At 38.4% G+C, this 58,589-nt stretch overlaps 2 protein-coding genes across 4 annotated transcripts; one reads left to right on the forward strand and one right to left on the reverse strand.

Annotated features, from left to right (window-relative positions):
• Positions 1–487: 487 nt before the first annotated feature.
• On the forward strand, positions 488–32,448 carry VWDE (von Willebrand factor D and EGF domains). 3 transcript variants are annotated; one of them, XM_019285848.3, is made up of 30 exons: positions 488–673; positions 1,987–2,218; positions 4,129–4,194; positions 4,931–5,190; positions 6,588–6,677; positions 7,765–7,909; positions 8,583–8,797; positions 9,623–9,696; positions 11,703–11,976; positions 12,055–12,263; positions 12,743–13,728; positions 14,893–15,029; positions 16,955–17,110; positions 17,717–17,821; positions 18,167–18,281; positions 19,637–19,887; positions 20,006–20,225; positions 20,756–20,893; positions 21,475–21,537; positions 22,978–23,634; positions 23,966–24,061; positions 24,146–24,241; positions 24,763–24,858; positions 26,107–26,202; positions 26,541–26,636; positions 27,123–27,218; positions 27,316–27,411; positions 28,688–28,783; positions 29,330–29,433; positions 30,553–32,448. In XM_019285848.3, exons 1-30 carry the CDS (start codon positions 629–631, stop codon positions 30,571–30,573), a joined length of 5,331 nt encoding a protein of 1,776 aa, XP_019141393.3. In that variant the 5' UTR covers positions 488–628; the 3' UTR covers positions 30,574–32,448. The 3 variants fall into 3 exon arrangements, with proteins under 3 accessions (XP_019141393.3, XP_010397407.3, XP_019141392.3); XM_010399105.4 differs by having other exon boundaries at positions 495–673; positions 23,966–24,241; XM_019285847.3 differs by having other exon boundaries at positions 495–673; positions 29,330–32,448.
• A 23-nt stretch (positions 32,449–32,471) lies between these two features.
• LOC104689325 (von Willebrand factor D and EGF domain-containing protein-like) lies at positions 32,472–44,110 on the reverse strand. Its single transcript, XM_039549518.1, has 5 exons — positions 43,829–44,110; positions 40,998–41,093; positions 39,054–39,158; positions 38,554–38,649; positions 32,472–36,987 (listed from the first exon to the last, which is right to left on the reverse strand). The coding sequence occupies exons 1-5, from the start codon at positions 44,019–44,021 to the stop codon at positions 36,878–36,880; spliced, it is 600 nt and encodes a 199-aa protein (XP_039405452.1). The 5' UTR covers positions 44,022–44,110; the 3' UTR covers positions 32,472–36,877.
• Between the last annotated feature and the right edge of the window lie 14,479 nt (positions 44,111–58,589).

Consider the following 58,589-nt stretch of genomic DNA (forward strand, 5'->3'; position numbering starts at 1 on the left):
CTCTCTCATCCATATGAGGGAATTAATTTCATCCAGAGGAGTTCTGTAAAGTGATAGTCTATTCTATCCAAAGACCTTTGGATAATCCTTACTCCTCTTAAGGTAAGGTTTTTATATTCTCATATATCTGACACCCCATTTGTGTTCAGGTTTCGCAAACACCAGTGGGATGAGAAAACCCAAATCCAGGTATATGTATAAACATATTCCTTCCCACTGGTTTTGCATCCAGGGTAAGTGCCTATGTGGTTAGTATTGCATTTACTGTCCACTAAAAGAAGGAAAGTTATGACATAATGAATTCTATTTAATTTCAGAGTGCTAACATCCACAGTAGTTGTTACTAAGACTTCAATATATTCTTTCATAAAATTAGTTTCACATGATATTGCAACATATCCTTTTTTTCACTTAAAAATGCTTAACATCTTTTCTAAAATACTTGTTAGGCATTCCATCTTGATACTTGAAATGCTCTTGCTCCACAGTTCTTGAGTGCTCTCCTGGTGGACATCAGATCCTGCAGAGCCCTTACCGAAGTGTGGATTTTGATTCATCCCACCTCCAGCAATCATCTATTCAGGATTTAATCTGTGACCATTCCCTAACACCAGGATGGTATCGCTTCATGGTTTTTGATAAGCCTGCTGAGATGCCAACCAAGTGCGTGGAGGTATTGTTACAAATCATTTGATTCTGAGAAATAGATATTTTGGTGAAGAATTTTTCAGTAGGGTAGGTATAAAAAAAGAGTATGGTTAAGGGAACTGATGTGGAACAATACAAAGTACCTATCTTCCCTAAAAACTTGATTATATTAAAATGTGTTAGCTGGAAAATTAAGTCTTAAGCATTGAAAATTTTACACTGAATTGGCAGTAGCAGAGGATGATAAATTAAATCCCTTTCAGAGGACTCAAAAACTGTAATTTCTACTCAGTGCTAAAGAAATTTTCTCAGTGGCAGCATAGCAGGGCTATCAAGCTGTAAAGCTGGAACTCTGTGATGGCCAGTGTGTTAGGAAGGCCATGTGAGAGCAGTGTAAAGAGTTGCAGCCACATGAATCCAGTAACTGTGGAGCTTTTAAAGTCATCATGTCACAGAAGAGATTACTCCTAAAATAGCTTGAACTAACAGAGCTGACTGAAGGTTAGTTTCCTTGCCATCTGAAAGCCTCCAAAGACTCAATAATTGCTTGAAATATTTAATGCTTCAGATGTGTAATTCTTTATTTTGGAGCTTATTTAGAGCTTTATTTTGGAGCTCTGTTATATTCTAAGGAGATACATCTTTTTAGTTTCCCCTTTTTAAGACACTTCCTTCCTTAAAATGCCTGAAAATGTCGTTAGAATATTTTACCCTTGATTTTTCTAATGAATTGAAATTTCACAGTCACAGTCTCTTAAAAAATAAACTAAAATCCCATCAATTAACTGCTTTTAAATTAATACAAACCAGTTTAAACATACGAATGCATCAGCTGCCCACATCTCTAAGAAGAAATCCAGGTTAGCTGAGCCTTCAGGTGATGGCAAAGGGCAGATAAAAGGTGTCAGCTTTAACACCTTTAGTTGATACTCAGTGTACGTATGCTCTACACTGTGTTTGCTGTGCTCTGATAGCATCCACACAGTCACTTACTGTAGGTTAATGGTGCAAAGTAGCTCACTAAGCCATAACACAACTGTGAGCTTTTTTGAGCAAAACACTCAGGTGTGGCTTCCAGTTAAGTTCTTCAGGCACTAAATTGTAGCCTGTCTTTAGAAACAAACACAAATTCAATAGGCTCAAAAAAGGTCTTAGGTCTCTTTTGTGTGCATTTGTATTCAACCTTGAGGAGGAAAGTCAGCAATCCCTCTGTTATACTGTCTGAACTTTGCTAAAAGCTCATGCGAGAAATTAATTACATATGTACCTCTCATTGAAGCACAGCAACAGTTTGATGTAGCATTAACCATTTCCTGATGTTTTTCTCTGGTGCTGAAGATGAATCACTGTGGGACTCAAGCCCCTGTCTGGTTGTCTCTGAGGGACTCAGAATCCATGCCTCAACCTGGTGAGATGAAACAGTTAACAGCTTGTGCTACATGGCAGTTTTTCTCCAGCACTTCAAAAGACTGCTGTCTTTTCCGAATCCCTGTCAGGGTGAGGAACTGCGGAGATTTCTTTGTTTACTTACTGCAGCCCACCCAAGGATGCATGGGGTATTGTGCAGAAGGTAAGAAAATGCATGCTCTAACTCAGCTAAGGGGGTGTGTTTCTGATCTAAATCTGTCTGATATTTGGTGGAGTGGAAATGTCAGGAAATAGTTTTGCTAAAATTTCTTGCAATCCTGAATTTCAATATGGATACTAGAGAAGAAATGATCTGAAATGATGAGGTGGGTTCACTTCACCCCTCTTTAACTTACATGTAACATCTCACTAATTTTCAAAGCCCAGAAACTCAAGAATTGAAATTTTCCATATAATGAGGTGGGGTTATAAGACACATCTAGAAGTCAAAATTCAGTGTAGTTGACTGCACTCAAACTCTCCAAATATTCATTACTTAAAATGCATAGAATTATGTATCAGAGTAAATTTTGTCTCAAGAACTTGAACAAACTGTATTTATATCAATTATTATTTAGCATTGTTAGGAATATTTTTGTTGTAACTCTTATCATCTTTCTGGAGAGTATACATGTTGTTGCTAGAAGAAAATTCAACACACAAATGCTCTACTGATACACATTTTATTAGTACTATGAGAAAGAACAGGAGACCTTTTGCAATGTCTCCCACTGTCTTGGGTGCTTGTGCTGCAGAAGTATCTTGGTGTTCACAGCTCAAGACTTCAGTATTTCATTATTCATGACAGATTTTTCAGATAAGGAACCCATGGTTAAATCCTTACAGTGATAAATACAGTGAAACTGTGACAAATTAGTGTAGTAGGAAATTCTTGTTAGTTTGTATAACACACCATTGTGAAAATACCAGCAATATTTTCATGCATCATATGCTGTATTGCTTGGAGTCATATTTTCTATTACTGACTTCTTTCAAAAGCTTAATAGCAAATCTATCAGTGGATTTTCTGGTGCCATGTTGGCACCCTTAGATCCTATTGTTAAGACATTCTCCAAGGGTTCAGGAAGCATGTGCCTGAAACAATGAAGAGCTCCTGCACAGTAGGACTTGCAATTTACTTTGCATCCTGGTACATGATGAGGAAAGAAGATATAAAATCACAGCTAGACAGCGAACTAGCAAATTTTTACTGCCTCAAAGCAAAGCAGGCAAAAAGCATAACTCGTGTTTGCCTCTGCTGAATGCTGTAAATCTGAAACACATTTTGAGGTTAAATCCCTGCATTTAAGATGTTGTTGTCATTTAAAGTACATTGTACTATTGTACTGCTTTTTGTATCTAGGTTACCATGTGTACTGTGTTTTCTCTTTAACACTTGATAGCTGTAAACAACTGAGGCAAATTTTCAATCTGTCCTCTACATGCTATGGAATTCAAACGTTATACCACTGAAGTGTGGAACAGCAAAATCTGTTCTTAAGTCTTTTTGGTGAATGGGATTTCCAGTGTTGCTGCTGCCCTTTTGATGTTGTTTGAGTAAAGTGGCTAACTAGCATTTTCATGTTAAATCCAAGTTCCACTTATTTTTCTACAGTGTTCAAAATACAAAACAATAGCAGTGCGCAAGCACTTTTCCTTAGGCCTCTGTAGGAAAGGTGATTTTTTTTCAAAGCAGGTCTGCACTGAACTTCACTGTCCAGGGTTACAGTTGAAGTGTTCAGATGTGAGTTTGGGGAGGCAAAATATATATTTAAGAGAATAGTATAATTCCTTTTTATTTGCTAACAACATGTATAAGTATTGGCTGAGCACATCAGCAGTAAAAGTTGTAGAGGTGTTAGAATGTTCTGTGCCCTTCGTCCTAGATGATTTCCAACACAAGGCTTTGTGCTCACTGCTGTCATAGCTGTACGTGGTTCAGATTAAAAGACTGCTTCTATTCTGCAAGTTTGCACTTCAATTAGTGTTTTGTGACATTTGGTCTATAATCTAAGAGCACTGGTGTATGTATTCGGTATGTGCGTGAATATACAATGTCAAAACAATCTGTAGTTGTTTCAGATGCAAGGCCACAGACCTGTGATCCTGAGGGAATGGGAATTGAAGGCATCTGTAGCAGTGAGTATTTTGTTTTGATTTTCAAGGTTTTCTGTGCATCTGTGACCCAATAATGTCACCATTTAGTCATATTCTGTCTTGAATAAAAACATGTTCATGTTATCAAGGGTATTGCTTGGTTTGCTGCAAAGTGAGCAGTTGGGAGGTAATTTCAGACAATTTTGGATTACAAAAGTTCTTTCTCAGAATATTTTGAATATCAAAATGTCAGGAAGTACTTGTAATTATGCTGAATGACAGATTACTTTGATTCTTCAGGAGTAAAATATAAGAGGAATCTACAAATCATATTGCTGCTTGTTCTGTTCGTTTCTAAATAGCCTTTTTCTTTTTCATTTTTCTTTTTCTTTTCCCCACTGTGTTCATAAATAGTGAAATTATTCTTCTGTAAGACACATTGCTTTGCTTGTTGTTCTCTCCTGCCTGGTAAAATAATGAATTGTATTTTATTATCTTGTTTGGGGTTTTTTGGACTACCTTTTTTTCCCCTCTTTATCACCTCCCTATTGGCTAGAATTAATCAAAAGCTCATAAAGAGTTTTTTCTCCATGTAATAATTAATAAAAGAAAGATACACATTTTTCTTTGATTCTCTTAAGAAATTATGTAGTATTTCCACAAATGAAAAAGGTAATATTATTAGTGTATTAATTGGCAAAAGATATGTCAATGTCATTGTATCCAATACTGATTTTGTGCAGAATAAAAAGCACAGACCACACTTCTGTTTGACTAGGTAACCTGGCTCCTACATCATCTCCGTCTGTGTCACCACCACTTCCATCTGTTCCTGAAGTTGTAGCAGAGATGATCAAAGGCAGCATCTACCTAAGGTGTACCTTTGACATTCCTATTGCAAACAGCTCTATTGGATTCATTGTAACTTGGTCAAGACTTTCTCCTGAAGGTATCAAGGAAGAACTTACACATGAAACAGCAGTTCATACCTTCTCACTTCTAGAACTAGATGGGATAAACGTCAGACTTGGAGACAGAGTAGGTTAAACCATTAATGTGATTTCTTTGTGTATTTGCAAATATGGCTCAGTAGACACTGACAGTTTTTAGCGAGAGGTCCAGCACCTTGCTGCATAAGTTTTCTTGGCAGCAGCCTACTGCCTCTACTTTACACCAACTGCCCATATGAATGTGTAAATACCACAGAACTATAACTACCACTGCCTTTAAGGTTTTGATACTGTTTGTCTCAATACAGTGCAGTGTGCCTCCAGGAGGTAAATTTTTATTAGAATACTGTAAGTTAAGAGGATTTTTGGATGCAACTGCATCTCAGTGAGAGGCTGTAAGAGCCAGAGGTTATGAAAAGCTGTGTTGTTGATTCATTAGATAGATATTTTTTCTCTGGATGAGCTGCTGCTTACTGGTTTTGTGTCTTGGATTTATATGTTTTAATCTCTGCCATCAAAAGCAGTGTGATGCCCTACCTTCCACTGTACCAGAATGAGGACTTAGGCTCTCATGGTAACTTTGAGAAGCCTAAGCACTGGAAAATCAATAAACCTTTTACATATCTATACTGAAATACAGGTTAATTTTTCCTGGAGAAAATAAAACCCAAAAAAACGTGATTGGTGTGCATATGTATGTTCAGGCCAAAGCCAGGCTGCTTGGATGGTTTATGGACAGCAATAGCAATTGTTAATCCTCAAAAATCCTTTGGGGACTTTGCGAAGACTTGCCTGACAGTGTTGGCTTGGTGACAGTCAAAAGGAAAGACACAATCATAAGCTACCTCCTGCTGCTATGAATCTCTTCTTTTTTTCAGGATCAGAAATACTGCATGTGTGGTCAACACATCTCAAAATGGATACAGCAAAATAAAAACAAACCCCAAAACGAACACAAAACAAAAGCAAAACCATAGTGTCTAGTAGCATGGAACTGGTTCAATGGAGGGAAACCGCACTGAATTCCTCATCTTGAAAAAAATTATCCAGGTCCATAACAGCAGGAAAAACATAATCTAAGATCTAATGGTCACTAAACAAAATTAAAGGGCAAAAACAGAAATGGAAAAGAACGTAGTAAATAACATATAAGCAAGTGTAAAATACATTTTCACAGGTATCATTGGTTGCAGAAATGCTCCAGAAAAGATTTTTTAGGTATCCATTAAATATGATTTCTATGCAGCCATTAGTTGAACGAGTCTCTGCACCACTGTTAGAATATGCCAGGAGAAGGTCCTAGCATGCTCAGTCTGTTTCTGTTTTTTCCTTTAGCTGTACTTACCACTGGCAACTGGTACCTTCTGGCACAACCAGAAGATAGGCCAATGAATCCATTGAACCAACCCATGGCGGTAGGGTTTTGTCTTCATGTGACCACTTCATACCAAAAATGTATTCTGTTATTCTGGTTTTACCCTACAGGTCTACTGTAGCAGTTCTGCTTTTTTCATGGAGAAGCCAGATATACAAAGCTCTTCAGTTGAGAGCAAGGAATTTTTTGCTGGGATTAAGGTAACTTTGTAAAAACATAACGTAGTAGTAATCTTTGAGTGTTGCTACAGCAATCAGTCGTCTGACTAGAAGGCACTTAAAATGTATTAACTGTGAATTAATAGAGCATGTTGTCAGCTGAGGTGCACTTAAATTTGTCCAAAAGCAAGAGAGTCGCAGTGGTTTGTGTGCTCCCTATGTACTCAAGGTGCAGGAAGGCTGAATTGGCACCTTGCACACCCAGTGTGGGCCTTGGTTTCCAGCAGCTGGAGCCGACTGGCGCTGTGCTCATAAAGTTTGAGGTGACAGCCCTGAGCCAGCCTGGTTTGGGCTTAAAGAAGGGTAGCTGGGAGGTGGGCTGTGCTGTGCTGCTTGGTCAGAGGCTGAGTGCCAAACCAGTGATAGTTCCTACTGTGGATAGAGCTATAGAGAGCCATTTGCTGGCCAAGAATGGGATCCCAGTCCCGGAAAGATGTACTGCATGTCATTACATATTGGGTATAGTCCTGCTGACTTAGCCTGAGCTTGTTTCTGTGGGATCAGGGCCCAGATTTCTCTCATGGAAGTGCAGTTCTACAGTGTACCCTGCAAAGAGGCAATGGGTTATCTTTGTTTTCCTGTGAGGCTGCATTCAGGATTCCACCCAGCCTACCAAGCTCAGCTGTAGGCCCCTATTACTGATCTCTAACTGAGTTTTTGGTTATATGTTTTTGGTGATCTGTATTGTAAGCTTGCAGAGAGGAATCCCAGGAGAAATATTCCAAATTCTTTCGGAATTGTTGCCTGCAGGTAGCTTCCCACTTCCTTCCTTCCCCCCCTCCCCCAGACAGTACACAAAACTGTTTGTATCTTGGCTTCCAGGAGTTACTAACTTTTGTGGTGTTAATGTGGTTTGCTAACTCCTTACCTTTCTAGCTAACCTTTACCCTTGCCTTTTCCTTATCCTTGCCCCTTTACCCATCTCTTCAAGACTCTGGTTGCTGTGTCTGCCTCTTCTCAATGTGCTGCTGCTCCTCAGCCTGTGTAAATAAGCACTCCTAACTGATTAGGAAGCAGTGCTGCAGTTTACTCACAGATTGCATTTTAAGTACATTTTCTTCTGTGATAGATACATGCAGAAACATATGATATATCAGAAGATGGGAAGGAATACAGACTGACAATAGAAAGTAGCATTCCTATTCCTTGTCCTGAATTTAGCCAGCTAGAAAGTGACTGCAAAATCTCACTGACATTAAATAGTGTTGATGAAGGTAAGTATTACCCTGATTTTTTTATATTTTGCATATTTAATGGAGTTTTATAAATACTATGCTGGTTTCCTTCTTCAAAGAAGTTGTGACACTGTAAAATACTTTCTAAAATATTACAAAAAGGATTCACAGTCTGTATAATGCTGCTGAAAATATGAAAGAATTACTTGTTGAAGTTTGTAAGTGTTGTTTTGGTAGACATTGATATCAGAGTCACATTCTTTAACTTGAATAGATAGAATACTGTAATACTTGTAAAGTTTATAATTCAGTTGATTTTGTTTACCTGTTGCACTGCAAGTATGATCTATGCAGTCACAAAGTCTTCATTTTTTACTGTTATAGACATTTTCTGTAATATTTTTTCAAGCACAAATCCTGTGAACCAGGAGGAGCCTTGCCTATGTAGACAACCATTTTTTTTCACATTAGCAAGCCTATCATGATTCCTATTTGTCTATCAAACTGGGAAATGCAAAAACATTTTGTTGGGTGTGTATATGAAGAGGTAGAGAGGAGGTTTTTTACATGACCGAACCAAACCCAAGAAAAATGAGTAATTATTTTAATTTATGAAAGTGTGTGTAAATAAGTTAGTATCTATATTAACAGTAATATGCAGAACGTGACTTATTTAGAAGAACTCACTAATAATGTATTTTCTTTAAAACAGGTAAAGAGCAGTTAGGTCTAAACTTGGCTCTTTCTTCTTGTCATGTGGATCTTCTCCAGAAATCTTGCAATAATGGAATCTGTAGTCAAGCTGTAATTTATTTCACTGCTGTGACAGACTTCATGCAGGATGGAGACAGGATTACCAGAATTGCAGTCGAACCTATATCCAGTGAGAATTTTCTGTGGAATGGCTATGTTCCAGAAAGCATGCAGGTTAAAAATCTTCATGTTAAGCTCTGTAAACTGACCAGAAGTGTGGCTGGTGTTAATGAAGCTTTTATTTCAGTTGTGACTTGCTGATTCGCACCAAGATTTCTAAATGGTTGATTTTAGTTGCTTTATTTTTTCTTGAAATTCTGTCTTTTAATTTGAATTTTTTTCTTTTACCTTTTAATATTGACGTAATTACTCAGATTGATTAAAAGTATAATATAATGTATTTAGTATAAAGTAAACCACTATTGATGCCTTTTCCTGGTCTTAAAATCAAGAGTCATACACAGTTAGAAGGGGAAAAGGGATTTTACTTTGGTATTTATTTTTAAGGATCCTTAGGTGTACACGTCCAGGTCATATGCATCAAGATGCACCCCACCGAGTCTTTCCCTGTGTCTCTGTGTCTCTCTTCCTGTTACTTCCCCCCCAACATTGGGTATAACATTATAGGTTTTACTAATTAGCATATCTATCAAAGATTCCCCAATGAGAGGCTCAAGTGAGCCCCCCCTGCCCAAGGAACCTTCCCCTGGATGGTTCTATCTTGGTTTACAGAATGTGTTCTGGAGAGGACCTTGGGGTCTGGGGCACACTGATCCTTAGCACAAAGCTTCTAAAATGTTTAGTCTCTTAGCTTGACAAACAAGTCCAAGAATGTAGGCAAAAAGCACCAGGAATACAGAAGTTGTAAAAAGGTATAACAGGGGTATAAAAGAAAAGGCAAAAATCTTCATGGCATCACTATAATAAAATAAATAATGTGCCTGAGTCCATTTATTTCCTAATCTGACATGTTTTACAATTTGTTTCTTTGTTTTGAAGATTACAGTTAGGGACCTACCCACTGCCTACTGCTACTCATTTACTGACCCTCATGTAATTACATTTGATGGAAGGTAATTATTGGCTTGCTGCTCTTAATTTTAAGTGTGTTGGGATTTTTTGTGGGTGGGTTTTGGGGTGTGTGTTTTATTTCTTTAATTATTTCTATATTTATTCTACATCTGTGCTGGTGATACAAGTCAGCTGTAGTTTTCTGCAATTATACTGTTTTACTTTTTTTTTTGTGACAATAAGGATAAATGTGCTTTAGTTGGTAAAAGCTTGCCAGACATGATGAGGTTTGTAATATTTGCATTTCTAAAGGCAAGTTTTGGGGTTGTGGCAAGAGAATGAAGCAAATGGACAAGAGGAGTGGTAGCTGTGCAGCCTGTTGACTATGAAAGATAAAAATGTTTGTATATTAAATATGAACCATGATAAAATGATTGATTAGACAAAACTTTTCATGCAGAGGTGTTTCCAAACAAAAGCATACTTTCCCTCTTTCTGTGTGTCAGTATCTGAATCCTTGTAAGGATGAATTACTGGAAGCTGTCTGCTGTCTGTGTAGTATTTTGCTGTGTTTGTTAGTGGCATTGAAAGTCATTTACATACTGCTGTCACTTGCATGTCACTGGCCAAAAAGGATTTTGAAGTGAAAACAGCTTTCTTGGCCACAGCTGTTTTTGGTGTGCTTCTTTCTTTCAAGATGTTTCCAATTCACAAAAGATGTCTGAACAAACACAAGCTCTACACCTGAGAGTTTTACATTCTTTGTTCAGTAGGAACACATTTCTTCAAGTGGCTGGGTGAGAAGAGGAGGATATGTTGCCTCCAAATAAGGATGTTCAGCCCACACATGATAACAGAAGGAGAAATAAAAGTTGTGATGGGTTCTGTGATAGAAGTTTGACTACTGCTACTAATAAAGTCAGTGGGGTTATCCTGATCTTGCAGTTTCTCCTTCAGTGGAAATTTTAGATGTCTTGACTGGGCATAGTAACCATGAATGCATTGTGATCAAGCTTTCTCATGAAACAGTGTTTCACTGCAATGTGATCTATCTGGAAGCATGATGCTGCACGGAAAGACCTTTCTTTTTAAGGATAAATTATTTTATTCTACAAACGGAGGAAACAAATTATGTACTGAATTATGGACAGTCCGATGCAGTCCCAGTAGTGCAGCCATCTGCAATTTGCCTGCTGGCCCATTATACACAAAGCAAATTGCCAGTCTACAATCAACTATCAAATGCCATTTGTAGCCAAGAGGCTATTAAACTTACAGCAAAAGTTTGGGGGTTTTCTTTCTCTTTTTTCTTTTTTTTTTTTCCTTGCTGCTGAATCATTAAATTGGCTATTTTAACCTTGCTTCAGGGGACAGATGGCTAACCCTAAGGAAAAAAAGCAAGTTGCTATTTATGGTTTTCATCTTAAATGATCATTGGGAATAAGCACTCCCCATCTCCATCTTAATAAAGCAGACCTTTTTAAAAGGATGTGACTTTCTAAATCGTTTTGTCAAGGGTACTTGTGCAGTTTTCAGCAGCTGCCCCCACATGCACACTGCTATGCATCTTATTGCTCTTGCTGCAGAGGTGTACTGTTGTAAAAACACAAAGGTTGAGAAGTACCCTCCATATGCACTGTTAAAAAAAATCAAGGAATGGCAGTATCTTCATGCTTTTGTTTCTATTCACTGCCATTGTCTACATATATTCTACTCATGATCCTTCTTTTCTGCTGTAAAAATAAGGTGGGTTTTTTTTTTGGTGTTTTTGTTTTGTTTTGTTTTGTTTTTTGATTTAACGCTGCTCTTCCTTTTTAGTGGTTTTGTTTTGTTTTGTTTTGTTTTTTGATTTAAGGCTGCTCAGAGGAAGATATGATGGTGTTTGCTCAGGATAAAGCTGTGTTTTGCTCTGTGGGCTGTACTGTTTTTTCTGACTTGGCAGAATGAGTTTCCCTATCAATATTTTCACCAAATGTTAGAAATCTGTTTGAAAATAAAGTTGTTGAGCTGTAGTGGTACAGTTATTTCATAACCAAAGTGATATCATGTGCTATTCTTTTGATTCCAGAGTCTATGACAATTTTAAAACAGGAACATTTGTTCTCTACAAGAGTACATCTCGAGATTTTGAAGTTCATGTTCGCCAGTGGGACTGTGGAAGTCTTCACTACCCAGCATCCTGCAACTGTGGCTTTGTTGCTAAGGAAGGAAGTGATATAATTGCATTTGACATGTGCAGTGGTCAGCTCCATGAATCACAGCCACACTTATCTGTAATAAATAGAGACACAACAGGAAGCAATGTCAGAATCACTGAGTCCTATCAAGGAAGAAAAGTAACAGTAAGTGGTAAATAATTGCTTACAGAACAGGTGAAATAAAAAACGTTTCTCATGAGTCTATCTTCAATCTCTTTTTAGGTTTTGTTTTCTTCTGGAGCTTTCGTTCGTGCTGATGTGAGTGAATGGGGAATGAGCATAACACTTAGGGCACCCAGTTCAGATTACAGACATACAGTGGGACTATGTGGCACCTTTGATGGAAATGCAGAGAATGACTATCACACTGCCAGTGGCATGGAAATCCCAAACCATGCTAATGTTCCTTTTTCTTTTATTAAGGAATGGAGGTAACAAAATGCTTCTGTTGATAAATCAAATGTCATCATTTTTGCTTCTACCTTTCCTTCACAGTCTTAAAAACTTGTCAAAATAATAAAAAAAATCTCCTTAAGTTTTAAAGTTGATGTTATAATGTCATCATTGCATTCCATAATTAGTTTAAGAGAAAATTGAAACTGAATTGCCAAATAAGTGTTCAAGTACTATGATGTAAGATTGTTTTGATTAGGTTTAGAACAAAGTATCAGGGTGTACAGAAAACATCCACTCATCTCAATTCTTTCATTAGTTACTCTTGAGGTTTTGTGTTATAGCTGTGTGCTGCAGACATGCTGTCTTTACAGCATACATATTATATATAACGTTATATATATAACATTATGTTATGTATGTATGAAACAACAAAGAACAAAAAAAAGTTAATACTTTAGTAACATAAAGAAAATAGTTCAGATGATACAGTTTCACCTTTTTCTTTCCTCGCTAGAATTTTACCAGGAGAGAGCTTGTTTGACAAGACACCTGCTTCTTTAACATCTTCTAGGAAAATTGTCTTCTGTGACTGTGCACTTGAAGATGCCAGATTATATCAACCAGTGAACAAACTGGAGGTGGTTACTCGGTCAGAACTTCCTCTGCCTTGTAAAGAAAGTGAAAATGGTAGATTTCTTTCTTTGATACCAGGACTGGATGTCACTGATGAATATCTTGGTCCTGCTGATCTTGTCAGAGGCTTAAAGAAACGTTCATCTACACATGAAATGGATTCATCTACACTTCTGCAGAGGCAGAATAATCAAACCAAACTTCACAAAACATCACTAATAAACTCGCGTCTCTCTGCCACCTCAGTGGGAAATACTGGTACAGAAAGAGAAGGAAGTTCAAGCTTAGACATTAGGAGAAATTCACACCATTACAGCAGTCATATTCACAAAAGTCAATCTGCTACAAGTAGAGGGAAGCGCCAAAATTATTATGAATACCATCCGGTATTCCTCTTCCAAAGTCTCAGCCAAACAGATTTAGAGGGATACAGTTATTTTTTCCCAGAGGACCATGCTACTGACACAGACCAAAAGTTCCTTCCTTCTTGGCCCACACCTTCAGGCCTCACTGAATCTAGTGCTTTGTTCCTGTGCCAGCAGGCAGTAGCTAATTCTAGCATAGGAAGATCTTGTGGTGCCCTCCTTGGCCGGCGAACAGGCGATGCCATCGATATGTGTGTTAAAGATTTGCTGCTGAAAGATGACCTCGGTTGGGCAGAAGCTTCCTTAGCTCTGTTGGAGAATGAATGTGAGAAAAGAATTTTAGAAGAAATAAATTACAACCCACAGGAACTTGAAGAGTCGGTTGAGAGCCTACTTACTGCTTTAAAGTGTCCCAGTCTCTGCAGTGGTAATGGGGAATGTACAGAATGGGGCTGTGCATGTTTTCAAGGCTACAGCTCATATGACTGCAGAATACTGTCTGGTAAGTGGGGGGAAAATGAGATTTGCTTCAATAATGCTCTGTGTTTGTGTTTGTGAAAAGTGTATTTGTTTTGCTGCCTTTCTCTCCTGCTTTTATACACGGACAAGGGTTCTCAGTTATTTAGTTCCAGTTTACTACAGCTATAATTATTTTCCATTCAACCTTCTTGTTTTCAAGGACAAAACATGATCTTGGTTTCTAATATGCCAGATTTTAAAAGTCAGTTTGCAATGCAGAGTGTAGCCCCAAGAGACTGGCAATGTTTCCACTTGCTGTGTTCTCCAGGGAAAATACTCCACATCCATCCCTCCCCTGGATTTTTACAGTTTATGTGATCCTGTTTGTTAACTCTAAGTGGGATGTTTTTGTCTTTGGTGATGTTACGTCTCTCTAAGCTGTTAGATGGGATGGGAGCAGAAATGATGGTGAAGAAAAAAGAGGTATAGGAAATAGTGCTGGGCAGGTTTTTTTTCATTTTCAGTAGGTAAGATATTCACTAAAAATTCAGTTAAACAATAATGCTGGAAAAATATGAACAGTACTACAAAAGTCAAAACTCTTCCAAAATAAAACCTGTTCTATTTTGGTTTGCAATGGTGTTCTTGTTTTAGTGACTTATTTAAAAGCAGATAGAGAAAGAGGGAATAGAATAATAAGAAATATTTGACATCAAGAGGAATAAAATAAGCTGGTTTTACTTCATAAAAACTGGGTTTGAGTCAATTTATTTCCTGAAATAACTTCCATCTGAGATTTTTGTTTAGTTTGTAATAAAAAAAAATCCCTGCATAAATTATTGCATAACTGTTTCCTTTCCAGTTCTATTTATAAGGCCTTAGTTTCATTTCAATTTTAATCTGGAAGTGTGATGTAAAGAACCATAGGTGAGAAAGCAAAACATGCATTCACAAGTGTTTGCTATCAGCTGAATTTCCTCTGCTTCATAATACTGAGGTTGTAAGAGAAGACAGAAGCCTAGCTTTAAATTTAAGATTCAGTTTAACAATGTAAAATCTTTCTGTTTATGCTTCCCTTCAGCTGGGTCCAGATTTTGTTGTTTACATAGTTTTCATGGTTGGATAGAAAAATAAACATATTGCATAATGTGAATGCATATGAATGAGTTCTCATAGTAGCATTTATTGTCTAATCTCTGCTTCCAAGACCAGGCTCCAGAAATTACAGAGCTGGAGAATGCTGGGCTGTGCGATATTCGGCAGTATGACTGCACATCAGTGAGAGCTTTTGGACGTGGCTTCAGGGACTCATTGAACCTGAAATGTGAAATCATCAAATTGCAAGTAGGTCTCCCTGAATAGTGACAATTACATTTTAAACTTCTTAGAGAACAAGGGACAAAGTGTCAAACATATTATTCATTGATGTGCCTACAACCCAATGCTTTAGTGGAAGCTAAAAGCAAAGGCACTCAGCACTTTGCAGCAAACACTCAAAACTTTGCAAGATTGCCATTTCCTCCATGATAAGAAAAATACAAAACATAATGGGAATGTTCAGCAGCTGGGAGGGAGATAACAGAATACAGCAGTTATCCCTCAGAAAAGGGCAAGGGCAGCCTTATTAGTAACAACCAGTACATCACCGTATTTTTAAGTGCTTATGGAGAGGAATTGAAGTACCACTTCTTTGAAAAAGGACAGCAAGGTTAAAGCCATTACTAGATTTCTGTCTCAAATCTAATGGTTGAAATAGTCTTTTATAAACATAATAAATCTATTAGAAAAGATAAAGGTGTTTTTGATATGTTGTCCATTTCCCTGAGGTAGAATGCCATGGATATTTAATGATATGGGTCAGGTTTGAACAGGAAATTAAAAAATGTCTCACTGTAAACTTAAGGGGAATTTGTGTAGAGAGACTGTTGTTGCTCACTCTTAAAAAAATTTTTCAAGGCAAATATATAAGCAATTTACAAGACATTTGGATGGGAAATGGCCAGGAACCTATGATTATAGGGATACAGAATTTAAATGTAAAGGATGAGAGTATGTTTAATCTCTGCAAAACAAAACTACAGTTTTACTTCCTTCTGTTTTACATTGAACTTCAATTTCTGTGAACCTTATGAGCTGGAATGCTTACAGATCTGAAGGCCTTTTAATTGATTTTTGCAAGGTTAAACTGTTTCTGTAAAAATTATCTTCATTTGCCTCCAGCTAGTAACAAAACCTCTCTGAAGAATTAGACTGTATCACATTTCAACGGTTACAGTACTAAATGCACTCAAAATTACATATTTAGAAATACTTACCTTTTATACTTACCCTTCCTGTGAATTCCTTAACTGAGTATAGGGTGAAAGAAAAAAATGTTTGGTAGGAACAGAAGTAGCACATACATCTATTTAGAAAAGTGTTTATTTTTTTGTCTGAAAAAAAAACCAGGCAAGGCCTATACAGCAGATGACTCTCCATGCGAGGATTGGGATTGAATAAATGTCTTGATTGACTCCAGTAACTAAAAAAATATGCCAGCTCAGTAAAAACTAGTCAAGCTCAAAATTCTTTTTACTTGCTGTTCTCTTGGTTCTTAGTCTGCCTGAATTCTTACTTCCATCTCATTTTATTTATTTTCCATATGCTTATCCCTACTTCCACATCAATGCTTCAGTCGAATGGTATTATCACCCTTATTCTGTTACCTTGAACTCTCAAGATGGACCCTTGGATGCCTTGTCCTCACTGCAGTTTAGAAGAAAAGTCTGCAGGTCGATGGCATCTTGTACTATTGAACAAGCTGTTGGCTTGTACAAGGGCTAAATGGCTAACTGCCAGCATTGTCCCAGCACCCAGAATGATTCCTGAGCCCTGCCGAAACCCTCATCTGTTCCTTTGACTAAAGCCTGTCCTTGCGTGGGAGCAGAGATGGAGGGGAACAGAGGCACTTTCACATCAGACCAGTGGTGTTTGAGGACCACCCACTGCTTCACCCTCCTGTTACTTTCCAGCTGGAAGGACTGTTTGTCCTTGGCAATGCAGTGCCAAAGGGCCGTGCACGAAAGACTTCTCTGCCTGTTCTTCCACAGTAGCTGGCTTAGGTAAAAATCTGCATGTGCAAGTACTGTCATTTAATATTTGCCACTGAATTCTAATCCAGACACATTAGACTTGTTCAAATGCTGTGCAATACACATGGAGTTCTTCTCTGATAAAAACGTTTTCGTGACGTATTTCAGTGAAAAAAAATCTTCTGTCTTAACATTCAGTATAGTGATAGACAATGGATTCCTGGAGAACCTCTAACTATGCCAGCTGCCTTCCAAAATGCCAGGACTGTCGACTGCCAGTTACCAAATGATGGCCAGCAGTCTGATGTCATGGAGGTGGTTGATGATAAACCCATTGCCAGATGGCAAATAAAGGTACTCTCAGAAATTTCAAATATTCGCTTACAAATATTCCTATTAAGATGAAACACATCATGTAGATATTGTCCTTTATTTAATGGTACTAAAGGGAGAAGTCAGCTTGCTTAACTTGGGGGTCTCAGTTTGTCACCTAAGCTTAAGCATCGAGTGTCATTTGGCTGTGTTCTCCTGCAAGGAGACTGGTAGACACAACCTTGGTCCTGCAGAGACACACATTCTTCAAGAGTAGAAGTTAAAGGCCAGGTAGTTACCTTAGAGTATTTCAAATGACCTTGGATCCATCTTTGGTAGAATTGAGTTGAGCTCAGCCATATGTACATCCCTGTGTGAGCAGATATCTGAGCTCTCCTACAGATGGAGTCAATAAGATCAATAGAGCCCACACACAATTCAATTTACCTTAAAGCAGACACCTACATGTGGTTGGTCAAAATCTGCCTAGAGTCATTGGCAGGTTTGGTTAGATTTCTTATGGCTGTTGTGAGATTTTAAACCTGCATGTGGGTGTCTATTAATGAGTGGAAGCTCATGCTGGCAGAACACGTGAGTGATATACTGATACCTGTATCAGTTAATCCATTTTTACTGTTCACCTTGCAGATTTCTAATGATGGATTTGTTTATAGCAACTCTAAAACAATGGTATTATATGATGGAGCCTGTCAGACATGTGAACCACAAGAATCTGGGTCATGTACATTAAAGGTATGTGTTTCACTACTCTCTATTATGAAAATATGCATTTTTTCAGGCAGAAAAGGAATCTAGAAAAATTAGCAGACCATGCTCTGTTCTTGTTTCCAAGAGAGATTTTCAATGCACAGAAAGAGAAGCTGGGATGAAGCAATTTTAAATGTAAAAAATCAAACCAAAAGCACTTCATATAATTATCAGATAAAACCAAACTTGCTGTCAGTTGTTTAGATTTAAAAACAAGCTTAGCTGTTTAATAGAAGTGCTGAATGATTAGATTTTATTTGATACTTACAAATTCATAACCAGTTTGATAACCAAAAACATTAATGAATCACATTTTCATTTCTCTAAAAGGAGAAAACATGCAACATAGATGGACTCTGTTATGGTGAAGGAGACACAAATCCAACCAGCCCTTGCTTACTGTGCAGACCTGACTTATCAAAGCTAACATGGTCAGTTGTTGAAAGTAAGTTCTAAATAGCTCTTTTTTAATACCAAGAAGTTGAAAGTCTGCAAAGTTTTTAAACTTATGGCAATAGTGATGTTTTAACTAGGCCAGTGTTTCACTTAGAGCTTGTCATTTGATCTTGGTTTTCATCTGACATTTCTTAGTTTCTGAAAATTATATTTTTGTTTCCAGACCATATATGTAAAAGTCAGGCTTTTAAAAATTTTCTTTCCCTGACTCTCCTGCAGTAGCCATTACAAATAACTAATGAAAATTAACAGCTTTCAGTCTAATTAGCACTTTGCAGTCTTGATATTTAGCACAGCTACACCCACATATGTTTGTCTTCAACATATAGGTATAACAGGTATTTTTCAACAAATTACTCTGATAACACACAAGTGGAGATCACAAAGTGAATTAAAGGACATGTCATATTTATTAGCCACTTAATATCTGTGCATCATTTACATTGATGGCATAGATATGTGGCCTAACTACTTGAAAGTATATCCAAGGCTGTTGTACTCCAGTTCAGTTAGAAACTGCATTATGAAGGGAAAACCTAAGTCTAAATTTTTAATTTTCCTTCTCTGTAGTACAAAGTTCTAACCTATTGTAGCTCTTTTGGTTCAGATTTTAGTCTGGATATACATATCACATTGGTCCTTTCATCAAATGGAATGTTTCTTGGAGCTTTCATATTAGCCATCCAGCCTGTCCTGCCAACTCAGGTCTATAACATCGCAAATACAATCATTCCATCCACGTCTTCTTGAGTGAAAGACTCATGAAATCAAGACTCTGCCTTGATTAGGAAAGGTCCTGGCTGAATGGGACTTCTGGTGCCTGTCTTGGTGAATCTTGTCCCAGTTGAACTTGTACTGAAAGCCAAGGTATATATACCTATCCTAAAAGGATGAGACATGAATGGAAGGAATGAAACACAACTCATCCAGCAGACAGGGAGTCAAGGGATTTCCATGTTACAGCCATGTTGTGACTGGAACTCAATACTGACAGTCAGAAATGCAAGAAGAATGTAAACCAGAGGCAACGCTCTGAAACTAAGGAGCACAACCTCTTCTGCAAGGAGGATGATGTTAGAAATAGGATAGAGTTTAGCAGCTGAGACACTGGTTATGCCTTCTTCTCTCTTCATGGTTTTTGCCACAGTGGCTGGATTCCTGCTTGGAGCAGGCACTCTCTAGTATTGAAAATATCAAGTGTTTTTCCTGTGCCATTTGAATGACATTAGAATTTAAGAGAAATAAGTACATGGGATTTCTTTAGTAGAAAGATATGTTCCTTTTAATTTCTGTAAGTATGTTGGGACTTTTGCTTAGAAGAGGAAAATATCTCCTTTGTTACAGGTAACCAGCCTCCAGTGCTTGAAACTTTTCAGGGTATGCTACAGACATTTTATGGAGAAGATTTTGTATATCAGTTTTTGGCTTCAGATCCAGAGGGCTCTGCTATTCATTTCACATTGGATTCTGGTCCAGAAGGTGCCAGTCTTTCTGCATCAGGTCTCCTTTTGTGGAAAGCTGTGACAATGAATGTCCATAAATTAACATTTTCTTTGACAGATGACTGCAATGCAACGACTAAGGTAGAAATAGAGGTAATGAATATTACAGTAAAATGACACCTACTAATAAGATATTTAAAATATCTATTTATAGAACTCATTGCTAGTTCATTTAAAAAAAGAAAACTGTCTTATTGGGCGTGTCTTGTAGGTCAGTGTAAAATCATGTGATTGCCTAAATAATGGCTCATGTGTGACAAACATTAATTTCCCACCTGGAAGTGGAAGATATCTTTGTGTGTGTGTGGCTGGATTTGAAGGTGATCTCTGTGAAGTGAATACTGATGACTGTAAACTTAACCAGTGTGGTATTGGCAGATGTGTGGATGGAGTAAACAGCTATTACTGTGAATGTCCACATGAACTTCAAGGTAAATTGCTACTTTATTTACATGTGTTTATCATGTTTAATGATAAATAGGAGTTTTTAATTTCATGTCTACAATTTTCTTTTTAAATTTTCCATTATAAATAGCTTATTGTTATATTATGAAGAACTTTTATGGTCTTGTGGTACAGATATGTGATATACTTCAAGGTATTTCTTGCATGGCTCTAATGGTTGTTTATTTTAGTTCATTATGAAAGCTAATTTCCATTGTTTTCCTCTGCAAAGGTAAATTCAGCAACATAGAAAAACACAGGAGATTCCTCCTGCAGATAAGCATGTAGTCCCCACAGCCCACCTTCTCCATATTCTACAATAAGCAAAATACTTGATATAAGATGAAAAAATGTGAATAGCAAATCTAATCAGCTGTTCTTATTAGATGGACTGAAATGCCTGGTTGCACTTTTTTTTTTAATTTCAGAACTTGCCTACATTGTACTTTTATAAACAGACCATCAAAGTCTAGTGCCACAATATTATAAAAAAAATTAAATCTGTATTTCAATACAGGTAAAAATTGTCAAGAGGATGTAGATGAATGTGCATCCAGTCCTTGCTTCCCTGGAGTATTCTGCTTCAATACTTTTGGTTCTTACTATTGTGGTCCATGCCCAAATAATCTGCAAGGAGATGGGAAGTCATGTCATGGTAAAATTATTTGATTTTCAGAAGAATGGTATTGTCTTATTCAGATATTAAAATTCTTTGATTGTGCTTCATGTTTCTAACAGTAACTTGGAACTCTTCTCAGTAGTCAGCAAAGCAGGGCTGTGTCTCTCCTGATGGCAATGTCAGACTGCTCTGGGTCAACACAGCTGTGAAACACTTTCTCCAGTGTAGAAAAAAACATATAAAAAACACACCCTCATTCTTTTATACCCAAGTAGAATACAATGGAATACTTTTGGCATTTTTTTCTTCATTATTTTCATAATACGATAAATTATTAATAAAATATTGAAAAAATATATTTCTATTTGATTAATATAGAACTATTTACCCAAGTCAAGGCAGTTGCCAAAATTTTATTTATATGCAATTACTGAATAACTTGTATCTTTAAAATACTCTGTTAAAAAACTTTTAAGAAACATTTTTAAACGTTATCTGCCTTCTGAATTTTGAGTTGTTTTTATGTAGTAAAACTTTAACTCTGTTTGTAATTTATTTAAATTTAAACAAATGTAGCTACTTCTATGCACTACTAATGTGCCTTCACATCTTTTCAGAAATCTTTGATGATGCTGATGTTGGAAGGAAGGATTCCACAGGAGAAATTGGAGGGAATAAAGGTGATTCTTTTCATGAAGAAAATGGAATTTCTGATTCACACACTGATAAGAATATAACTGGCAAATAAAGGTTCTAGTCAGTTTTATGCTATTCACTTTATTTTTCAGTCTGGCACAATTCATTAATTACTGGGGCTGTATTCTGATCTGAAAAATGAGACTGAAATGTCAATATCAACAAATCCCTTGGGTCAGTCAAGTCATTTTATTAACAGTGTGATGTATGACACTCTTACAGTTGCCTTTTGTTTTAGTGACTAACCACTGACATAAAATAGGTAACATGGGGATAGGGACATCTGTTATATGAGATAAGCAAAAGTTTATGGCATTATGCTGAATGCCATTTTCCTACTTTAACTCAAAGCAAAGGTGAAGGATATGGCAAGTGCATGTCTTTATTCCAAAACTCTGTAAATGCTGTTGCTGGCATTTCCTGGTCTGTGCCTGCTGGGGGTTTCTTTGTGTCTTTTCCCTTCATCTCTGAATTGTTGTTGGGGTAGAAGGAAGACTCTCTCACTGCACTACCAGTGCTGGCTAATTCTTCATCAGCTGCAAAATGGTTTGCTTTTAGGCAGTGGGAGACCACACTACTACAATTCAGTAAAGTTTAACCTTTTGTAAACCATTTTCTAGTTATAAATGGATTAAGGTTTCATTCCTCCACTGCCCCATAATGCTAAAACCACATATACAGTATTCTACCAGTCTGGGATTACAGTGCTGTACTTCTTTCCACAAACCACACACTTTCCCTGGGCAGAATACGAAGAACTTATCATTCATTTTGCACTCTTTTGAATGAGGAGACTGAGTCAATCTCTGATGTTTATTAAACAGTTGAAACATCCCACTACTAAAACCCAAGTAAAAACTTTGAGAAAGTTGATTATAAATTTTGAAGAATAAAACATGTTAATACTTTTGCTACAAGTTGGTGGCTCATTCACCTAGAATGTCCGTGGTGCATCAGTGTGTCTAAGCATCTAAATACATGTGATTTTATCTCTGCTTCTAGTGCTGAGACACACTGATGAACCATATACAATATTTTTGCTTTAAATTCTTTCAGTTACCTAGTTGAAAGCAATGTATGGAGCTGATAATCTGCTGACAGTAAATCTGTTTATTGACCTAATATGGGAAAATCTCTGCTGTCTGCCTCATATAAATCGTGCTTTCTCCTTTTCTTCCAGCCAAGAAAAGACCATGGTGAGGGCAGGAATGGTTATAATCAGAATACCTTGATCTTCTCTAATTCTCTCAGTTAGGTTCTACTGCATGCTTACATTCTGAGGTAGCACAAGGAGAGACTTCCTGAAGCACAGAATGAATGGGCTGTATGTTTATCTGTTCAGAAAACATTCCCCACCCTCAAAAGGAAAAAAAGTCTGATGGTATTCACATACTTCTTCCCCATTTCTTTCTAACATGTTGTAGGTTTTCAACCATCATCCTTTGAGAAGGTTCTAAGAATGTCAAGTTATATTCCCAGTTCTACAGATGTCCCAAAGAGATTTATTTCTACAGAAATGGTCAGTAGCAGCATGCCACCAGCCTCCAGAGTAAAAACAATCACTGGCTGGAAGACACCTGATTCTCAGAGAACTGCTTCTGTACAACCTGCTCTGAGCACCATCAGTGGTCACCTTTCTGACATGGAAAACAGTTCTTCGGTACATGCTGTGAAGGCTGCCTCTTCAAGGAGCCGTGCTGTATCACCTGAGAAGGAAACAAGAACACAAACTGAGGCCTTCAGCTATTTTGAGAGCAACAGGAAGACTTCCCCTAGTAGCAGAGCAAGCATAAGCAAAGGATATTCTTTGCCAAACAAAGCCTTCAAAGGTGGAAATGCTCAGAGAGTTCTGCACCTATTAGCTAAGCATAAAGCTAGTCATTTACCTTTTTCCCTTGTTGAAGTCACTGTCCCACCAAAAATGTTTTCTGAAGAATTGAGTGAAACAGTGATTCCTAAAGCAGTGACCTGTTCTGATTTACCTTGTTTTCCTGGTGTACCCTGTGAGCCAAGTCAAGATGGAAGTGTCAAGTGTGGTCATTGTCCTTATGGTTATTATGGAGATGGCTTCACTTGCAGAGGTATTACAAATAATTGTGCTTAAATGCTTTGAAGAAAAGAATCTCGAGATGTCTTTATCACTTGAAAGTATATTGTTACTGTATAATCAGTGGAAAGTGTGGTATATTGAATTTTCTCATTTTCATTCTTAATATTGGCATAGCCTACAGGCTTTTAGTTGTATTGATGCACTTAAAAATACTTTTCTGATGTGTCTTAGACTCCTCATTTATGGGAAGGGACCCAATGGATTCTCTGTAATTGGTTCACTACGTTAGGCAAGACACATTGTGCTGAAATGCCACTTTCATTTTCCTTATTCTTTTCTTTGTCTTCTTCATTGCCTTTCAGCAAGATGTAGACAACCTTGTGGCAAAAATATGGAGTGTGTGGCACCCAATATTTGTAAATGCAAGCCTGGTTATGCTGGCAATAACTGTCAGGCTGGTGAGTATGGCATGTTAATTTTGCCTTTGGTAACTCATATGCACAAATTAATAACTTGCAGAGTGCTGTTGATTTTTTTGCCAGCTCTATGCAGACCTGATTGCAAAAACCATGGGAAGTGCATTAAGCCCAATGTCTGTGAGTGTTTACCAGGATACAGTGGCTCCACTTGTGAGGAAGGTAAATATAGTAGTTTTTGCTTTTAAATCCATAACTACTCAAAGGATGCTGTGAACAACTCCCATGTCTGTTCCTTCCGCCAGCAAAAAGGTGTGTTCATTTTACTGTCACTGCAACAGGACTCTTGAGTTACGTGTTGGTATATGTCCTGGTTTTCTTGATATACACTGTAAATGTTGCTTATGATTGGATATTCCTAAATTTAGCCTTCACAGTAAGCAGAGCAGTTCACCAGTGAATGTAGTTGCCTCTAAGCTAAACACTCCTGAAGAGTGGGAAGCACTGTCTGGAAATTGTGTCAGCTTTCTTTTCTTCAGGGTGACCACCACAGTTGGGACTCCGTACTATTGAAGTGGTTGTTGTTACTTACTCTTGTCAAAAGGCATTGCATGTATCTCCTTATTTTATTTCCATTTTTTTGCTCACTGTCAGATATTAACATTTGCTTTTTTATAAAGCATAACCAGCCCATGCGTCTTTCTAGAGGTGATTCCTTGAACAACATAATTCTATATCTGCAGCACATTGTAAACCACCGTGTCAAAATGGAGGGACGTGCTTGGCCAGAAATCTCTGCACCTGCCCATATGGTTTTGTGGGACCAAGATGTGATACAAGTAAGCTAAAGAGCATAAGAGAAAAACAAATGGCATTTTTCTTGTTCTTCGGGAGCAAGAAAGCAGATTTTTTATCCCCTCAGTCTTATGCTAGCAAATGACATAATACCTGTGCCTCTTTGAAGGTTCCCATACTTGAGCTTTTTGAACATCATGAAACTGCACATCACTTTGAAAACATAATGCATTATAAAAGGTGCAAATAATTTATATTTTATGATTCATGGGCATGGAAAAATTGAGTACATTTTGTATGTGATAACATCTTTAGAAAAACACGCAGATGTTTCATATGTCCTGGCAGCTTTTTAACTTTTATTAGCTCAGATTGATTAGATACTTGGGTACATTCAGAAGTTGTTGTCAGTGAATGGTGTGTCAGAAAGACTGGGATACAGGAAAATTGAATTCAGAACCACATTACGGTGTCTTTTTCCTTTTACCTGGCCTGAAAATTGAAAAATTTGCTGTGATCATAACTGAAAGATTGGAATTTCTTTGTCTCACATAAATTGTCTTTTACATATCAAATCATACATTCTGCAATTTGGCAACTCCAAATTTTGGGTAGATTTTATACAGGTAATTTGTATCCTTCAGAGAATCCAAATTTATACATGCTGTTTATGTATTGTTCACATGAACGTACCATTGCATTATTAACCCTGAATTCAGAAAGTCCTTTGTTTGTCCTCCTCAAATCCCAGGACTTTTTTTCAGGTTTTCTTGTTCTAGTTTCAATTTTGACAGAAAAAAGCTGCTCTTTGTGAAGCAGTACTAAAGAGAATGAGATGTCTCCCTGAAGAAGTGATTCATGGTTTTCCCCAGCTGCGATATTTTAATGTCTTTGCTTGTCAGTCTCGTGTTACTGTGTGCATGCAGCTGCTCTTGCATCATGTAACACAGTCCATTTGTCTCTTAGTATTGCATTTCCCATTTGGTTTAGAAATTTTTTTTCTAAATTTCTAGATTTTTAACATTATATATAACCAGACCATGGATAATTGCATGGAAAAACATTTTACTTACCTTTGTCATCTGGTGCTAGCTATTATGGGTATGAGACTAGATTACTCTGTTTAGCAATTCCTCTTCTACTAGTGGAATTGTATGTTACTTCCAGTGTTAATTTTTGGGAAGGAACTGGAAAACAAATCAAGAATACTTTGTAATCTCTTTCTTGTCCTCCCACCCCCTGTCTCCTCCCCTGCCTTCTCCGATGGTTTTCCCCAACTTCTCGGATGGTAGTGGTTTGCAACAGGCACTGTGAAAATGGTGGTGAATGTCTCACCCCAGACGTCTGCCAGTGTAAACCTGGGTGGTACGGACCCACCTGCAGTACAGGTAACACCCCTGCAACTTCCATGTTCCTGGAAAAGCATCCATAGGACCTCCCATAGCTTGAAATTTGGAACTGCATGGCTCAGGTGGCAGCAATGGGCAGCTGCTCTCTGCTGCAGGGCCCCCACACTCCCTTGTGTCTCTGCATGTTACTTCTGCTGCCAGCAGCACCTCTGGGAAATCTTATACTGATGCCTTAATTTGGTGTAAAGATTCTATGGGAATGATGTTGCCTGCAGTTATCTTAGGTGTTTAATTCCTGTTCTTGAAACAGACACATGTATTTTATGGACTTTATTTGGATGTTGTGCTTCCCACTCTTCTTGACCCTATTTCTGCAGCAATGTGTAATCCTGTGTGTCTCAATGGTGGTTCCTGTACTAAGCCAGATGTTTGCCTGTGTCCACATGGATTCTTTGGTGCCCACTGTCAGAATGGTAATATTTTCTTTTTTTCTTCTCCCCACTCCTTAATTGCTATTATGAGGAAATCTGTGAGAAAAAATCATGACACAAAATTAACAATCAAGTCATGTACCTGAGAAGTGGTGCAAAACAAAAATTACATTATTTTTTAGATTTTATGGCTGATTCAACAACTGTCCAAGGAGAATGAAGACTCGAAATTAGTCTTGTATTCCACTCAACATTTATGCAGCTTTCAACCAGTTTCATTGTATGTAATGTGTAGTCTGGTTGCTTGTGTACACATACAGTTGCAAACCTCGACTCCTTTTTATCTGATTTTGCCTTTACTATTGATGTTTGCACCAAAACACAGTAATATGATTTTTACAAGCCCTGATAGTGCTGAATTGTCCATACAAACTGTCAGAATCTTAGTGTTGCTCTCTTGTTTCCCAAAAGTATATCACTAAGTCAAAGTCCAAACTACAGCCTTTTCCTCCTGTTTGTATCTTTTAGCTGTCTGCAGCCCTCCATGTAAGAATGGTGGTCACTGCATGAGAAATCATGTCTGTACTTGTCCTGATGGGTACACAGGCAGAAGATGTGAAAAAAGTAAGCCAGCGTTAAAATCTTCTGTGACCCAAAAATAACCAATAAATTATTCTGTAATCAGTTAAATGTATTAAACAGCAGATTTTTTGATTTTAAGGTGTGTGTGAGCCAATGTGTATGAACGGAGGAAGATGTGTAGGCCCAAACATTTGCTCTTGTCCTTCAGGATGGAGAGGAAAAAGATGTAACTCTCGTAAGTACCTCGTAGTTACCAGGAGAACCATACCTTAAAAGTAGTATGTGACTCAGGACAACTCTGTCCATGCAAGTAATACAAAGTTAGTGCCAAAGAACTTAAGAATATATACACATCTATTCACATTGAAAAAATAGTGATCTATAACTTGGCAGCAAAATTTAGAATGGAGAACTAATACCATGCAGTTCTTAGGCGAAATCATGAGACCGAAATGTCTGTTAAATTCTTGTATAGCAAATATTATTTGTTTCTTTCTGGATTCTTGCGTAAATAAAAACATCTGCATTTCTGCAAAGAGATGAGTCAAAAAAGTGAAAGAAATTCAATTTGTGCTGTAGGACATAAAACCAGATATAATAGAAAAAGAAGTTCAGTGAAATATTGGAAAACTGTGGAAACAGTTGGAGGTGATGGGAATAAAATATGCAATGGGTACAAGCTCTTTGGGACAGGTAGAAATAGTACTGTGATGGTTGCACATCTGTGGGTCACATTGTATCTTAATAAAGATATTGATGGTGCATAAATAAATTGTGTCAGCATGGATAAAAGCACAGTCTGCATGAAAATCAGCATGATGGTAGAAATCCCATAGCTAAAGTGTTAGTGTCTGTCATAGTACCCACCCGAGGCTTGAGAATTGATGTGGGCAATGAGCTCTCTAATGGCATGGAGGAAAAATAAATTCCCCTGTATTACTTTCTGTAATTATTGGAAAGGGGTTGTTTTTAAAAAAAAAATATTACCAGTATTTACAGGGGTGAGATATTCTTGGACACTGTGGAAGAGAGATTTGATTATCAAATAGTCAGCTATGAATGAATGAAAATAATGTGGGTTAGATCATGGCTTAATAAGCAGGGACAAATGTACAGGCAAATGGGTCATAGAAAATAACTTTGGATCAAATATTCTTGATTCATTGGGTATTCAGTTGCATGACAGACAAAAGATCTCTCACCAAGGTGTATGCTTTAGAAGGTAAATTTGCAAAAGATAAAGCTCATTAATGTTGCTGTCTTAATTCAGTATTTCAGGCTTTTGTAGCAATCTGTGATGCAGCAGAACCTCTGACTGTGGTTGGTTGTAGAGATTTTTGTTTCTAGTTGCCTTTCTTATTTAATATCCTGTTGGCCTTAGATATTTGAGTGAATATGATGTGACTCTTGGGTATGAAAAGCACAACCTCTCGTGGGCATCCTGAAATCTGAATAAAAACTCAATGTAACCACTTGGGATATAACCATATTTTGTGATGATGTTTGTGCAGCAATCTGTCTTCAGGAATGTGAGAACGGTGGGGAGTGTATTGGACCGAGTACCTGTCATTGTCCTCCACAGTGGGAAGGAATTCAGTGTCAAACACGTAAGAGTGATGTGACCTGTAACCTCTTGCTTCAGCACAGTTCAGAGTGCTTCAGCCACATGCAGTGCAGAGAAGTCCTATACCTTGCATGTAGTTTAGCCACATCTGTGTCAAAGGCAGGATAAAGAGTAAAGATAGCTCTGCCCCTTCTGAAGCCTTCCAGGATCTGATGGCACTCTGGGACCCTGGCAGTATGTGTTGGCCTGCTCCAGTGTTGTATGCTGCTGAGAGGCCATTGCAATAGCTTGAAATAGCAAGGTGTGCTAAAAAACACCTTACTCGTGTTCTTTGCTTAGTCTCATTCATGCCCTCAGTGTGTTCTCATGTTAAATCTGCATCAAAGCAAAAGGGGGATGGGATAGACATAAGAACACTGTTGGCTCCATGTGGCCTTTAAGTGTCCTTACCCTGTGAAAATGCCTTCCAAGGTCTTGGTTCCTACAAGCAAACAGAATAAGTATATAGAGATGGCACCCACTTTTCCTTCACCAATGAATTATTCATTTGTTCATGAATAAAGCCTCATATGTACCTCTCTTGTTTTAGCTGTGTGCACCCAGAAGTGTCTGTTTGGAGGCAAGTGTGTATTGCCCAACGTGTGCTCATGTCGTCCAGGTTATACTGGAGTCCTCTGTGGGAAGAAAATTCAGGTATGTGTAGAGTTAAGACACCAGAGATCTGGGAGCTAATTAACTAGTCCACTCTTGTCCAGTGAAGCAGCATGATATACATCAAATGTGTATTTTGTCTGATTTCTTCCTTTCATTCCGCAGCAAGAGAAAATTAATGGAATTCCTAAGAGCTATTCCAGTAATTTTTAGGTTCTAATACTTACAGAATTTTTCTCAGCACCTAATGTAAACTTCCTTTGTTTCAAATTAAGCTGATTGTCTCCTGCCATGCAGTAGGAATTGATAACTATCCTCTTGACAATAACCACTATTTTCTTTTCCAGCATGTGGCCCCATTTTAGGGAAGACTGTCCTACTGCTGACTTTCGCAGCTTGAACCAAGTCAAGCCCTGATCTTTTCCCAATTAGCTACACTGCCAGTCCATCTCTGTTTTATACAAGTATGACTTATCCCCGAGTGTCACTCAAGAATAACTTTACTTTTTTGTTTCAGAGGAAATGATGGCCATTTCTCTGTTTTGACATGCAATTTTCTGTTGGATTCCCTTGCTTGAGTGCTGATGCTCACTCACTGTTAATTAAACATTTTGTTACAACTAACTGTTTTGTGGTGTCTGAAGTAAAAGCATTCTGCTCTTCTTACATCATCTGTGGTATTTCTATTCTTTTAATTTCAGTGTATTTAGACACATTTCTGGTGCCAGCAGAATTGAGAGGTGTGGTAGATATGTTTCAGAAATTGAAACAAGGAAGTGCTCATACAGATTTTGAAAATATGAAACTACAAATCCTATATCAATGACTGTAATGTTTGCTATATTGATTTAGCAAAATGTGACCCAAAGGGAGAAATAATTTTGATGTAAATGTTTTCATAAATATGTCCTGCATAGAATTAGTGTATTTTTAGTCTAGAAAATATATATTGTTGGTCAGTCAGACAGTGTCGTGTCATACATTGATCACAACAGCACATTTTCTTAATGAAACAGAAAAACAATATGCACAAGTTTAACTTAATGTTGTGATTCTGCATATCAGGCCAGCAGAGATTCATTAAAATTGTTTCATAAACTTTATCATAAAAATGGGTTGCATCATTAAAGTCTGGTTTTAATACTTTTTTCTCTCTCCAAGGTACAAAGACATCATGGTTGAAGAAGTGTGGCAATTCAGTTGCAGTGCTGCATGGATGTATGAGACTTGAAAATAGCAAAAGGGTTGAAGGCAATTACAGAGTTCATTTAAATGAAAGGAATATTCAGAAGCCTTATTTTAAAAGATTCATATTAGTCACAAATGTTGGCAAGCTTCAAAACAACAATCTTGTAGTCATTAAAACGTATGTATATTTCTATAATTTTTTGCTACCTCATGTACAAACCCCACAGCTTCTGATGTCTTCATTGAATTCCCAGATCTGATAACTGAGCCCAAAATTCTGCAGTTTGTTGATGTAGTCAACTGGACTATGAAATTTCTTTTGAGGGAACAAGACTGTAGCAGCTGCTGAGTGACTCTAGCAAGGAAGGTAGCACTTCAGCACTTGTGAATGGTACCTTCTGTTTATAAACACTGTTTACATACATACTATTTGGCTGCAGACAGAAGAAAAAGCAGAACTGGTTTTTCTTCTTTGTTTTGTATTTACATCAGTCTTGTTCTAATGACAAGCCAATAGGAAGGAAGGAGGGGAAACTTGAACTGAGGCTGGGCTACTAACAATGAAGGCAGGGCCTCCTTCTTGTTAACAGTCAGCCAGATGCAGAATGACTGATTTATCCACGACAAGCCTTTGCAGCCAGAAGCCAGATTCCAACTTTTCTGTCTTGACTTCATTACTTACAGTCACAAATTTGAATAGCCAGCCTTTGAATTATTCCTGTGTCTATAAAACTTTTATGCCCCTGAGACAGAAGTCAGTACTATGAGGAAATTTTGTTCCCAAGCCTCTTAGAGAAATTTAACAATGCGTTCAGTAATGCTGAATCTTAAAATAGGAACTAATAAGAGGAGAAATTTGTTGTACATCATGCCATCCATACTCATCACATCAGAAAGTATTTGTAAAGACTTAACATAGGACTTTTTTCCATTACCTATTGCTCCAATGAACTGTTAGCACCTACCAGCTGCCAGATAGTTTTTTACAAAATAAAATTCCAGTTTTTCTGAAGTTTCCTATAGAGGACTGCTATCTTGTCCTAGAGCTGTGAAAGACATTTCAGTTCCTGCCATGTGAGCTCTGGTAATAGACACAAACATCCCTTTAGCTAAGACATTGAAGTTTACTGCTTTGTTTTTTTAAGCCAAAAATAAACATCATGACTTTCTGTTCTCCTGAGCAATATTCCGTTTATATACTCTAATTCTGAACAGGAAGAAAATAGAGGTAATTTTGCCATTTACTGCAGTTCTGTGATGCTGATTACCAAATCATAGCTGTTAGCAGCTCTGTGCCTAGATTTCTCCTCACCTTTTGATAGTCTTCTTAAGTCATCTTGCAAAGTAAGCTGGCATTTTGAGAGCTTAGCATCATTCCAGAATGATACCTGATGGATTTTCAAGTGCCTGACTGGTGTATTTTAAAAATGTCCAATTTCCCACTTGCATTTTAAATTTTAGTGTTTTCATAGTTTCTTTCAATCAAGCATCCACATGGCTGATAGCCTGATGATCTGGGAACTGTTATATTATTTAAAACTACTGCTCTTGAGCCATTTCCTTTCTCACATCTCACAAAGATGTCGATGAACAAAACCCGACTAGCTCTCGGAACTGCTGCCTCAGGATGATGCTTTGGACCCACAAGTGTCTGAAAAAGTTTTGAAAGTACAAACACACCAATATCACATAATCTCATACTGTAATCACTGCTGTTCCATGTGTGAGTTATAGGGGTGCTGTGTGAAAAAGAAAGACAACATCTGCCTGGAGCACTGCTAATAGTACTTTGGTTAATGAGTTTGTGCAATCCTTCATTCACAAAACTTAATCAATACATATATGTGCATTTCTAGGATTTCAGGCACAATAAAGGGATTTTTAATCATAACTGTTAGTATTTGCCATTTATTTTCAATTGTTTTAAAGGGAGAAATTATTTCTTTTATATTTTCCAAATGCAAGCTGTGTGAACAAAGGCACATCCAGAGTTTTGCTACAGTAGCTAAAAATGCTCAGTGCTAGGCTGTGCTATTTTTGCTATTTTCCAGCAAGCACATAGTGCAGAAAAATTATTAGTACATGCAAAATGCCAGGCAGCTACTTCAAAACTGCCCAGTAATTATGCGATTAGTTGAAACTACTTTGTTACTACATTGTTCATCATACACAGGAAACAAGATCCACTGTAATTAGAAAGCACATGCCAACAATACAGTAAAATTGCTCAGTGTAACAAGATGCAGAATCATACAGAGGGTTTGTGTACAGAGGTTAACAGAACTGCTTGAATTGCAACCTGAAACTAGGCTCAAAAGAGTTAGGGGATTTGAGAGTGGGGAGAAGGGTTGAAGTTGACACAGTTCCACTCTGAAGGAATGAAGGGCAACTTGTATCAAATCGAAGATTTTGCAGTGATTACCACATTATGCACTGCACTGGTATCTTCACTGAATTTTCTTGCAAGATTTCTTTACACACTAAAGAGTGCTGGAAGGTACCTGATGCCTTAGGTTTTAACTTTTATATCTTTTAAATCCTGTACTGCCTAGTGTGTAACTCTGAAGTTCCGTGTAGCCTGTTAACTACTGTTCTCTCGTGCTAGGCAGACATAACAAACCCTCTCTAGGTTTGCACTTCGAGGACACCTTGATTGTCCCAGGCCCCAAAATGTGCAAACTAAAAGCCTTTGAGAGGACAGGCAAACTTGGCGTAATGACATCATTGCCTGAAATTATAATTGGAGAATTAACCCTGGTGTGCAAATGGACCAAACTTACAAAAGTATGAAGAACCTGTGACCCAGTGTCCATCTTGGGTGGAGCTCCTCGTGGGCTTTGCACTCCCAAGGTGTACCTTTGAAGGCCCTTCAAATAACCCACTTTTATTCTGTTATTTTGTCTAGCCTCTGTTTTCAGGTAGCCACTTCAAGGCATCATACCTACGTACATCATCCATTTATTACCTGGTTGTACTGCAGTTGCTCTGCAAGCCAGCAGAAATTCTCCCAAGTGCATGTTGATTTTTGCCCCTGATCTTGAAAAGATCTTTAAAATGCACTACAATTAATGTTTTCTGAAGGAAGGGCTTGTATCACAGAAGATACCACAGATAGTCATGTTGGCTGTGATTTAAAAATAAAACCACAAGTGGGCCCTATGTGAAAGGCTCTTTCTTTCTACAAAAGTTAATTATATATTTTCATAGCTAAGAAGAGAAAGCAAGTTAACATTTCCCTTTACCAAAAGCAAACTGATGAAGAAGAATCAGCACAAACCCTAAAGTAAATACGTGTAAAAACAGAAGCTACTTGACAAATTGTCTACCCCCACTCCATTATTTGTCCAAATGGAAAAACCTAAATTTTAAATTCTCAAAACATAGCATCTAGGTACATATACAAATCCAAATGTAGAGGTTAGAAAGCTTTACTAATAACTAAAGTTTTTTATGCAGTTTCTGTCATATAAAGGTGTCACATGCTGGTATCTGGTCATTCTGCCCACAGCTCATTTTAGCCAGCAAATGATATTTTACAGCTAGACCAAGTAAATCCATTCTTGCCAGAAGCACTTAGAGCAGAAGAAAAAACATAAACAAAAATGTGCATGTAAGTAAACCATAAAGAAGAAACACCTCACCTTTCCATGCACACTCTTAAAAGACAGAGTATCAAAAATGCAACCACTACAATACCGCTAAAATTTTTACAGTTGTTTTAGAGTATCTGTGTAAGGTGTTAGAGTTAGCTCTAATGAATAAGAGAGCTAGTGTGTTCTGTATTGCTTCTCTTGACCTTTGAGCTGCATGTATGACATCTCTCCACAGGAAGACCTATCTCCAGAAATTACATGCTGTAGCTAGTATGTTCAATCGTCCAGCGAGCAGGAAACAAACAAAAGGCAAGAATTACTGGCAGCTCTTTTAATAAATGCATGTTGAGCTGTGAAAATAATAATCTGGGGACACAGACTGTCATTAATAATACATTCTAAGATTTCTCTAACTAACTAGAAAAATCACTTTTAAACTCACTTAAAGTTTAATTGAATAAGAAGTATTTCTTAAAAGCAAAACCAAAAAAAAAAAAAAAGACAAAAAACCCTCTAGCCAGTAGATGGTGCTACGTTCAAGTAGTATTTCTGAGATACACCATTGCATTCTGTGTGGCATCAAATTACTGCTTACTTCAATCATTTCTAAACCGAAAACTAAATTAGCATTTGTTTTGGCCTGTTCAGAAACACCAGTTACAGTCTCTCAATGATTGCTCCTGGTCTCTTGCTCCTGACAATGCCAGTATCTCTTCAACCTTCTAGTCACTATTACTGTCACTTTTGTCTTTATTAGGAGAAGTCAGTCTTTTTGGGAATAATACTGAGATATTATGCCTCTTTGTATTTACATAGTACTGATTATTTATTCTAAATTTTGGGTCTAGTGCAAGTAATTTTTGTCCCTTTCATTCCCCTACAAGCAGTATGTCACCTAATGTATTCAGCCTAGCTCCTGAATTTCTAAATTATGGCATGATGTAGTGGACTGTGACACAGAATTTCATCAACATCATCATTATAAAATTATTCAGAACCATTGATGGAATCATCTTGGTCCACACACGAGAATCACATTTTTCACCAGCAAGTGTGAAATAGCCAGTGTATCACAGCAAAAGCAGCACAAAAAAATGTGCATTCCTCTTGTATTGTGCCCTGTCCCTGCAAGAAATCCTTCACAACATCTCTGCAGCAGGTTTCCTCTGAACAAAAGGCAACAGCCTCCAAAGAAAGCACAGGAGAAAGCTCAACTGCACCACACAGCAATTGCTTGTAACAGGAAACAGGAGTCTCAGGAAATAAACCATTGCCTTTCAATTGCCCTCTGCATGCTTGGGTTCTCTCTTGTAGAAAAAATTGGTAACTAAGAAGACCCCATTACCTTTGCCTCTTTGCTCAGTGGCTTGTAATCCTGGCAGAAACAGGTCCATATAAATTACTGGCCATGAGAGCTACATGTTCTGCTAGTTAAACACAGTTAAAATGTTGTTCCAACAAATGGACTAAAGTAATGCATAGTAAAATTCTCCCACCAAAAAAAAAATTATTCCAGTTTCATCTAGAAGACAATGAAAATCAATGTCTCAAAAAAATAAAAATTTATCTGAGCATCATTCAGAAAGTTGACTGTTTCGACTAGCATGTTTTGGCAAAACCTTCCTCAACAGTAGCACTCAGGAAACAGCAGAAATGAGACAAGGAACAGTGAACATAGGAGACTCAGTCCAATCTGCAGGTCATTCAAAAGCCTGCAAAACCTAAATGAAGCCAAACGGGAACATTTCCAGAAGGCAAGCACAAACATCCCCCACACATGTGATTTGTGACAGGCACGGCTTTTCCTCCCTGCTAGTCTGTAGCCTGCCATTATACTGCTCCTGTAACAACACAGTCTTGAATAGCATCGAATTATCAATGTCTCCAGAAGAAAAATATATTTTCCTGTCTCACTGGGATAAGGAAAAGAAATAATTGGTAGTTGAGAGATGATCAGATAATATGACTGTAGAAGTAGTCGAGATAAGGACTCTTAGAGTATCAGCATGGATTAAGCTTTTAGAAAGTAACAGCAGAATTGTCTGAACAAGTATGGGGGGCGGGGGGGGTCGGTTGTTGGGGTTTTTATTTAAATACTCTTTAGCTGATTGAGATCCAGATCAGACTGGGGGGAGAGACAGGAAGCAGACATAAAGTGATAACCACGATTTAAATAAGAAGCTTTGCTGTTTGGTAATGTTCCAGAGACTTGCAAACTCTGCAAGTTTCCTCTTGCAACTGTTTAATCTCATTGAAAGCAAATTATACTTGAACTAACATTCACTTCTGATGATCTGAATTGAGGGATTTTTGTTTCATGTGCTTTTTAAAAATGTAATTATATAACACAATAAGTCTAGTCAAAGGGGAGAAAAATCAAAAAGAAGAGCAGAGATCTGTTCTGAAGTACTCAATTAGAAGAAAAATTTTATTTCAAGGTCAGCTGTATTGACCAAGGCATAATACTTCTGCTTATGAAGGAAAAAATGAGGAGAAAACTTGTGTCATACACTGCACACAGTTGGATATTTATAATAACTTCCCTACAATCAGCAATACTTTCATATAGAAAAGCATTTACTTAATATAGTGGGTACAAAAAGCTATCTGAAATCAAGTTATCATGTTTATGATAACACTGCTGCAGACTTCCTCTCTGTATGGTTACATGAAAAAAAATGCAGCTTATCTTGGCTGAAGTTGCTTCATTCCTTCCTTTTCTTTGTACACTGTGGCCCAGAGTACGGCAGTCGACATCTACACACGTTTGGAGCGATGCATTTCCCTCCATGTTGGCAGGGCAGTTTACACACAGCTGAAATGAGACACCAGATACACAGTACGTCTTGAGCACAACACAGGATCATTTTTCTCTTTGTCTCACTGTGGTAGCAGAATTGTTCCCTGGTGACTGCACTGGGACATTATAAATAAAAGCATAATGGAAGAACTGAAAAGCAATGCCTCTCAATTTATGGCATCGTGGCCTTCACTGGAATACAGGCACAGTACATCTAGTCTTATTCATGCTCCATTTCCCTTTTAAAATACTATAATTTCTGTTCTTTAAGGCATAGGCGTTTTTTGAGACAGATGCCCCCATAAAAGTGAGAGAACAATAAAAATTCCTGCTGAAACTTATTCAAACCTGTTCTTGGATCCACACCCATGAGGAAACAGTCACCACATCCTATCAGTGTCTCACACACTGCCCTCCTCTTCCCCCACAAGAACAGAGGAAGGCTGAGTGGGCACAGCTTCAGCTGTCCCCTGCTACACACCAGTTCAGCTGACAAGCCAGGGGCTGCAATTTGTTTATGAGCATGTACACCAAAAGAAGTTGAACTTGACACAGATCTAGTCACTTTGGGAACAGTAATTATTTTGACATTAAGAACCTGAACACTTCCACCATTACTGCAGCTGCAGGGAATGGAGCTAGCATTCTGTAAGTTCTCTGCAAATCCCACACTTGGCTTCTAATATCACCCTGTATCTCAATACCCTGATGAATACAAAAGAGAAGCATTCTGATGGTCAATGGGAACATCAAAAGATTACTTGTTAACGTTTGTTTGACTATATATATTGTAGAACTAACACTAGCTGATTAAATTCCCACAGCCATGCCAAAATATCAGATGCAGAGGACTTAATCCAGAGACCGTGCACCCACAATATCCAGTTCAAAACCAATGTTTGCACAAGGTTTTTTTCAGTCTCCCAGAGAGCAAATAAAAAACCTTTTCCTTTTGTAGTGTCAGGACTATTGCCTTTAGCATCCGGGCAGTGCTGTTACAAGCGTAGAAGGCCTGAGAAGTGTAGATTAAAGACTTTATAATCACCTGCCTTTGTGAATCAAAGTTTGTGAAAACAGAAGCGGTTGTTCAGCAAGAGTGTCAGTATTAATCCTGATTACAGGCAGCTTTCAGAATTCTAAGAACACCTGGAGTTGATTCTTCAACTTATCCTCAAAGTGAGAAGTGAGTTTCAATTTTACATGTCTGTAAAATTTAATGAAGCTTCTAATCCACACCAGTAGCAATAGTATTTCTGTAGTTTTCAGTTCTTTGTACTGGGGTCTCAGTTTACAGACAATATTTCAGAAATACCAATAAGACATACCCAGTCATTAATTTGGTGACAACCAAAATCTGAAGCTCTTTCAAAGTGGAAAAGTTCTGTGTTTCTGGCCAAACTGAACAGCCATCTACTCCTTACGCATGCTTGTAAGAGCCCCAGTACCTGGAAGCAGCTCTCAGTTACTATTCGAAGATACTTTCCCTGGAAGCTTTGTTAGGCACTGAAGATTTGAACACTTTGATTGGTAAATTAAACAAGCAGAGGAAAGGATAAATGAAAAATGTCAGAAGTCATTTACCTAAGTGACATGCTCTACCGACCCATCCAGCTGGACAGCTACAAATCCCAGGAGCCACACAAGCTCCATTATTCCGACAACCTTGAGGACAAATTGCTACAAGAAAAAGAATGGGAAAGTCAGCAGGATTTATAAAACTGATGTAAAAGAATCCTGACAGAATGAAAGATTCAGGATGATACAAGTCAAAATGGCAAAACACACTTTCTTCTAGGCCAGATATTCAACTTGTATAACTCCAAAAGCATTTCCAGGACCATGGAAATGGAAAAAAAATATATAGGTACTGTATTATGAACCTTGGTTTAAATGTGAACATTGTACACCTTAATGCAAAATAATTTCACATTATTTTATCTGTGTAAGTACCCATAATGTAAGTCACTCATTTCTGTAGTAATGCAATTTCCATTCTTATTAGTCCCTTAATACTTTTAAGATGTTTTTGTTACTGCAGTTTTAGTATTAATATAAATATTTGCATGAATGTTGACACACACCTTCCTGACATCTTGATCCTGTCCAGCCAGAAGCACAAAGGCACTTCACCACTCCATTGACAGAGATGCATTCCCCACCATTCTGACAGCCTCCTTCACAGCTGACTGTGGAAGACAGCATACACCATACATTTCAAAAGCAGCATAGGACCTCAAATAATTGTCTTTAAACAGCTCATCTGGCATCAACTACTTGTTTTATCATATCTGCAAAGACTAAAATTTCAACTGTTCAGAGCAAGGCACTGTTCTGCTTCTCACCAGTAACACCACTGTTCATCAGCTACACTGCAGGAACTACTAACATGCATATTTGTATCAAGCTTGCCAAATCACAGCTGGTAAGCCAGTATCATGTGGTTAAGGATTCATGTATTTCCTTACCTGACAGGACCTTCATGTAACAGGAGGAAGAAGAGATGGGGATATTCCTTTGACAAATGAAACTATCACTACAGTCAAGTTAAGCGGTGCCTTCCCAAAGGCCAAATACTTAAGTTAGCCTCCTCATTTCAGAATTGTTCTACACAACAAAGCCCTGAAGGCCTCATTAATGAAGCATTATTTATGCCAGACATACGATTGCTATCAACTGTGGAGAGAACGATCTCCAAAAAGTGGCACAATTACTGTTCCGTACAACCAAATGCTTCCTTCCGCAAGTATGAAAGTATATTCTACACCACCTTCACTGTATTGAAGAGAAACAGCCATCCTTCAGTATAAACATGGACAGTTTGGATGTCTGCTTGATAATTTGCAGAAAAAAATGTCCAAATATCTTGTTCAACCACAAGTATTGAGCACAATTTCAGCTAACAGATTTTTTGCACAAATACTGAACACGCAAGGACATGAAAGACAAATCCACCACAGCTGGAAAAGCTCTTGAAAGCTTGTTTGCATATTACTTTGTCACACAATGTAGGTTAATGTATTTAATATTGATTGTATTTGATCAATCACGGTGACGGAGAGAAGTGCATGAAGACTGGATGAAAGCAAATATTACTCCAGTCTTCTAGAAGGGCAAGGAGGACCCAGGGAGCTACAGGCTGGTCTGCCTCACCTCAGTCCCTGGTGAGCCAGTACAAGAACTGACCCTGGAAACCATTTCCAGCCACATTAAGGATGAGAAAATCACCATCAGGTCTTCATGGTGAGGGTGACCAAATGGTGCTACAGATTGCCCTGGAAATTGTGGAATCTCTGTCTTTGGAGATATTCAAAAGCCATAAAGACATGACACTCAGCAACTGGCTCTAGGTAGCCCTGCTTGAGCAGGGAGCTTGGAAATTATGACCTCCAGAGGTCCCTTCCAACCTCGCCCAGTCTGTGATTCTGCGAGATTCTATAATAGCACAATGCCCCACAACACAAGTTTGTACATGCACAACATAACAGTGTTTTCTTGGATTGCCTTTTCCAATCCATGCCTATATTCAATAGGCTTCACAAAACCATAAAAATGGTCTTTGCTACTCCTTTTCCGTCATCTCCCATTATGTCTCAACAATATGTTGACACACGTATCTTCAGTGACTTGCCCTCAATGTTACCATCTTGCAGATACTACATAAAATTTCAACCACCTAATGAAGAAACATGTATCTATACAACCATCCCAAGAAATTATTTAGACAGAATATGTTATAGAACTAAATAGAATAGAATATTTACGTAGCACATAAACAGGGTATTTTCCAAGGGAAAAAACTCGCTCAGATTCTCACAACACATTTCAGTACATGTACTCCATCCCATCCTCCTGCAAGCATGCACATCCTCTAGGCCATGCATGTCTTGACAGTAAGCTCAGAGATTTACAGAATTAAGGTCATTATTTCAAAATGCATCAGATCCAGGGCTTTAAGGAGTCCCAAATTAATTTAGTCTGTCTTCAAACTCCTTGTCTTTCCAAGCTACTGCTTGCTTGGGTCTTACCTTTATGACAGTATCTACCCCCATAGCCAGGTGGACATCTGCATTTTCCAGGTCGGAGGCACTCTCCACCATTTTTGCATTTTGGATAACATGTAGCTGTAAGACAGACAACAAAGAAAGGTTGGATAAATATTGGTGAATCTTACTAAAGTTACTACTCAAATATGTAAGAAATTTGCACATTATTATATTTTCATCAGTTTGTCTTCTTATTTTCTAAGATATACCTGCCATGTCATCTTACGTTGTTGATAAGGTGAAATGATTTCCCTGCACAGGGAGTACTCCACCATACTGAGCTTTTAAGCACTCCAAATTAAGGAATGTTTTGAGCCTGGACAGAACAGGCAGAAGAAAGAGCCATATTAAAAAGGAACACAGCTGGACTGCCAAAAAAGCTTTTGATAACTAAAGTGGAGAAATGACAGGTAAGAATATAGGTGATAAGTAGAAATGATTTAATAAAAAGATGTTACAACTTGAGAGGCATCTTGTGATTCTTGAGATGAAACATCAGACTTTTTACTCTTTACTGGATTCCTATGTTCCTCTTCAGAAAAACTACATGCTCTATTCCTTATATCTCTTCTCTAAAATGTCTCCAGAAATAACTCAGGCTTTCTTTCTCCCCCACACTCTTTTTTTTTTTCCTTTATTTGCTTCAGCTGGCTTTTCAGAGACCTTTCTGAAATGTACAGTGTTTGTTTAGCAAGCATCCAAGATAAATGTAACTTTTCTCATAACTGTAATTATCTGTTGGGAGCAAAGCATCTATGATCATCAGAAATCCTGCAACTTTTTCATTGCTGACAGCTTGAACAGGCTCAATAAGGTACAAATAAAAATCTCAATTTTGCAAAATTCTGGATAAATCCAGTCAGATTGCAAATAAATTACCTATCATATAGATAGAATCAGCTCTGCTGTCTGAGAAAACATTTGTTTATTCACACACAGATTTTAGAACCCATCTCTTTCTGGGAGCCTCATCTGAGTTAGCTGCTGGTGTGAGATGCTTCTCTACTAATCCTTTGACTGGATGGGTGAAAAGTATGAGAGGGAAGAAAAGGGAAAATATGAATGATGAATAACACCACCCTGATTTTGTCCCCATATACTTACAGCACTCTCAAGCAACCGAGCTGAAGAATAGAGGACTTTTCACATTAGTACATGCAGAATGAGTATTAGCAGGCAAATAAAGGACAGAGACATGTATGAAAAAACCAGCCAGTGCTCAGCTCTCCCTAACTTTTACCAGATGCTCTCAGTTCTTTGGAAGAGCCATACAAGAGCTCCTGATTTAAGAAAAATTCTGTTTCTGTGTCATTTCACAGAATTTTCAGTTCGGTTTTCTTGACAGAACAAGGGATGAATCTTCATTTACCCTATTTTTTTTCTACGTTGATGGCCATATGAGCACAAGGATTCAGTGGTTCCCCTAACAACTCCAGACAGTTCATCTCTCTAGTTCAAGAACTGATCTGCCTCTCCAGCAATATTTTACCTCTCCCTTAAACCCCAAAATGTCTAGGAACCAACAGTTGTTTGGAACAGTTCATATAGCATAGTTTTTAATCTTCACTGCACAGCACATTAGCTATACATCATTTGTTACCACCTGCTAGCCTCAGCCTTTAAATGAAACAACACTCCATGAATAACTACACTGCTGAATGAAATTTTCAGAAACTCATCTCAGAGTTAAAAAAAAATAAATTGTATTTTAAATGAACGACACTGAAAATTAGAACAAATATTGCACAATTATATCACCTCTTCACATAGGACAACGTGCAAAGCAAAGGAACTCCTGACACTGAGTGATTTTTTAGCAATTAATAGCCACAAGCTCTACAGTTAAACTTTTCAAAAAGGGATTTAGAAATTTAACGTGTTACATTGAACAGGGTTTAAACTAAAACTCTTCTTCCCAATGTTTGCTTTTGCATATTAGGTGGCATTTTCAAAAATACTTTTGTCTCTCCGCGGACACTAACAGGAACAGACTCAACCCTAGCTTTACGCCTCCTACCGTGGAAAGGGGATGTACAAATGACTCCGTGCGTCAGGTAACATCCAGGAAGTAAACTACAGTACTTTTACAAGCACAACATATTCTAAATAAAAAGGAACCCGGAAAATAATCTACTTTCTACACACTTTTTTGATGTTTTTGTTAATGACTGGTCCTGACTAATTGCACCTAGAAATACTAGTTAAATGCTACTGAGGCTTAGAATGCTGTAAAGACTCTAAAAGCATTCAAGAACCATCTGGATGCAATCCTGTGCATTGCGTTCTAGGATGACCCTGCTTGGGCAGGGATGTTGGATGAGATGACTCACTGTGGTCCCTTCCAACCTGACTGATTCTCTGATTCCTTAAATACTTCCAGGGGAGTATTTAAGCATGCACAGTTAAAGCAATAGGAGGAATAAAACGCCGAAGCCTGTCTAGTGAGTGGCTTCTTATTCAACATCCAAGTGGGAAAAAGCTCTCTACGGACCCACAGCCGTTTCTGACAGCGGGGTCTGCTTACCAACATGAGGTCTTCACGCCGGCTCTTGGCTGTGCTCCATTAGTTTGCTATCACTGCCTCACCTTACCAAAGGATGCATTAACTCTCTTCTTCCACCTCTCCGTCTTTAGGTCCTCCCCGGCACCTCACTACCCGCCTCTCACACCAGATCCAAACCCCAGCTCCTCAGACCTTCCCGGAGGGAATAGTCGCCGGAGGGCTGGCCTGACAGAGAGCGAAGGCAGCGCTTGTGCCCATGCCTGCCGCACCCGGAGGCGCCCCGGAGCCGGCGCACCCCGCCCGCTGTTACCGTGCTGGCAGCGCTCGCCCTCGTAGCCCTTGGAGCAGAGGCAGGAGCCGTCGCCGAGGCAAAGCCCTCCGTGCCGGCAGCGCGGGCTGCAGGCGGCGGCCGGGCCGGGGCCCAGCGCGCACAGCCACAGCCACAGCCACAGGCACAGCAGCAGCCGCGGCAGCCCCGTCCCGCCGCCGTCCCGCCGCCACATGGCCCGGCAGGGCAGCCCCGGGCCCGGGCAGCTCGTCTCGCGGCGCTCCTGCCTCCTCTCCGCTTCCTCCGCTCTCAGCCCCGCTCCCTCACCTCCCCCGCTTTTACCCTCTCAGTCCGTTCCCACTCCTCCTCCTCCTCCACCTCCTCGGCGCCGGCCCCCCCGCCCCGCCGCCCCCCGTGCCGTGTCACGGCGCTGGGAGCCCCCCGAGCGCCCGTGAGCCCAGCGGGTCACCGTGAGCGGGCCGGGCCGGGGCTGCGGAGAACGGGAGGCTCGGGTGACCTTATCGCCCTCTACCACTGCCTGAAAAGAGGTTGGAGCCGGGTGGGGGGTCGACCTCTTCTCCCAGGCAACCAGCGACGGGACAGGGCAAGAGGACATACTCTCAAGCTGCATCAGGGGAGGTTTAGGTTGGACATTAGGAGGAATTTCTTCACAGAAAGGGTTTCTAGACGTTGGAATGGGCTGCTCAGGGTGATGGTGGAGTCATCATCCCTGGGAGTGTTTAAGGAAAGACTAGACGTGTTACTTAGTGGTGGTTCAGTCATAGATTGGACTCAATCTTCTCAGGGGTCTTTTCCAACCTGACTCATCCTGTGATTTTATCTGCAGGTGCAGAGGCCTCTGCTGGCAGCGAACCATCCATCCACCAGGCAGTCACACGGCATGTCTGATAAGGAGCCCACCTTAGCACCTGCCTGCTGGTATGCCTGACGGCTGCTGGCCCTGCCACTACTTCCAGGACAGCACAGCTCTGAGCTCCTGCCCCGTTTGAGACCTTACAGACTTTGATTTCTATACACTTCCATCTTCAAGGGTGCCGTACGTGAATATGGTGACACAATATTCAAAGGATGATTTCAGAGAGGACTGATGTACTGAACTCACTGTCACCTTACAGAGGAGAGGAGTATGGGTCTCATAGAATGATAGACTGGCTTCATTTGGAAGGGACCTCAAAAATCATCTAGTTCCAACACCCCTGCTGTGAACAGGGACATTTTCCACTTCAAAGCCTCATCCAGCCTGGCCATGAACACTTCCAGGGATGTGACGTCCACAGCTTCTCTGGGCAATTTGTTCTAGTGCCTCATCACCCTCACAATAAACAATTTCTTTTTTATATATGATCCAAATTTCTTCTTTTTCTGTTTGAGGACATTCCCCCATGTCCTGTCCATGCCCTTGTCAAAATTTCCTCCCCAGCTCTCCTGTGGGCCCTTTGGGTATTGGAAGGTGCTCTAAGTTCTTCCCAGAATATTCTCTTTTCCAGGATGAACAGCTCTAGCTCTCAGCCTGGCTTCATAGAAGAGGTATCCCAGCCCTCTGAGCATGCTGATTGCCCTCCTCTGGACTTGCTGCTTGCCATGCTGTCTCTGGGAATGGCTTGAGTACAATTCTGTGACAAAATAGCAATACATTTTAATTTGATCATGAAAATATATTCCATTGCAAAGAACACATAGATGATCAGAAAACATTTTTCTCTCATTATTTCCAGTATTTCACAAGCATTTCCTATCATTTCAAAAGTTTCCCAGAAAAAGCACACACTTTCAACACCAAGACTCAGCCCAACAAAGCATTTTCGGATGAGTTGGAATGATCAGTAATGAAAAAGAGAGATTTTAACCACCTACACAGTGTCTACAGAAAAGTGAAATAAATCTCATGCCTTTTAAAAAACTAAGGGAAAACCAAGTCTTGTCTTCAACTGTGAGAGCTGACTTAGAATTACTTTTCCAAGTAGCATAAAAGAGTTTAATTTGTTTTCTAGGTGAAGCAGGAGTATGATTTGGTAACTGCTTTCACTTTGTCTGGAAATTAAAATTTGTGTGATTGCCTCACAATTGACAGAATAAAAGTCAGAGGAATGTCTTCTGTAAAACCGGTTTTAATCCCTTTTCACACCTACAGAGCATGGAACATACAGTTCATAGCAGTAGAATACGAGGCAAATCTGTTGCTAACAGCATGAGGTGCTGTCTGGCTTCTTGCAAAGGTTAAGGCACATATAAAATTATCTTTGCAAGACTGCATTTAGACTTTCAAGTAGCAAACTACCATTAAATGAGTAACCTAGAAGTTCCACACTGAGTAATTGCCCAAAACATGCACAATTCCCTCTTGCTTGTGCCTAGGCAACCAAAGCAACTTTTAGAGGATACATACATACAACTACATTTGTCCTGTGCAAACCTACATAGCAAATATCCTTTCATGTAGTAATGATGAAGCAAAACCTCCCAGTGATCTAATTACTTATGCACAAGTTGCCATAGTGTGCTAATTTGCTATCTAGAATAAGAACATCCAAACCCCATTCCTATTGCAGTTCCAGTTGTGGTGGGGAGAACAGGGCCTCCTGTTTTCACATACAGTATTCCTTCTTGCAAGGACAGGAGTAACAGGACTGTGCAGTGATACCACTTTTAGTAAAACTACTTGCCAGAAATATATTGTGGAATAAATCCTTCCCAAAAGGAATAGCTTTCTTTATGCCATCCCCACAGGAGCAAAATGAGAGAAGAAAAGAACTAAAGATGCCGATTCTGGGCTGTGTTGTTCTCTGGGTATATCATAATTTTGCACTTCTTTGATTTCTGCCAGTAATTTTGTCCATATTGATTTCTTCACAGAAATATTTTTTCCATTACTGTCTTTCCTCCATAAGACAGTTTAATGTGGAAGTGTGCCTTTCTGATATTAATGCCTAGCAACAACACCTCCATAAGAATTCTTTTCAGGTTTTAAGAGCTATTCTTCATTATTCATGATTTTTAAAGCACTATTTATTTTCAGTTCCATATCCCATCTTCCCTATTCCAAAAGATGACTTTTTGTGGCTCAGGTTAATTAAGACCCCCTTTTTCTATTTCCCTCCCAGTTTCCTTTGAGGATCTTAAAATAATTAATACCAAAGAAAATAATCATATTTTGAAATATGGCAAGAGCCCCTTCAGAGGAGATAATTAAATGCAAAGACTATATTAAATAAGCTTGCCCAGGTGTTTCACTGAATGAAGTAAATTTGTTTAAACATTATCTTCTGTAGGAAGGATTAGGCTGCTCCACCATTTTTGTGCATCTAAATTCATCTCAGGGCTTATCAAATTTGCTGAGTGCATGTCTGCATTTACAAGGGATTGAGTCACGTTAACAGAGGTTCTCACTGAAAACAGAAATGCTTCCAGGCATCCAACATGCTTTAGCCTTAGAAGCACAATCTGATTAAAAAAAAAAAAAAAGACAGCAGATAATGAAGTTTTTAAGTAGAGAGTTAGACAAAGAGAATTTAGATTCATTCAGTCTTGCCTTAATGGTCATATTTGATACTTCTTTTCAAAATCAAACCAAAATAAGGCAGTTTTAGCCATAGGACATTCGCAGGCTCATTTTTGTGTCAACATCCTCCTGAAATACTGTATCATAGCAATATGTAATAGCCTCTTGAGGGATACTGCTGTCCAGCCCAAAGAAGAAGACAGGGAAGAAATGAAGTCTCCATTATAATCAGAGTTAAGGTACTCTGTGGAGTGGTATATTATGGGAATAAGGATGCTCACCTGGAGTCTGAGATTCTGCTCCATGTAAGGCAAAGCAGGTACAAAACAAGGGTCCCAACAACCCTATGGGAAGACACCACTTCTGGCCAGCTTAGAGCATGCCCACATGTCTCTCACCTATTTCAGAGGCTTTTATTTCATTACAGTGTGACAAATATTCAGGATGTACAAGCTCAGATCTTCAGAAGCCATGGCAGTTTATGAGTCAGCCAGCTGTAATACAGCACAACATATTCTCAGTAGTAGTTGCAAGGAAACAATAAGCCTAGAAATTGGGATACAAAATCTTATAGGGTACTTGTGCAGTGGTGATACACAACCAGCTAATAAAATGTCAGTATCTCAACAATCAACTAGGTTTGCTGGGATGAGAGGTAATGTTAGGAGGTGTATTCCACAGCTGACCTCTTTACTAGTCCTGTGCAGTATGTGCAGTTCAGGCTCTGGCACAATCATCCCTGCACTGTTACAGCTGCACTGGGTGCGGTACCCAAGTACATCTAAAAAATGCGTCATCCAGAGCTGATGCTTTGTTTATCAGTGTAGCATCACAGGTAGCAACCACATTTATAAGTACTTTTCAGCATAATTTGGTCTCTGTTCTACCACGTGTAGATGAGCCATCAGGTAATGGTACAGTTAAGTAGCATTGATCACAGCTGTATCTCAACTCAAGCCCACGTCAGATAATAGGGACTTATGACCAACATCAGTCTTCTTTGTTGACAGCTTGAATAGTGATCTGTCTTCCAGTGCAATTGGGCTTCAGTGGGATTTGAATGAAACTCACTCTTGTTCTGCTAAAATGTTGCTGTTGTACCGGGCACGGCGAGAATAATGACATAAATCAGGTCCAGGAAGAATGGAATTATTTAATAAATTACAAACTCATTTATATAACTTGGTTCACTTGAATGGCATAAGGTTATTGGTCCTCTGACCATCCATCTCCCAGGATGATTGGTTAAGACCCTACAACACCCATTTCAAAATAGTTCTCCAATGTACCATAACAATACTGCATAACAAGCTTGCAGGTGCAGATAAAGTCTTGGTTTACAAAAACCTCTTCACTGTTTTCATCTAGCCTCCATGAGAAAGCAAAACTTTCACAGGATTCTGGCAGAAAGCTGGAAAATTTCTCTGCTTCTAGCTTTTGAGCATCCACACTTAAAGAAGGAAGATGATATATGGGTTTATTTTCAAACATGTCTATGTGTGAATTAGGTGAACAGAAATATTATACATGTACAGGCTGTGTACAAACATTCATCCACAACTTCCAGGCACAACTCTTCTTGGTGTCCAAAACTAAGGGCATCTGTGGATTGCATGTACATATTGTCTCCATTACTGCACCTAGCCCTGGTTCCATAATACGAAACCCTATTTTAATTTATATGAAATGAATACATTAATCCAAAGGATGCCAGCCCTGTATGCAACTTCAAAACCATTATTCTAATAAGTAATTTTCTTCACATAATAGCAAACTCTCAATACATGATCTTTAGTCAACAAGACTGATGTGCACTGAAGTTCCTGTTCACAGATTTATCTTGCTTACTAGATAGAAACATGAAAATGGTATATGTGAGATATTTCAGAATTAACACTTTAATCATTGCAATTAGTTATAAATCTCTCAGATTGCCACCTTATGTAGGTATTTGCAATTAGAGTGCAGAATAAATCTCTGCCTGGGGACTCTGGGTAACCCAAAGTAATACAAAATTACTGTCAAAAGACCAGCCAGGCTCACTAGGAACAGTTTAACTCTGTTTGAAGCTTTGTTCCATGCAAGTCAAGGTCACTGAGTCACTACTCCCTCTTTTGAATTTTGGATTTAAATTTCCTGATGGGTGTTTCTTTTGTCCATTAAAAGACTACTGCGAAAAAAGGTCAAGGCTTGTCTTGCTGCTTGGCAAACAGCTCAGCTTTCAGCAGTAACCTTAATTTGTTGTTGGATCTTGTTCTATCTTTTGGGATAGTTTGGTGATGTCTAAGCTAAGAAACCTTCAATTTCTACAGAGCCAGTAGACCAGTGACCCTTTATCTGATTTCACAAGCATAAAGCATTACTTCATAATTGTAATTTTATAAATCGAGGCCCTAACATTCCACTGCAGATCATTTGCTTAGCCACTGCAACCAGGAGACATCAAATTTCTGCACAAATATAACACCCAATTTAACTTGAAAGCTGAGGCCAGTCTCAACTAAGGGAATTTCTGCTCATGCTACAGGTGTTGAGACCAGCCCCATTCTATAGATGCACCATCTGAAAGATGCTGAGCAGATACCCGTCAGTGGAACCCAAATGTATGATTAATATACAAAAATTATGATTAATTATGATTAATTATGATTAATTATTAATTAATTATGATTAATATACAAAAATGACTCTTAAGAACCAAAGTCTTGGTTCTTAGCAAGCAAGACTGCAAGACACTTAACTATCACATCCAGCTTCTTTTAGAGCCATCCAGAAAACACTTTATTTTTGTCAGCACTATAGTATCAGACTATATTCTGGCAAATAATGGGCATGATACTGCATGGTTATCTTGAATTTGTGTTTGGCCTGGAGTTTAGAGGACTCAGTAGCTCACAATACCATCAAACTGAAATAGTCCTCTCTCATCTGCTTTTCTTTCTGCACTGCATGAAATTGGCTTGCAAGAAAATGAAAATAATTTGATTTTCTCACCACTCCTGGGCTCTCAGCCATGTCCCTCAGAAATAAATATGGGGGTTTTTATGGTCACAGAATCTTATATTTTGCCCTCAGAGAAATTTGGCATAATATTCAATGAAAAGAATAATTGAATAGCACTTGGTGTAACTATTGAGTAAAACTCAGATACCACACTACTGCACACAGTACAAATACCAGGGGCCTAATGTTCTGTAAATCGGTTGAAGTGGAAAGTCCATATTCACAATTCATCCTGATTAACTTGAGGAAAAAACCAAGAGGCTAAATACTAATTCTAAGATAGGGTGTTTTAATATTTAGTAGTGAATTTTACAGGATTCAGCTTTCATCAATCAACTTCCTGCATTATCAAGCACTATCGATGATTTGATATTTATTTAGTTGTTATTGTATCATAATCCCCATACACACTTATGCTGCTGTAAGCCAAAGCAACACTACTGAAGCTGTCCCAGAGTAAAATTAGTGTGAGTGGAAGCATTCAGAGAATCATCCTTAAGACATAAAGATATCACTTTGTCTGCCACAGAAACATTGCCAGCTTTAGGGTGAATGTGGCTACTGTTCCGCAGTGCACAACAACATTATCCAGCAATGTGAAACAGGAAATGAATAAAAAAAGGACCACATCTAATTGATATTTAAAAGGATGTAATTACTCATGCTGGAATTCATTCAAAGCATCAGCACTCTGAATGCTCCCTTATTTAAAAAAAAAAAGGAAAAACTACAATCAGTTCTTTACTGTCCACCAACAGAGAAGACTTAGGTTTGGCAGCTGATTGTTAAAAAACTGGTTCAATACATATTTCTAGGGTTTTCCTGTCTTATGTTTGTTAAGATATATTGCTTCAAATCTACATCTGAAAAAGGAAAGTGGTATCTCAATTAAACAGTACTTAGAAGTTTAGAAGCCCTTTACAAGTTTAAAATTCATTGTAAATGTTTCCAGCTTGTATTCATTTTCACAGAACTTCTGAGGGAAAATTAAACAGCATAACCACTTTACACATGCCAAGACATCAAAAAGTTTTTTGGCAACTCATATTTAGAGCTAATAGCAAAGCTGAAGTATACATGGTATTGTTTGGTCCACATTTGAAACAGGACAGCATGACTAATGCAAATGTGTCTTCATGTGATCTGGACTTGTCTGGCCAGGAAATGAATATGTAAAAAGAAGGAGGTCAGATAGTAGTTTATTTCTAAAGAGCTCTGTCACTCATCTAAAAAACACTGGGCAGCATCATATTTCCTTACTGACTGTCAAGGGAGCACACCTCTGACTTGAACAGAGCTGGAATCTGAGCCCCAAAAACTTTAAAATCCTTAATGACTAGAGAGCAAACAGGTTGATATTGAATTAAAATTCATGTTAGCCAACAAACAAAAAAGGGAAAATGAACATTAATATCAATAAAAATGTATCAGATCTACTCTGACTCATGTATGTGTGGCTAACAGCTGGAGGAAATTAATATATCCAGAAAATTTTAACATTTGTAGAAAAAAACCTGATCTTTGTCATTGTCTCTCTTTAAACACCCCATTACATAGGTGATCTTCAGTCATTGAGCTCAGCTCTCTCTGCCATTTATACACCACTCTGCTCCATTTAAACTCAACCCCTTGATGGACACTAACTCTGATGGACACTTTTGTCTGCACTGATTGAATTTTAAAACTTGTGCCAAAGATTTAAGAGTGTAATCCTAGAAAACTCAAGCAGATTAAAAAAAAAAATAGAAATCGTAATGTAAAAAAATGTTGGGTTTAAGAAGTTTATTTTTGTGTGTGTATCTTTTGAGCTCCTGAAAGGGTGCATAATGATGTTCTTAATTTCACTTTTTATAAATGCAAAATAGCAACTTTGTACATACATGCACACCTGGGAATACATGTTCATGAAAACAGAGCCTGAGGTGGCCTGGCATTCTAGCACAGTCCGAGTCCAAAAATCCTGTAATTCATACTTCTAAGACATAAGATTCTCCATTCTCATTGTTTAGACATCCCATCTACAAGCACTAGCAGTGCCATCCCTTGCATTACCTAAGGTGATTTTGTCGTTTGACATTTTTTTAAACCAATTTCTTAGGCTGTATCTCTTCTGGGAAGCTTCCTTCTCCTTGTTACAAAATTACAATTGCAAGTCATATGTGAATCGCCAGTGTGGAGAGAGGACAATTCTCCTTTATCACCTGATCATTTCACAATTATTATTTTATTCATGATTATTCTTAAGTGGTTTAAATTCAGCATCAACATAGCTGGCAGATACCAAAATCTGGGGTCCTGGTCCCCACAACTGGTAATTCAATGTAAATAAAAGAGATATCTTTCTGCACCTAATTGCCAGCCACTGGGAGACTTAAAATTAAGAGGTCCTTGGATGAAATGCGCCCCATGGACACAAAATGATCCCATACCTCTGTGCTGATACCACCCAGAGCTGTATAATGGATGTTGTACCATATATATAAAACTTAGATGATGAACAGAAGAGTGCAGAGCTGCAGCAAACACAGCTCTGACTTGAAACACAGTAGAAGAAAACTCAGCAAAAATGTTTCTGACAACTTAACCCAAAACACTGACTATACAAATTTAACTGAGTACACTTGATGAAGATGAGACTAATAAAAGCCCAGCTGCTTAGCACTTTTGACTTTCAGCACTCATACTTCTATGCAAGATGATTTTGGTTCCAAATTGCATGTTGCTGGCTGGAGATTAATAGGTAAACTGAGCATATGCTCTCTGTCTTGTTTTAGGAGGAAGGAATAACCAAAGTTTAAAAAGTGACAAAAAAGTCCAGTCCTGCATTACTTAGCCTCTTCTGTGCCCTAAACAAGACAACCAGACAATACCAAACAGACCTTCCCCTTTTTTAGATTTTTTTTTACATACTTTCAAGAAGGGTCTTAGCAATTTTTCTAAGTCAAAACAGAATAAAAGAACATAAATACAATTTAGTTAATACTGTTAGATTATGATATCTCTATCCTCTCTCTAAAATGATTCCCAGTGGCAGCAGTTTTCATTTCTAAAAATAATTTCATACCCATATTTTTATTTTGCTGCAATGAAAACTAGTGACAAACATGTCACCAATAGTATTTGCCAGCAAAATCCTTCAAAAGAACATATCTGCATATAAAATTGTGCTAACAGTCTCATACATATTTGCTCATTTTTGGAGACATTCTGTTCTGTCTTAAGACCCTGGATTGGTGACTACAGAGGCTGACAAAAATACTACAGTAAAGGATGTCAAATGCTGCTCTGTGAATATATTTTAAGGGCTTGTTAAGGCGGATTGCAGAATTAACATAGGTTACAGGACACTGTTTTAAGACAAATCATTGTTAGAGGGTGCTTGACTTAATTTTTACAGGACTGAAATTTTCATGCTTTATGCTGTATTAGCTTATGGGCTAAAATAAACCACATGGCTGATGAAGTAAAGCCAAAACTTGTTTTTTGCTGTCGAGTAGAATTTCTAAAGTTGGTCACTTGCTTTGAGAAACTTGGTGTCCTGCTGCCCTGGCACCTTAAATTAAGATGCCCCTGCATGTGCAAGTCAATATATATTTGCAAGGAAGAAAGTGACAAAACAGCCATGCTCTTTTCTATAAATCATACATCCTCCATTTCCCTTTCTTTTTAATGGCACTCAGAGGAGCATGTGGGCTGCAGATCACAAATGAAGGGCCATCACTTCCCTCCCCAGCCAGCTCAACAGTGGCATTCAAGTGTTCCAGATGCAATTCAAACTGCCCTTCACACTTAGTAATCAATATCACTAATGCTTGACTCACCGTTGGAAGTGCTTTTTACACTGCCAAAAGAAGATAAGGCTAATGGGAATCTGCACCATCCCAATGGCTCCAAAGACACTGGGTCCCTGCACCCCTTCTAAGCCCTCTGAGTCATCCAGTACCAACACCCTACACAAACAAAAACTCTTAGTACATAAAATCAACCTGTTGAGAAAATTGTGTTGTTCCTCAGAAAGAAACCAAAGTATATGAAAGACATTGCAAAAGCTCCATTTGCTTAAACCTGCCTGGAATTATCTTAGTGAAAATTTAGAGAAGCCAAATAACCCTAAGAAGAAAATGTTTCTCATCATAAAGAAATACCCCACCAGTGGCTCCCTGCCAGCCCAGTCTGTGAGAAGGAAAGGAGGACACCAGCTCCTCTAGAGCAACACAATCAAAACCAGGTAGCAGTCATTCTGCCTACTCAAAAACCACTCAGTCGGAGTCTCCCTGGTGCAAAACCAGTGTCGTGGCCCAGGTACTGGCCAACAGCAGGCCAATGCTACTATTCCCAGGTGTACTTGTGGATACTGTTTTTGTGAGTTACTGCCATTGTTGCAATGAGCCTAATCACAGAAATAAAAGAAGCAGTATATAGCCAAAGCCAAGCATGACTGATTTTAAAGTGGTACGAAACAAGGGAAGTTGCAAAAATTAAAATTGTAAAAGCATGTGTTATATTTCTGTTTCATAATAAGAATAAAAATAATAGTCTGGAAAAAGAAAGTTTTATTTCCTATTTTCAGTGCTAAGAACACCTACATGGAATAATTCCATATTCATAGCTGTTTCTCCTCTAAGCTATTATCCATAAGCAGACATGGAAGTCAACACACAATACAGTCTAGTGCAGTGAATGGAGTCATTATGAGACTGTAAGAATTTTTGTCTTCTTTGTAATCCTCACATTAGCTACTGGCCATTATGGATTTGTAATAGAAGGAGATGACCCAGCAATCTGCACAGCCCATATAGTGCATCCCATTGTCTCACTGGGACTTGGTGAGCTGCTCACAGTTTATGGATACAGCAGAGCTAAAGTGGAGTGTAAATACCTTAATGTCTTCTTTGCTTATGTCATTCCTGAGCATTAGCTCTCCATCTGTAGAATATTGTCTGAGCTGCTACAGATATGTCTATTCAAATGTGTCTTAATATTCAGCTGACTGTGCCTTTTTGACATGTCCCATCAAATAGCCAATAATGATGTATTTTTTGGCACTCCTAAAACTGCTTCCCATGTCTCTCAATTACTTGCCCCCAGCAAAATGGCTGCAGTTATTAGCTTGTGCTTCACTGTGTCATTTGTGTTATTCTAGTTCGATGTGAAGTATGACTTCCTGCCACTTATTTGCTGATGGCAACTAGCTGCCTTTCCTTCCCCCCTGAGGTTTTGTTTCCCCTCCAAAACATACTAGATTTTTTGCTGGCCAGAAGCATAATTATTCTTCCTTGTCAATAACTTCCTCAGTTTCTGTTCTGTTTAAGTTCTGTTCACATCCAGCATATAGGTACTATACCTACTTAGTAACAAATAATTAAGAAGTATTTTCAATCTACCAAATCCAAACAGGATACTGTCTGATATGGTCAAAAAAAGACAGCCATAGAAAAATTACATGGAACTTATGATTATGATTTTTTGTTGTTGTTGTTGTTGATCACCTTAGATTGTAGTCTTTGATTCCAAAATACAATTCCACATTAACATATGCACAGTAATGATACAAACTGCCTTGGCAGAGGTTTTTAGTTTGGTTTTGTGAAGAAGAATGAGTGTTTAATTTATTCTGCTTAGAATCAGCCAAAAATTAAAGCCCACTGAAAATCAATCCTGCCTGTATTATTTCCATTTTCCAGAAGAAAATAACAATTTTGTAGATTTTTTTAAATTCAATCTCCATTAAACAGTGACAGAAAAAGTCTTTTGTCCATATCTGGGTATCACACTTAGCTGTCCTGGAGTTTCTGATGAAACTGGTGGGGTAAACTCTTAACAAGGAACTGAAAACAAATAATATCCAAACTGTGAAAAAAGAAACAAACAGCTGAAGTCAGGATAAAAGGCAGTAAAAGCATGGAGGCAACAGAAACATGTCCATCCCACATAATCCCATGTTCTGGACTACTTAATTACTCCTTTTACTGTTTTCTGTACATTGTATTTCCAGACTGTGCAATTAGATGATTGTTTGTTGACTGTACATATTACAAGTGGTACTTCAGCATTCTAATATTTCCTGATCTGTTTAAAGGACAAAGTGTGCCCAGGCCTCCCAGTGCTCAGCTTTGAATTTCCCCCTGAGTAGTCATCCTTCTCCTCCATACTCTATTTGGCAAAGCAGCAGCTCTAATCCTTCAAACCACAAATGGGTCTGACATGATGGATTTGGGATGTGAACCAAGTCTGTAGCTGAACAGCAAGAGCAGATATGAAACCAGCACAAAGATCATGCTAAACCTGTAGGTTTGCATTAAACAGTGCCAGGGACCATGACTGGGAAAGTGGCAAATTCTGTGTTGCAGGACACAGCTCACACCCTCAGTCTGGTCCCTGGCCATATGAGCCAGTGTTCTCACAGGCCACTCCCGAGGACATTTACAGGGATGAACTCCTTGAGGACTATTCCCAGCAGGCAGTGTGTGCCCCACCACGTTGTTTCATAGCCTAAGACTGTTTACATGGGCAGGGTACATCATGCCTTTTGGTCTCTTCATCAGTAAACAAACCTTGATACTTTTAATACACTAATCCAGGTGTAGCTTTACAGCCCTATCATCCCCCAGTGTGCCATAGGGGTATCTACCCCAGATTCACTATTATCCAATATGTCACCGTGTTAAGATTTGCACACAGGAAAACACACAACTGTGATTCATCTCTGACCAAAAAAACCTTTTAGTTCAGTGGAACAGCAGCCAGCAGTTTAATTTTATGCCATATGCTATTATATTTTTATATATTGGGTTAGATATGTAAAGTGCTCACTCCACTTTATGTTCTTGCAAGTGAGAATTGCTCAGCATTCATTTGATATTTTATACAATGTCAAATTTAAAATATTTAGGATGAGAAATGTGAGAGAAAGTGATATAAACAGATTAATAGAGGACTGTTTAGACCAATTTGTATTGTGCATCATCTAAATGGAGATTTATTTATTATTTATACCATTGTTTATTTTTTTATTTTACAATATTCTTCTCACACCTTTTCTTTTTGTAGCAAAAATTCAGCCTCTGTCTGAGCTACATTTCAGACTCGATAGTAGTAAAAATGTTCAGAGTATGTTTTCTTTATTACTAGGACTACTTTTAGAGAGACTCCACAGCTTGACATGATCTGGGAAAAAGACATTCACAAGAAAGCTTGTTGAAGAATGAGAGACCTGTCATTTAGAGAGGTAATAGAGGCAGGAGGAAAGCACCATTGGATGGTCTATCACAGCTTTTTAGTTCCCAGTCTATTCTCACAGTAACGTATTCATTCCGCTTACGATTTGCTCCTAAAATCAGGCTTACAGTCTGCAGCCTAACATAAAAGCAACACAGAAACAATTGCAAGCTTTACAAAACAACACAAATTACTTTTCACAACATTAATCAATTGGCCTACATTTTACTGGGGAAAAGTCATCAGCGTAGACAATAATCATTAAAAAAAGAAAACAAATCTGTTTCTCCATCAGGTTCAATATTGCTAAACAGCAAAGAAATGAGAAAGCAAAACCAAACATTGTGAAAACTGTTTATAACCAAGATAGCTGGATAAAACAAGCAATTTGAATACATTCTGGAAGCAGCAAATGTCCCTCTAAATTTCCTGCATCTGATGGTTCACATGTATATGTGATTCACATAAGAATCAATATAAAGCTCTAACTATACTTTCTATTGCTCAGCAACTCAAAAGACCTCAGCACGAGTCTCACAGAAGAAAAAGAGAGGCTGATACTTTTACCTTGACACCTGTAATTTAACATAAACTGTAAAAAAAATTGGACATATTTTAAAATGTTTTTTATTTGTTCCAACAACATCTGAAAAGAAATTGTTGTAGGCTTCAGTTTGAGTTCAGTCCTGCAAAATACTAAGAAAGAAATCCTGGTGTCACCTCAGACACAGCTTAAAAAAATCATCATGAAAGAGAAACCTCACAACCACCACACTTACCTTACTTGTTCTAGCATAAGACTATATAGCTCCTCTGAAGTAAATGTAGAAAAAATTGGCTTCATTTTTAGCACAAGTGACAAGCACACACTGTAGAAAAAAATTCACCCTCCTTATCTGTGGGGGGGGAGGGGGTTGGCCCCACTTACACCCAGAGCTTCAAGCATTTCCCTGTAATGGTGCCAAAGGAGTGGTTTTTGGTAAGTGCTTTTGAACAAGCTCCTCTGAATGAAGCCTGCAGAAGCTAATTGCAAGCCATATTAAATTAAAAGTATCAGATGGT

This window comes from Corvus cornix, chromosome 2 (genome assembly GCF_000738735.6).
Source record: "Corvus cornix cornix isolate S_Up_H32 chromosome 2, ASM73873v5, whole genome shotgun sequence".
NCBI lineage: Eukaryota > Metazoa > Chordata > Aves > Passeriformes > Corvidae > Corvus > Corvus cornix.

Coding starts and splice junctions, on each gene's coding strand:
- VWDE (XM_010399105.4), top strand. CDS start 629: ATGGTTTTTGATAAGCCTGCTGAGATGCCAACCAAGTGCGTGGAG. Junction 9,697..11,702: donor GTAATTACATTTGATGGAAG/GTAATTATTGGC, acceptor TTTTGATTCCAG/AGTCTATGACAATTTTAAAA. Junction 23,635..23,965: donor AGATGGCTTCACTTGCAGAG/GTATTACAAATA, acceptor ATTGCCTTTCAG/CAAGATGTAGACAACCTTGT.
- LOC104689325 (XM_039549518.1), bottom strand. CDS start 44,021: ATGTGGCGGCGGGACGGCGGCGGGACGGGGCTGCCGCGGCTGCTGCTG. Junction 39,159..40,997: donor GGGTAGATACTGTCATAAAG/GTAAGACCCAAG, acceptor TGTCTTCCACAG/TCAGCTGTGAAGGAGGCTGT. Junction 36,988..38,553: donor CGGTAGAGCATGTCACTTAG/GTAAATGACTTC, acceptor GTCTCATTTCAG/CTGTGTGTAAACTGCCCTGC.